The 71,744-nt window shown below is 49.0% G+C and overlaps 2 protein-coding genes and 1 non-coding gene across 3 annotated transcripts; all 3 read right to left on the bottom strand.

Annotated features, from left to right (window-relative positions):
* Positions 1-20,418: 20,418 nt before the first annotated feature.
* On the bottom strand, positions 20,419-32,039 carry LOC119444625 (endothelin-converting enzyme 1-like). The gene is made up of 3 exons (XM_037708995.1): positions 31,798-32,039; positions 25,920-26,211; positions 20,419-22,407 (listed from the first exon to the last, which is right to left on the bottom strand). Exons 1-3 carry the CDS (start codon positions 32,037-32,039, stop codon positions 20,419-20,421), a joined length of 2,523 nt encoding a protein of 840 aa, XP_037564923.1.
* A 13,281-nt stretch (positions 32,040-45,320) lies between these two features.
* On the bottom strand, positions 45,321-45,392 carry Trnaa-cgc (transfer RNA alanine (anticodon CGC)). The gene has a single exon. It is a non-coding gene; the product is annotated as a tRNA-Ala (tRNA).
* Positions 45,393-62,526: 17,134 nt separating this feature from the next.
* Positions 62,527-66,486, bottom strand: LOC125943919 (uncharacterized). Its single transcript, XM_049663486.1, has 2 exons — positions 66,249-66,486; positions 62,527-62,964 (listed from the first exon to the last, which is right to left on the bottom strand). Exons 1-2 carry the CDS (start codon positions 66,476-66,478, stop codon positions 62,604-62,606), a joined length of 591 nt encoding a protein of 196 aa, XP_049519443.1. The 5' UTR covers positions 66,479-66,486; the 3' UTR covers positions 62,527-62,603.
* Positions 66,487-71,744: the final 5,258 nt, after the last annotated feature.

Genomic DNA, 71,744 nt, shown 5'->3' with positions numbered 1-71,744 from the left:
GCCTCGAGTATAAGCCGTGTCTGGCTGCTCATGAAATGTGTACATGTCCCTCCTGCTTCCACAGACCGAGTCCTGTATTCCTTCCACCTTCTAAAGGCAGTCCTGGAAACTCTCCTCGAGAAGTGTGTGTTCTGGCGACCATCTAGTTTCGCTTGATGTCTTCACTGGATTGAAAGTGTGTTCTTTTCAAGTAAATTTCCATTTCCGGGAACATAGAATAGTCGCATGGGGCCACGTGCCACGTAAGGAGCTTGATGAACTACCAAAATACTGTGCTGCGACCGTAAATAATGAATCACATGAGCCAAATGTACACGTGTTATCCAGGCACAGTTTCAGGTCTTCAAATTCCGGTTGTCAGGATCCTAGGCGTAAACTTCGCAGCCAACGACTGCTTAACGAAACCGACATTCACACGTCACCCAGTCTTTATTATTGTCCACTAGCTAAATGATTTCTTTCACTGTGAACTGATAATCTACGATTAACAAGATTTGTACTTGATCAGCAATCGCATCCTTGTGGTTCTTTCGAAGTTCTTCTTAAAGAGGGACCTTCAAAGGGATGACTCACTCTCCACAGCCGTTTGACCTCCCTTGAAGCGATTGTATCACATATTTATATATTTCATGCCCATAATGCCCTCTCAAGATGCCATTCAGAGTTTCCAAATTTCTTCTGCTGCTTTGCTACTATCAAGCTTGGCAGATAACTTTCTGTAGTACCTTTTATCAGATTTTTCTGTCATTCTGCTCACCTATAATCGCGTACAGACCCGACGACAGTATTCAAAATAACTGCGCCTGAACAGCAGCAGACGCGAGTGAAAGTCTGGCCACATTCAAGCTAAACACATAAAGGTATTTCGTTTCACGACGCTAAGACTGGCTAACCTCCTCCTCTTATAAAAGACAGGCTAACCTCCCTGAAATAAATAAGATCGCATATTTTTGTTCGTCGTAATAAATATCTAGGTTCCTGGGTAGTTTGTTTACGTCTGTTACCGCATTGAAATGAAGAACAGGCCAGGAACAGAGTTTCATTACCACGTAGCTGAAATATAACGAATATGCTCTAAAGTGCGTCTTCTCCGTATATCAATAAAGGTCAAATTGACAATGGCGTTCTTTAGAGAAGCTCAGCTTTTTAATATCACGGGACCCATTACACGAAACCGCTGAGGGCCGTAGACGTCTCGCGAATTTCATGTTTATTTCTGACCATGAATCTGGTGCTTCGAAGAAAAGCGTACACCACACATCAGATATACCCGGTCAAATTCACAACAGTCACCTTGTCCCCCTTACAGCCCGTCTTTCTTTGTAAGATGATCCCGGCCTGTGTTAACATGAAAGAGCTTGTTCTAGAAGTGCTTGTAAGTTACATATCATTTATGAAATAAAGGTATGAAGGGAACCGCGTCCCACGTCTTCCATCGCGGAAGACGCCGCAGTGTAATCACCCACTGCACTTCTTATTCTAACCACAGAGTGACACGCGCCGCTGAAGCTGCTCAGTCAGTCTTTTTGAAGCTCCATGAAGTGTCCAAATAACATTTTCCTCAGCTACATGTATTCTGTAGATAACTTTGTCTTTAATAGTCGCTGAATCTTTCTTTTTACGACTTGTCGCAGCAATGGATTGTAACCTATTCTTTCTGACAAGCCTGAACATCTTCCTAATTTAATTGTGAAGCGATAGGTTTTTTTTCAGCTACTTCGCCTACACTGGATTGATGTTGTGCTATGTCGAACAGTAAGATATTTGCAGCGCATCCATCCTTAATTGACGAAGATTAAAATGTTAAAGAAGGATCGAGGTACCGCTACACTTCCCAAACTACAGGCCTCACTCATGCAAGTGACGCACCTCATTAAACGGGTCACCAACAAGCTGCACGGCCTAAAGGAGCAAGACACTCTGCAAATTGTCACACGCACTTGTAACCAGTGGAATAACGTATGATACTCCCTATCTCGACCTCAAAGAAGCCGAAATCGTGAATCTTAACACTCTCATCAGAAAAGCAACCAAGATCGCCATTGGGGTTTCCGAGAAAGCCTTCGACAGCCCGCCTAAATAAACAGGGAATCCGTAATACGCGGGAAGAACTATAAGAAGGCCACAGGGTAAATTAAATCGAACGCGCGACACTGACCCAAACGGGCCAAACCCTACTGCGCCCTCTTGGTTACATGCCGCCGGCAAAAGAAATTGAAGGAAAAGATGCAGCGAATCCCAAATCACATGACGCCATGACGGTGGCGCTTATTTTCTGCAATATGCGCCCCATCCCCCACAAAGAGCGAAGATAAGAGAGAGCCCAATTTCTACACAAAAATTACTTGAAGAACCCTGACACCCGCTATACGGATGCTGTAAAATATCCGAAACGCTCAGCCTTCGCCCTGAGTGCCGTAGACGCCGAGGGCAAGGAACAAGTTGCCGACACGGTAACTGCAAGAAACCCAGACACGGTGGAAGAAGTGGCGATCGCTCTCGCCATTTCCACGTATACTCCGTGACTCAGCCGTGATAATCATGCGACTCGCAAGCGGCGTGTCGCAGTTACCAAAAAAGGAACATCTCGAAGAAAGCCCTGGGAATCCTTACAGGAACCCCCAACCGGAGAGGAGAATATCTTGCAGAGACCGACGATGTCTGGACCCCGAAAAAAATTGTCCCTGACGGAGAACGAAGCGGCCGACGCCGCAGTCCGAGAGCATACAAGTCGGGCTTTCCTGCCAGAGGAGACCAGAAAGGCGATGAGACAACAAGACATCCTGAAGAATTGCACCAGTATTCTACAGCCGCACAGACTCGAACGAATAATGTACCCCCTACATCACCTGATACTCAACAGAGAAGACACAGTTATCTTAACATGACTGCAATGAACTCCTATGTTAACGGCATCCTATTGCGTAGGATATCTCCAACGCAATTCCCGTATCTCTGCAAGTTTTGCGGAGTCTCGGGCACCCTGCGCCACATGGTGATGGAGTGCTGGGGGCCCGCGGGACCGCCGCAAGAACCGATGATGGCAGATGAAAAAACAGTCGGATCAGACAAGACAGAAGCGGACAAGGAAGAAATGTGGGATGCCATGCTGTCTTGCTCAGGGCTGGATGGCCAGCGAAGTTTGGTGGACCGGGCCAGGGTGGCAGCGAGAGCCCACGGATTCCTGGAATGAGGAAGCCGCCCATCTGAGGGCGAGGCGAGATTTCTTGCAACTTACCCAGATGGCGGTCACCTCCGGGCATCCCGCCCGGCGCCGCTGCGGCGGCGTATCGCTATTTGTGCGTATGGCACGTGCTGTACGTGCGTTCCTATGCGACAAAAATGGTGGTGCTGGGCTGTGGAGGTCGTGTGCTGGGCTGCGATAGTGTAAACAATCCGCCATAGCCTGAAGAGAGCGCTTGGAGCTTTCGTCTCAACAGCGTGCATGCCACGTATGCAGAAAGAGCACGCGAACCAGAAAAGGAGCGTCCTCGCTACGCCGCAAAACGTGGTGCAGACTGCGAACGTATGTACACAATGTATACATACAATTACAATAATTATTTGAACTACGTACAGTCCTATCATTCAATTAAAATTTAACACTTTTGCCCCGATGCAATGTGCCATGGGAGGCAATGATAATACTCAAGGCTCTCAGAGAATATGAACTATCATCGAGCATGAATCCGCTTGATATGTATCCCTCCCCCCCCCCCCCCCCCCACTGTAATGCCTGTAAAGGTGCTGTGGGTATTGTATAAATAAAATAAATAAATAAATAAATGACGCACAACAACGCCTCTAGAAAACACGTCTCCCTGTGTGTTCTGTGGACTACGTAGACAAACAGCCGTGGTGCACGCAAGGTAATCTTTAACATCGACTCACCACTCTCGTATTGAACTAAACGCTGAAGAAATTGGACATTCAGCGCCAACATCAGCGCTAATTATCGTCAATAAAAGCAAACAGCCTACTGGGCTTCGTTTACATCGATTCCCACAGTGCGTGGAATCCGCAGATTTGTTTACTCTCTCTCCACTGCATGCATGCATTAGGTCTTTAATATCCGCTGAATCTTTTTTCACAACGAAGCTGTTTATCCTCCGCATCCGTTCCAACGGGGGATACCCTGGGCAGATTGCCTCCGTATCGGCGACAGGAATGGAGACGACATGATTGGACCGGATTGTGCACGTGGCCTGCTCTTTTGTGCTTATAACGTAACACGCGTCAGAGGTGCCGGCGCGGTCTGAGCAGCGGTTGCGGCAGATGTACGGGAGGTGCAGTGACCGCGGTGGCGCTTGTGTCGGCGTAGTTTGGTGCCTTATAAAAAAAAAAGTACGACTTCATAATGTGTGCAGCCCATGAATGCAGCCTAAGCACCTTCGCTGGTAATCCGTCCCCATGGGAATGTTGCGACCCCATGAAATTTTTTTGTACGACGTTTCGCAGCGAACGATTGTAACCTAAGCTTTCTGAAACGCCCGAACATCTTACTAATATAATTGTGAAGCGATAGCTTTCTTTAACTACGTCGCCCACATTGGATTGATGTTGGGCGATCTCGCACAATAAAATATAGGCAGCGAATCCTTACTTTGGAGATTATTGGCGAAGTCAATGTGCCGAGCAATTTTTTTATGATGCGTTTGTAATTGGTGACGATATGTGCTATGTGGTACGATGATTGTTCGTGTCTTTATTTGTCCGTGTCGGTGGCGCGACGCTGGCGGTTGTTCGCTCGCATTTACCAGCGATATGAGCCTCCACCGACTCACCGCGTAGCGGTGCCGATCGACTTCGGCGTAGCGGTTCTTGCGTTCTTCAAACTCCTGAGCGGTATGCACCATCTTATTGTAAGGCATGGAGACGTTAAGAAGGCTCACTGAATCAGGCGTGTACTGCATTCGAGCTCAAGTTGACTTTCTCCTCGTTTTATGAGATTAGCATTTTTGGGGTTTTACCAACTTTGTGGTATGGCTGTATCTAACCTCTTTCAGATACCCATGCCTTCACCCAAGTTGCCTACGAGGGTGGCCCACTTAGTATGTGCTGGCTGCTCTCTGTCCCAGCAGACAATTCGGGTCACTGGTTATCTTACCTGTGTATTTGCCAGAATAAACAACTTCAGCACTACATGTTGGTATGCGCCCATTCTCGGGTGATTCCCCAGAATGGGTGTGCCAATGTGAGACCACGGTTATGGAGCCTTAATACTCAGCCTACCTTGGATGGACATCCGCCGATATTGCACAATAAAAAATTCGACAGAACCAATCCCACGATGACTCTCGACGGTATAATGCGCTTAGCATTGAAGCAATATAGGGAGACGACGTATTGCCACCGTCAAAAACGCCTTATGTATGAAGCGTGTGCTGCCGCCGGACTCCTCTCTCAGGCTCCCCTACGAACACTCAGCGCCATCTAGTGTGGCCGCCGCTAAGCATGCGCGGGGCCTCCCAAATGCTTGGCGTGCGGGTGCATGCGCCGAGAAGCATGTTGACGTATGTCGCCATGAAAGAGATTTGTTGAAGAGCGGGACATAAGTGCGCAGTGCCACATACCTGGTGACCCAAGTTGGTCGGACGGTTAGTTTCGAATTCTGGTTCCTCATCACAGCAACCCGACGCGCTACCTATTCGACCTTGGACTACGCAGAGGCCCAGGTTTTCGGTAAAATGGTTAGATAGATAGATAGATAGATAGATAGATAGATAGCTAGACCGCTCCTATTCTACGTCGAGTACGGCCACTTGATTGCTGCGAAGTTGCAGCCAGGATACCATTGACTGTGGGGGGTTGCTGCGGAGATTCAAATGTAGAGGGTGCTGTGATCTCAAGGCGATATGCTATGTTTAGGTTTCATTCAGGATTGGGTTGGCAGCGAGATTGACCGTTCGTGACAGGTGATGCGCCTATAAAGTTTTGCTATTCATGGTTGGCATGGGGATTGGCAGTAGGTTATACAAGGAAGCTATCTCCTACTTTTGTTAAAATTCTGCCACAATTTTATATATAATATTATGAATAAGAACGATAGGAAAAGCTAATATCACTAACCTTCCGTTGTTCGTGCCCGTGGGGTGGCCTGAAAAGCGCCAGCTACGTGGCGTGTTGAAGGGACAAGTCTTCAACGACTCCGTCTCCGCAGCCATCGGCAACGTCACCTTTTCTTTCGATGCGTCTTGCATGGCTTCCTCAGTGGGCATCAAATGCACGCTTTGAGCGTCGTTAGTGCTTTCGGCATCGTCGGTGGTGCTACTGATGGCACTTCGAGACCGCGGCACCGCTGGATCCTGCATGGTCACCCAGGGCCCTCGAACTTGATGAACCTTGACAGGGGCGGAATGATATCCGGCCTTAACTGACGCCTCCAGCTGGACCTGGCGCGGGCTAGCCCACTTGGGACACGAAAAGTGGGGAGTCCACGAGCCTGTAGGACGCCTTTTCCGCGAGAAGAGCTGAGACTGCAGGCAGCGAGATGAACCCGACTAGGACACGGTGTTCTTCTTCTTCCTCTTCTTCTTAGACTTCTTAAGCTATCAGAAACACCCACAGGAGCGAATTCTCGTTCTTGTTTGCAAATAATATGGCTCGTACCCACTATGTGGGATTGGCCAGGAAGCAGGCAGTTTTACATATGTTTTTATGAATATTGTTGCCAAACTAAAACTTAGCAAGTCAGAGTGCGGGTGAGACAAGAGATAAATGTAGAACTGAGAAGAAAGCCATTGAGATAAAATATTTTAAGATCAAGACCTAAAATAAAACAAATTATAGATAAGAAATGACAGGTGGTCGTTTTGTATCGCTAATAAATTGTAAATTGCAAGAAACGCAGGGGATACATTTTCCTACTAGCTCGTGCTTCTTTTGCTCCTCCCTCTGTGAGGATGATCACGCGTGGCGACCACTTCTGTAATCGTTCGAATGACGAGAAGCGTGCGCTAAGGATGAAAGGCGATGGAGCTTTCGTCAAGGAATTATTTGGTCGCTTAATTTACAAGTGTGCTTAAAGATCGCAATACCCATTTTGCGATGCTTTTCATTTGGCTGCTCTGACCTGCTTCATCCATAAGTGCGTGCATATATCAAAAAGCAAGGAGGATCCACTTGTTCCAAGAGTGAAAATACTACCAAAAGCAACAATTTTAGTAAAGGAAGAGCAAAAGGAAGTAAGTCAAGTGATCTTAATGAACAGAACCCTTTGGCGATCATTTTGGCTTGTATAGAGGGGTAGTGACCGAAGCGAAGTGGTAAAAGTCGGGCCACAGCAATCTGGAACACCGATGAGTGCAAGGTGTTCTTTTCGCTAACATATTAGTATTATCGTCATCCCCATCATTGTCGTCGTCATCATCGTCACATTTAAGTTCAGTAAGAAGCCCTTCGCTCAGCGATCTATAAGTTAGCCCCCACATTGAGGAAACTGGCCGCACGTTGTTAGAACTCAGTTGTATGTCAGTTACATGCCTGCCCCAAGGCATGTTGGGATGCTACTTGTTGTAGTCGTCGATTGGTTGGTCGGTGGCATCCCAGTTGCAGCCCTCGATCATCATGAGCGATTGACCGGCGTTGCATTTGTGGTTTTATTATGCAAAGTCCCGAGTCAGGGCTGTAGGTATGGCGCCATACCTCGGGTTTCTTCCAGGATGACACTCTCCTTCTGTAGCTTGCCACAGAAGGAAAACCGCTTTCACTCGTACGCAAAGCTCTGTTTCCTTCTTAGCGGAACGGCATCTTCAAGGTAATGGAGCTGTGCACCATGATGATGATGATGATGATGATGATTGAATGGCATCTTCTTTGAACTGGGGCGGTGGCGAATAGTCATCTGTAGCCTGCTTGATTTATTCAGGTATGGTATAAATGTTTTTTTACTCTAGCATGTTTCTATGCATTTCCATATATCTTTTTTCCTACAAAATCTACCTTTTACCGCTACCTATGACTGTAAGAGATCCGGTCATATCAATATCTCCCCTGCTTTTTTTCCCCCACCAATACTCTAAACGACTCTTCTTATATCGACTGCTAACCGGTTGATGCTTCCGTCCACATTAAACACAAGCGCTTTTGGAAGGTGTACGTTACCAACGGTTCTCATTGGGTTCTTCGCATTCCATTAGGATGGGCTGAGTGTTCTCCGTATTTTTGCTGCAGCATATACTTGTCTCCTCTAGTTCTGAATATTTGCTCCTGTATGTTTTGGTCCTTTAGCAATCGGCTCGAGCCTCAAATAGCAAGGCACTGCCTTTATGTTATTGTGAAGATTTTCCCTTCTAATTTCTTTCTTCTCATTCTTGTAAATTTGTATGGTCCTTTCTGCTTCCATTCTTTGCAACCAGCTCACTGTCTCTGCTTCTCTCATTTTCTTTCTGATGACTCCTGGCTGTCCATTTACAGTTTCAATTATCCTGCACTTGGTTGCCAACTTCCTTGACCTCTTCCTCCATTCTGTGTCCACGCTTTTCATGTACAGATACTTGCGCACTTTAGCCGCCCATTTATTTTCATCCATGTTCGGAGTCTTTCTTCAAAACTAATTTTGCTCTCTGCTTCTGTGACTTCAAAAGAGATCCAACCCGTCTCACCCTGCATTGCCTCATTTGTGCTTTTTCCATGGGCTCCCAAAGCCAACAGGATTAACCGATGTTTGGTTAACTTCCAACGCCGACAAGATATCCGATTTTAAGCATAGAATGACATTTGCGAACGTTCGCGCTTGCACCATTACTTCTTTCCAGATTCAACGCCCCACCCCATACTTATTGTGGCCCAACCGTGCTCTATGTTTCATTATTGCTGCATTCCGGCTCCCCGTTGTTTTCAGATTATCCTGCTGGGTGCTTGAGTAAGTAGGCCAGCTTCGCAGCGCCTTCTTTTGCTACTAGTGTCAACTAGCATATCAGAGAGTTTTAGCTCTTCCGCAAAGTATTTACACAATGCGGATTACTGGATAACAACCAGCGCCAACCACTACGCTGGTTGCTTACGATATGCGCATCACTGCGTATGAAGGCTCACGACGCCACCTACAAGAGGAACAATGTGGCGTAGTAGCTGAGAGCGCAAGCCAGCGTCTTTTTATTCATGTTTTGGTTCTCACACGACGTCATCCTTTTAGACAAGGCGCGCATCTGCTCCTGTTTCTTTAAATTTTGTTTACCACGCGACGCCATCTTAGGCCCGCGCGCTGGCGTTGGCCGTTGACGTCATGCCCCCCGACGTCAGCCGCGGCTCGAGGCTTCGCCCGCTCCGCGAGAACGTCCGCTCTGACAAACAGATCCGGCGGGTTTGAACCTATGCTTATAATGTACGGCAATAAAACAGTGCGAAGTTATAATGCAAAACTTGTAGCGTATGAACGGTACTGCGCTTGTACTGCATATTGTCACCGTGTAACTGCGATCACAATGAGCGTTACAGTTGTAAAAGTTGCCTATGCGTAGTTCTTTGTTTAGTTGTTAGTTGGTATTATTTATATATGAACATTTCAGCGAGAGGTCTTTTTCATTAAGCAGGTTGGTCGCGGAACCACCTTATTAATTGTGAAATAGAAAGCTGCATTCTCCTCCCGAAGAACAGATCAGTTGTAAAAAAAAATATTGTCGCAGTTTCACCCGAAAGGCGAAGAAGAAATAAACAACGAGATCCTCTTTGATTTGAAGAAGAACATCATGAGTGGACAAATGGGGGCGAAATCCAAACTGTGTGTTGGAGAAGAAATTTTGCATCTCCAAGAAAGGTTGGAGTCTTTTTAGGATTACATACTCAAGCAGCTTTCCAATGCACGATGTGAGGGAAATAGGCCGTAAATTTTCGATGGAGAGAGGTTTCCCGGGCTTGAGCATGAAAGTGATTTCGGCACGTCGCCATTCCAGAGGGAGAGTGCCGGTGTGCCAGTGCTGATTGTACATTGCGCAGAGCGTTTCCAGGTCCTCATCCGGAAGATTTCGCAGTAGAGTGTATCGTATCCCATCCTCACCGGGTGCCGTGTTCCTGTGAATCTCTGCTAGCGCAGCTTTGATTTCTTGGAGAGTTATGTCAGTGCCCAATTGATCATTTTCTTCTGTATACGGATAGTCCGGATAGCTTGGCTGAGGGCCACGGGAGATGTACCTTTGTTCAAGGTTCTTTAGGAGCTTGTCTCCGTCTCCTCCGTACTGGTGGAGGAGTATTTGCAGCTGCCTGTATTATGGGATTTCGTGTTTCTCGGATCTATTAGTGACCGAAGGATGGCCCAGGTTCTCGCGGTGCCAAGTGTACCACTTAGCCTACCGCAAAAGGTATGCCAGTTAGCACTGGTCAGCTGGTCTGCGTATTCCTGGGCTGCCATCGTGATTTGGGATATTCTGAGGCGCAATTTTCGATTGAGCTTTTGCCGCTTCCACCGTTTCGTGAGACCTCGGCGCGCGTTCCACAGATGTAGGAGATGCGGGTCAACCTCAGGGGTCTTGGTCGTAGTGGTTATGCGGCTAGTGGTTTTATTTAAATCCTTGCGTAAATCACTGAGCCAAATGGCGTAATTTTGGGGGCTTTCATTTCCTGTGGCTCGATCTCTGCGAATTTTGCGGAGTTTGGTCCAATTTGTGATGCAAGTTTTCTTTTCAGGACGTTTATAACTTGTGAGAATGATGCGGATGACGAGAATGTGATGATCGCTACCCAGCGTCTCGCCAGTGTTCATCCACTCACCCTGGAGTTCACTCGTGAATGTAAGATCCGGGCAAGTGTCTCTCTCGGCACTGGTTCCCTGGCGACTAGGCTGGGTATGATCTGTTATGAGGGTGAGTCAGTGATTATGTGTGAGGTCCCAAAGTCGGGTTCCCTTAAGTGTGTTACTGCGATACCCCCAAGCCACATGTGCGGCATTAAAGTATCCGCACACTAACGACTGTGGGCCCATCTTTATCAGTTCCGCGAGTAGATATTGAAAATTGTCCCCCCGAGCACGAGGTGCACTGTACACATTTAAGGTGTACAAGCTATTTTGTCGCGCGTCCGTGGGGACAATCTGGATGATTTGATGAGGGATATCTGACGTGAGGATATTATGGGTATAGGTGAGTCTCCTGGACACGAGCGCGCACACTTTCGTCTCATCCGAGCCCCTTGGGACCTCGTAGCCACTGATAGGAGCAGCTGTGGCGCCCGGCTCTTGAGAAGTATGATGTCCGGCGGTTCTGACGCTGCGGCAACGTACTGTTGCAGCGAGCCCCGTTTAGATCGGTACCCCCTGCAATTCCACTGCCACAACGCCAGTCCCGCCGTTCTATTGTGCATTTGCATTAGAGGAGCCATCATTCTGTAGTTGGGCTGGGCGAACGTATGGGTGAGCGCGCTCGCTTATCGTTAGTGACGGTGCTGACGTTGGTGTAGCGCGTGCGACTAGTCAGGATGATTTAGAGAAAAGGGGTTGTGCCGTGAGCTCTCGCACGCTTTGCTTGAGTTCATTGGTAATTTCGTGAAGCATTGGTTTCAGCACCGTGGTTTGGAAGTCGACGAAGGCGGCTCGAATCATTTCCTTAACCTCCGTGAGGATGCTTTCTCGCATATTCGGTATAGCTTGTTGTAAGTCTCGTCGAAGCTCATGCTGGAGGTCGCGGCACATTGCAGTTACAGACTCGGGAGGGATCTTGACGCGAGGCGCCTGTTTATGGGATTGTGGTTGTGGTAGGGAATGAGGTTCGGATGAGGGTGAGGGAGATTTGCGCAGTGAAGGTGGCGGGCCCTCCGCCCAACTTACCCCTTTAGGTCCGGCTGGCCCTCCAGATGCTGCTGATGGTAGCTGTTGCGGTAGTGGTGGCGGCTTCTTCTTGGCCGGTGGTGGTGACGACGGTGGTGATGAGGAAGATGATGGTTGTCCCCGCTCGCTGTTCTTGGAACTGTCGGCAGGGCCTCGACTCGGGGATCGCGACCAAGATGGGGATCGGGATGGGGACCGGGATCGGCTTCGTCGCTCTTTCGATTAGGCCCGAGGATGGTTCTGTTGCCGTTTTTGTTTTTCGAGTTCCCGGCGCACTCGCTTCTTGTTGGGTGGCTTTCGTGCCCGGCTTGGGCAGCTGGGATCGGTGGTCGGGTGATCGCCTTTGCACGTCAGGCACCGGGGCTGGCACTGGTGAGGCTCAGTGCTGGATGGGTTTTCAGTCCCACATGTGGTGCAGAACTTGATGCTTGGTGTGGGGCAGACGTCCTCACGGTGGCCTACTGTGAGGCAGATGCCGCAGACCTGGGCCCTCGGGGCGTGTATGTAGCATCTGTACTCGGCTCCATAATACCTCACGTAGCGCGGTACCTTGAGGCCAGCAAATGTAATGATGGCTATGGCTGTTCGGCCCATCATGCGAGCATGGAGGATTTCCACCCCTGGTGCCAGCAGGTGGTCTAAAAGTTCAGTTGGTGTAGTCCCTGCGTCAGGACCCGTGATGATACCTTTGCAGGAATTGTCGGGTGAGGCGATGTAGGCTGAGATGGGGTAGCGATGTGGGCCAAGTGTAAGCGATGACATCTTGTTAAGGTTGGTCGCGATTATTTCGCTTGGCGTGCTGATGAGGGCGATGTTTTGAGCGACTTGGACACGCAGGTGAAGTTCGTCGACCTCTTGTCCCTTGAGACCCGCCTCGATGCCGATGGCACGAGTCAGAGTGTGTCGAGGCCACTCACCGAACGTGAGACCGTTTCTTGGGCGCAGGATGACTTTAAAATCATCGATGGGCAGAGGTGGGGGCCCCTGGGGTCGTCGTGGTCCAATTTGTTTCGAATGCTGTATCTCTTGGCGGCCAGCTGCTGGGTCAGACCTAGCGTCGGCGCGGCGGCCCCGCCGACCGCGGGCGGTGAGCCATGATCCATTCGCCGGGTCTTCTGGATATACTTCTGGTGCTGGATCGTCGCCGTTGGTGGTTTCCAACTCCATGACGGTGGTCAAGGGTGTTCGTGGTGGTGGACCAGGTTGGCAGTCCATGGTAGCCAAGCCTGACCACGCCTAGGCTTAGCTCAAGCAGGGCCTGCGCGGTGGCTCAGAGACGCCGCGAGCGTCCCTCCTCCGTCGGTGGTGATCTTGACGTCGCCGAGGAAAGCCGCGGGAAGCGTTCGTTGTCGAGGTCGGAATCGGGCGAAGAAACGTGCGTGAGACGCTGTAGCGTCTCCCGTAGACGCAAGAGCTCCGAACCTCACGTCCGCTCCCGGTGGTAGCTCCAAGAAGACTTCCCGAAAGGCGAAGCATCAATTGCGATAGTAACTTAGTAGAGAGCTATACGAAGGAAGGATAGTAGTTTTATCAGCTGTATAAACTTGGACATGCAGCAGCACCAGCAACGCGCAGAACTGTTGTCGATGCCGTCAGCGTTTTGCCCGCGTTCGCATTGAACGCGCGCGGCGTTTTTATACAAATACGCATTTGGTGCCGCAGCTAAACGATGGCGCTGAGCCGTGCTCCCTCAAGGGCTGCAGAAGATAGCGCCAACCTTTCCCTTTCCCTCAAGAACCACTTATCATCATCTCCCTCCCTTCCCCCCACATCCTTTTGCGCGACGGAAAAAGTCGCGTTTGCTCTCTAAATATGGAAAGGAGCAAGGAGACGCTTAATTCTGCCGCCCTTCAGGAAGCACGGCGCAGAACGCGCGTTTGCTCTTCGACGTTCGTTCGCTCCCTGTGAAAGCGCGCGTCCCTCGCGTCCTTTCACTCGCACATACAGCGTCCGGAGCGCGGCGACGATTTCATCGCCGTTGACGTCATACGGAACCTCACGGCGACGGCGACGACGACGGCGACGCCGACGGCAGAAGTACGCTTTGGAGTGTCCATATAATTGCTATTGCAATAAAAGTACGGGAAGAGGTACTTCTTTGAATAAGTCGGACACAACACTCAACTCTTAAAAATGAACAGTGCACAGCTTAACAGTTTAATATTTTATTACGGTTTATCACAAGCAACACAGAAATAAAACAACTTATTACAAAAATTACTGCTGCATTTGTGCACTGTTTGCTCCCTGATAATCCCTGACAATCCACGCAGGGCAACAGCGAGAGGTGTTGAGTGGACCTCGCTTCGATTACATTTAATTGACAAAGGCTCGTCATACATTTGAGGTATGGGCTGGGTAGTTCGTTCATTATTGTAGAAATGCACGATACAGTTTATACGTCACATACAGATTGCGTAACAACATGGTACGAAGTTTTTGGTGTAAAACTGGCTAGAACTCGCGTGAAGCAACAAAAAAAGTTGTCGCAGTTTCACCTGAAAGGCGAAGCATCAATTGCGATAGCAAATTTGTAGAGAGCTATACGGAGTAATGATAGTAGCTTTATGAGCTGTATAAACTTCGACATGCAGCAGCACCGGCAACACGCAGAACTGTTGACGCCGTCGGCGTTTTGCCCGCGTTCGCACAAAATGCGTGCGGCGTTGGTGACGGTTGCTGGAGCCTCTGATATAAATAGGCACTCGGTGCCGCAGCTAAACGTCGCCTCCCTTCTCTTCCCCTGCCCCCCCCCCCCCCCCTAATGTCTTTCGCGCGTCGGAAGAAGCTGCGTTTGCTCTACATATATGGTGATTGCAAAGGAGGAAAGAGACGCCTACTTCTGCAGCCCTTAAGGGAGTTGGCGCTGAGCCGTGCTCCCTCAAGGGCTGCAGAAGATAGCGCCAACCTTTCCCTTTCCCTCAAGAACCACTTACCACCAGCCCTTAAGGGAGCACGGCGCAGAACGCGCGTTTGTTCTCCGCCGTGCGCTCACTCCCCATGAAAGCGCGCGTCCCTCACGCCCTTTCACTCGCTCATACAGCGTTCGGCGCGCGACGATTTCATCTCCATTGACGTCATACGGAACCTCACGGCGACGGCGACGACGACGCTGACGGCAGAAATCTGCTTTGGAGTGTCCATATAATTGCTATCGCAATCAAAAAAATCATGAGCCATTCGCTCTGTGAAGGTGGATGACGAGTGAAGCTGTTTAGCACAGAACACAGAGGCATTCCCATTACTTTCTCATTACTATGACAGAAGAGAAGTGAAATGCAAAATGGAGAACGGCAACTTGTCTTTCTGGCTTTTTATATATATTCGTGTAGACGTACACGAAGGAAAAGAAAATACGTAAGACAGGGCGTAGTTGCATGGTTTTTTGGTACGCATATTTACCTTTGCTGGCTTCAGTGTCTTGAAACGAACGCTTGGACACAGGAGAAAAAATGTTGTCGCAGTTTCCCCTGAAAGGCGAAGCATCAATTGCGATAGCAAATTTGTAGAGAGCTATACGGAGTAATGATATTAGCTTTATCAGCTGTATAAACTTGGACATGCAGCAGCACCGGCAACACGCAGAACTGTTGTCGACGCCGTCAGCGTTTTGCCCGGGTTCGCTCAAAATGCGTGCGGCGTTGGTGACTGTTGCCGGAGCCTCTGATATAAACAGGCACTTGGTGCCGCAGCTAAACGTCGCCTCCCTTCCCTGCCCCCCCCCCCCCCCCCCCCTAAAGTCTTTCGCGCGTCGGAAGAAGCCGCGTTTGCTCTACATATATGGTGATTGCAAAGGAGGAAAGAGACGCCTACTTCTGCAGCCCTTAAGGGAGCACGGTGCAGAACGCGCGTTTGTTCTCCGCCGTGCGTTCACTCCCCGTCAAAGCGCGCCCCTCGCGCCCTTTCACTCGCACATACAGCGTTCGGCGCGCGGCGACGATTTCATCTCCATTGACGTCATACGGAACCTCACGGCGACGGCGACGCCGACGGCATAAATCTGCTTTTGAGTGTCGATATAATTGCTATCGCAATAAAAATTACAGGGGATGCTTAGAACATTCTAAAAAAGTTGTCGCAGTTTCACCTGAAAGGCGAAGCATCAATTGCGATAGCAAATTTATAGAGAGCTATACGGAGTAATGATATTAGCTTTATCAGCTGTATAAACTTGGACATGCAGCAGCACCGGCAACACGCAGAACTGTTGTCGACGCCGTCGGCGTTTTGCCCGCGTTCGCTCAAAATGCGTGCGGCGTTGGTGACTGTTGCCGGAGCCTATGATATAAATAGGCACTGGGTGCCGTAGCTAAACGTCGCCTCCCTTCCCTCCCCCACGGCCTCTCGCGCGTCGGAAGGAGGTGCGTTTGCTCTACATATATGGTGATTGTAAATGAGGAAAGAGACGCCTACTTCTGCTGCCCTTAAGCGAGCACGGCGCAGAACGCGCGTTTGTTCTCCGCCGTGCGTTCACTCCCCGTGAAAGCGCCCACCCCTCGCGCCCTTTCACTTGCACATACAGCGTTCGGCGCGCGGCGACGATTTCATCTTCATTGACGTCATACGGAACCTCACGGCGACGGCGAGGGCGACGGCGACGGCAGAAATCTGCTTTTGAGTGTCCATATAATTGCTATCGCGATAAAATGTGATGGCAAAAGCCTGGTTGTACCCATAGCGATGTGGAATGAAGCTCTGAGCCCACGCGACGACGTATACAAGGCGCGTGAGCGCGCTGCGAGCGTACTGCCGCCGTTTTCGGAACGTTCTAGGGGCGCCGCCGCTGACATTTGCATCCTCCCGCCAGCGCCGCCACCGCGGTTGCCCTTAACGCCCCTATTAAGGCGAAAGCCTTTAATGGCTCATACTCGCGCCGTCCGACGGTCCGTCAGTCCGTGCCCTGGAATGGTGCCAGCTGTGGCCTCTCCCCCTCGCACTCTCTAAGCAATCACGTGATGGCACAGCGGCGCATAGCAACAGTTGCACCGTCACAGCTGTGGCCTCTGCCCCTTACACTCTCTCAGCCATCACGTGATCGCACAGCGGCGCGCGCAGCAACGCTCCTTCGTCAGACATCTTGTTGCAGCAGTCGAGTTAGTCGGATGGCTCCCAAGCTGCCCGGTGACGATTACACGGCAAGCGGTTCAGAGAAGCGCCCCAAGAATGTGGATTCCCCCGATACCAAACGCCAGAAGACAAATGAGCGAATGCGCATGCGGCGGTAGCCAGTCGAATGGGCACAGGATACAGATGCCTTTCAAGATACAGCCGCGCGAGCGCCCGCCCGCGCGGCTGTATCTTGAAAGGCATCTGCGGCGGGGGCAGAGTCCGCCCTCCCTGTGTTTTCGCAGCTGAGATCGCGTTGATGCGGGCGCCGTCCCGAAGATCAATTCGCTCGCTACTGCGCTGACTCTCTCCAGCGTTTTGACAGTGACTTTCCGTGGTTATCGTGCGGGATGCGTTCATGTTTGCTTGTGGGCGCGTGACACCATGCTTGTTAATTTACTTAGTGTACCTATGTTTACTAGTGTACACGGCTAATAAAACTACGATCCGTACTTATATAGAACAGCTGTTCACTAATTTGCTATCGCAATCGATGCTTCGCCTTTCGGGCGAAATTGCGGCTTTTTTTTTTCTTCAGCGTGAACGCGCTACGCCGTGTCCCTGGCTTTTCCAGGTAATGGTAAAGGCTCATTCGCACTAGGCCGACACGAAACCAATTTTGGTCTGCCGAGTGTTGGCGACAACAGTTTACAGGATGGAAAACGCTATGACCAACGGTTTAAAGAAAGGAAAACGCTGTCGCCAACAGTCGGTAGACCAGAAGCGGCGTCGTGTCGGCCTAGTGTGAATGAGCCTTAAGAGGCAACCGATGACACCCCGAGGGGGACTAAGTTAATCAGGCGCGAAGGCGCTCGCGGGGACATCGGCTTGCTTGACAACCGGGACGTCCCCTCGTTCCCTCGCCGCCGCCGACGGATGAGTAAGGCACGGCCGGTGCCAGGAGGTCCAACGTGTTCATGAGAAAAAATAACTACGGCAACTTCGCGACACCACACACCTATGAAAAACAGCTAAGCTTGTGAGCGAGCTAGCTAGCTTTACTTCTACATGGCTGCTACCACTGGTACTCGCGAAAAATACTTTTGGAGAATGCTGGTGGCCATATTTTTCGCGGCAGGGCCATCACCCGGTCAGCGAGTGACCATGCAGGAATCTGAGGGGGGGGGGGTGTCAGGACATCCGGACATCCCCCCTGAATACGCGCCTGCGTGACATGCCGTTTCAGTAGGGTAAACGTCTACCACTAGTTGTTCTGGGTATCCGGTGCGCCTTGAAGTCGGACATCGGGTGCTCGAACGCGGAGCTCGTCTACGGTACTACCCTTCGTCTGTCCAACGACTTCTTTTCAACACAATCACCTTCAGCTGCTCCCTCTACGCACGAATATGTGCACCTTCCTCGCGACCTCTTCTGGAATCTAAAACCCTGGCCGACGCGTCCAGTTTTGGCACGCACACCTTATGTTTCAACTGCTCTTACCAACGCAAACCACGGCTTCGTGCGCTATGGACCCATTCGGTATGCTCTCCACCCACACTATCTCGGACCCTTTCCCATACTGGAGAGACGTGAGTCCACATACATCGTGGACATTCATGGCAAACTTGACAGCATGGCACTTGCCCGGCTGAAGCCAGCCTACTGCGCGGCGACTCCCACAGTCGTATCCCTCAATTCAGCCCCGGTCGTTTCCTTTCCGGTCGGTGCTGACACTACTTCAGTCCGCCGAGTTTCATGGACGTGCTGATATCATTCGCAGATCATGCTGCTCTCTAGAGGGGGAGCCATGCAACATCCGCGACATCGAGGCGATTGCCCTCGGAATGAAGACGAGAGGATGCTATGCCACGAGTGGCGCGGGAGCTTAGTTGGCTTGCAACCGAAGAAATAAAAGATCAGTTCCGGTGCTGGAACAACGTCTCGTTGTCTCTCTCTCATGTTATCTACTCGTCACCAATCAATATCATGACGTGACGATGCCGTTACCAGGTGACGTAACGTTTGACGTGATGTCATCACCCGACCTTTGGTGTGATGACGTCATCACGCGACGTTTGAGGTGATCGTCATCACGTTTCGTTCTCATGTGAAACGTGACGTCACAACTTGGTCACATTAGTTCTGGTACCATCGGCTTGTTAACGCCGGATTTATCGTTTCATGGGCAATATAGTGATTTCGTATTTATAAAAAGTACCCCCTCAGCAGTTGTGTCGGTTTTCCACAGCTTCGCTGGACATCCGCTTTAGCAGCCTGGGATGGCGAGTGATTTTTTTTTGTTTGATGCGGGAATAAAAAATGCCTATACACTGAGGTATGCAGGAGCCAGGAAGGGGGGATCCGTGAACTTTACGCGGTAATTGCCTTTGTGCTGTTAGTTTAAAATGGTGCATACAAAACGTGGTGCTTCTAACGCACCTTATTCATACGCACACACATGCGCTGCAGTATGCCTCTACAATTCTGCAACTGTGTGGATATTTACGAGACGGCGGGTTTTACAAGCAGGATATCAAATGGTAACCAAAGGAAAGCAGATAACCGTGCACACATCACAGAGAACTCAGCTCTGCCACGTCGACTTGGACACATAAAGACCTGTTTAAAAACCTAAATGAACATGGATAAGTGAAATGGCTTGTTGCACTTGTTACATACGCTAATCATCAAGAAAAAAGCGAATCAAATGACCGGGATTAAGTGCTTCAGAAATCAAGTAATATGACCACGTTCTTTTGTACGCAGAATACGAAGCTGGAAAAATTCTGCATTGAGAGCGAGCAAGAATTATATAAATATTGCAGTGGCGATTGCGCAAATGATGCGTGTCAGTATAATACCTGACAAAGCAAAGGTTACTGAACATACTTTTATGTATCTCACCCACAACACAGAAAACTGGACCCGGAATGACGCCCGCAATGCGCTACACAAATGCATTTGAAAGTGCCGACCGAAAGTATTCCGTATCAAACATCAGGAATGCAACACATCAACTAAACAAGAAATGCGAAACTCAAAATACCACCGTGGTATCTCCAAGGCGGCAAGCTGCAGTGTCTTGACTGCAGCAAACGTAAAATAAACAATCAGGGACGCTGGTGAGAGGCACCAATTCAGGCGTTCATTAGTGCTCCATATAGCTAGATCACTAGAGTGTTCTCGCCTCTTCATCAACTCTCAAGCCTGCCAAGGCAACAGACGTTGAACCAGAATCACGCGTGCGAAACATCAAGCAGCTCGTTCTCATATGACGTGCGGAAGTGTAGAATAAAAAATTTGCTCAATATTGGCGTGTTCGCGTGCTCTTCATTACAGTAGGAAGAGCGATAAAGCAAGGCAATAAATCAGTGCATTATCGCCTTGATTGACGTAAACAAAGGAAGATGTCCGTTAATGCTATGTCGCATGGGCTTTCTCTAAATTGTCCCAGCAGCTGTTTGAGACACAGGCGAAGTTATTTAGGCTCAGTTAAGTAATGGTAAGTCGCGTAAATCTTGAGAGAACTAAAAGTCATGAGACCATAAAGAGAACACAGGGATTGGCCACGCTGAACTTGAGACGACGCCACGGGAGTCCGATGGAGCCTGAGCTCAAAAGAGTTCGCACTTCTTGACCGGCTTCATGGGCGAGCCGACCGGACAGGAGAAGGCTTTCGAGAACGCCTCCACGTGCGGCAGGAAGTCTCCGCACTCGGGCTCCGAGAGTTCTCCAGTCCAGCTGCCGTGACATTTGGCGTAACAAAGGGACACGAAAAAGAGCTGAGAGCCAGACAGGGCGGGCAGTCCCGGCAGAGTGGCGCTGGTACCTAGATTTGCCGACGCGTTGGCAAAAGCGTCAAACAACGGCTGCGTGGCGAACGCGGAGAAGGCGCCCAGGAACCGCCCCGGACTGGCGATGGCGGTTTGGTACGAGACGCCGGTGCAGTTGTAGAATTGGTAGAGGGGGCCATCTAAGTTGCCTATGTAGGGGATGAGGGTCAACAGGCTGAGCCCCTTGGCGAAGTGGAAACCGACGCCCGCGTAGTTCATAGCGGGAGTGCCACGCAAGTCGAAGAAGGGGAACGAAAATGCGTACGGCATCAGCACGACTTTCCCGTCGGCTGTTTGAGCCGTGAAAGCCAGCTTCTCGATGGCCATCGAGGCGATGCGCGGTATGTCGGCTCTGTACGGAACGGCCGCCGTGATCCAGTCGTCGACGAGAGACGATGTCGTGTCTGTGTCGTTGCTGTCCTGGGATTCGGCCTCTTCGGCGACGTTGTTTTCGTCGAAAACAGCTAGTGCGCTGGCGGCGAAGTCTCGTTCACTGAGGGCCAGCAGCTTCGCGATGCTGTCGTTGTCGTTGTACGGCCAGCTCTGCAGACTGCGCGAGAAAGCGTCCCGAACGCTCCACAGTAGCCGCTCGGCCTGGACCCGAGTGTCACCGACGAGCACGTATCTTACGGACGAGCTGAACACAGTGCTTCCCGACAGCAGGTAGGCTTTGCTGAAGCAGAAAGCGCCGTGCCGCAGGATCGCGGTCTTCTGACTCCCGTAAAAATTTTCGACTAGTAGGCGGTTGGTGTAGAGCGCCGCAATCTGGATGGTGTACCACGACAGGAACAGGTGGAGCCGCGATTCTCCCAGGGAACTCCACAAGGCAAATAATTGCTTCACGTATGTGGGGTTAGTCGTCGCGAGCAAGACCTTCTTAGTTATGCCCATAGAACTGAATGTGGCTTCCCAGCGCGCTTGCGTAAGATTCGGAACCGTTTCGAGCAATGAACTCGCGCTCAGTGCCTTCGGCGTGGCACTGCCGTTTAAGAAACCAGCAGAAAGAGCCCCTAATGCTATGGTTTCGATTTTGTTTGTATTTTTGAAGGTCACGAGTTTGCTGCCCTGTTTCGCGTGCGCTCCGAATGCCGAGGCCAGGGTATAGAAATATTCTCTGGCTTTCTGCGGTTCTCTAATCAGTTCCAGACGTTTCTTAAAGGGTGCCATTTCTACGGACGGTATCAGGCTCAGCGTGACGGAACGTCCGCTCGCGCTGCTACTGACGTTGACGCTGAAGAGCACGCTCCAGTGAAGCTGCAGGTGGACGTAAAGCAGTGTGTGCAGAAGGTCCGGCGTAGCCTCGGGCTTAAATGGCCAAGTGATGCCTGCAGCGGCTAAGGCACGCTTGACTCGCGGCATCTCGTCCCGCTCACCTCGAAGCACGCCCACGCAGCTGCGGTAGAACGCTGCCGCCCGTTGGAGGGCGCTCTGTCCGCGCGGCTGCACTTCGAGGCCCCGCACGAACCTCGACATCTTGTCGAAGGTGGACAAGAAGGCTTCCTCGGCCACTGAGAACTCGTGCTTTCGGCGCCATCCGTCGCACACGTAGCGCGTGAAGTCGGCGCACGGGTCCACGGACTCGTTGAGCGACTCGCGGAGTCGCTTCGCGTACTGGTAGCACTCCTCGCTTCGGCAGCCGTCGCTCAAAACTTTGCTGCTTCGGTAGGACGCCACGAGCCAGATCAGCATCACAGCACCCGTGACAATCACGACTAGCACCGCTGCGACGCTCGTCTTGACGGAGCGCGGTAGTGTCTTCCTAGTAGGGCCCTGCGCGGGGGGAGAGGAAGAATTACGTTGAAAAAGCTCACCTACGGGGTGTTTTCACGATAGTGGTTCCTAGATAGCTCGGCTCTTTATAGAAAGTTATGGCACGCTCGTCTTGCAAGAAGACAATACGCTCCCCCACAAAAAGCTTTCAATAGACTCGAGGCTAGGGACTGGCGCCGCCTGCAAACAAACACATACCCACATTTGTCCCGCTTACAGGCCACCTCCCCAGACAGAGATATACGTCCCGTACATGTCCCTGGTGTAGCCCACACACACAGCGACACTCGCGCACATAACACACCAATGCACAGACAGGCCGGACGAGGCAATCTCGAAACGAGTCACGTCACACACGCTCACTACGTGGTCTTGGGAGGCAAGGCTCTCCGAACTGGACCTGGGAAGCCAACTGGCGACGCTCGACCAGGCCCGGCGAGCCGCGATTGCCAGTGGAGCCCTGTCAGAGGGAACCACCCAGGAATAAACCGCGCATAGCTTACTCTATTAATAAAGTTTTACCTCCTCCTCCTCCTCCTGGCACGCTCCAGGTGCCCATTCTTAAGCTCCTGGGTGACAGTCTTTGTTTGAGATTGGCGATGAAATGCCCAAGGGTATTGGCACCCATATAAGAAAGCAGGGGAGGTAGAGCCATAGCTCTGTAATGAAAGTGCGTATTACAGCCACTTCCAGATCCCACACATCTGCCAACCATACCGGTGTCTCTTGATCATTGTGCTGGCAACCAGCTCCATCAAATAAAGCCGCTTTCATTCAGATGACTACGCCGCATACATTTTATTGCCTACAAGATCACATTTGGTTTTGTCTTTCAGGCACTGTGCCTTCCATTAGATACTTAAGGTGGTTGGCGTTCTGCGCTATCATGGCGTAGCTTTTGAGTGTGTGCGCTCTGTCGTTCACGCGTATATTGCTTTGGAGAAGAAGATGGTGGTGATTCAGTCCAACGCACGTTTGATGTCTATTTTTAGTAGGTGTCGTTCGTGTCTAACTATTCATATCAATGTCTTGCGCATTTTCTGGCGACTTCTATGGATTATTTTATTGGTGGGAGGATGATCAAAAAATTATCCTAACCTAGGCTAGTGCAAGCTTTTTGATGCGCACATTTATTGCGATAGCACTTATATGGACACTCCAAAGCGGATTCCTGCCGTCGGCTTCGCCGTCGCCGTTGCCATGAGGTTCCGTATGACCTCAACGGCGATGAAATCGTCGCCGCGCTCCGGACGCTGTATGTGCGAGTGAAAGGGCGCGAGGGACGCGCGCTTTCACGGGGAGCGAACGCACGTCGGAGAGCAAACGCGCTTTCTGCGCCATGCTCCTTGAAAGGCTGCAGAATTAAGCGTCTCTTTCCTCCTTTACAATCACCATATATATATATAGAGAGAGAGCAAACGCGACTTCTTCCGTCGAGCTAAAGGCCGGGGGGGGGGGGGGGTGACGGGAGGGGAAACGACGTTTAGCTGCGGAGCCAAATGCGTATTTTTATTTTAAAAATGTCGCAGTTTCACCCGAAAGGCGAAGCATCAATTGCGATAGCAACTTAGTAGAGAGCTATACGGAGTAAGGATAGTAATTTTATCAGGTATAAAACTTGGACATGCAGAAGCACCAGCAACGCGCAGAACTGTTGTCGACGCCATCGCCGTTTTGCCGGCGTTCGCACCGAACGTGCGCGGCGTTGGTGACTGTTGCCAGGGCCTCTGTGGGCGGCTCGGAGGTTTTCGACGAGATCAGAATGGGCCACTCGTCGAGCAGCGTCGGAAATTTTACCCACCTTCTCGCCTCGCAACGTTTCTATATAAATACGCATTTGGTGCCGCAGCTAAACGTTGCCTCCCCTCCCTCCCTCCCGTCCCCCACGGCCTTTTGCGCGACGGAATAAGTCGCGTTTGTGCTCTATATATGGTAATCGTAAAGGAGGAAAGAGACGCTTAATTCTGCAGCCCTTCAGGGAGCACGGCGTAGAACACGCGTTTGCTCTCCGACGTGCGTTCGCTCCCTCGGAAAGCGCGTGTCCCTCGCGCCCTTTCACTCGGACATACAACGTCCGGGGCCAACGATTTACCAACGGAAACTCACCTCGGCGTCTCCCGCACATACGAATGGATTCGCCGATGCTTCTATTGGCCAGGCCTCGCCCGCTCCATCTGGAAATACGTTGCGGTCGAGTGTACTAGAACTAGTGCACTCTAGTTGCGGCGTGCGAGAAATGCCAACGCCGAAAAACACCGTCGACGCTCCCTGCCGGGTGCCTTCAACCGCTCCACATTTTTCGGAGCCTTTCTACTGCGTTGGCTTGGAATTACTTGGCCTTTTCGCTCTATCAACGTCTGGCAACAAGTGGGTCGCTCTGGCGAAAGATTACGCCACGCGCTACACCATCACCGGAACGCTTCCAACAAGCTGCGCCACAGATGTCGCCGATTTTCTTTTACACGACGTGATTCTGCACCACTGAGCTCCACACCAACTGCATACTGACCGTGGACGGACATTCCTTTCTAAGGTCATCGCCGACATTCTACAGTCCTCCTCAACCACGCACAAGCTGGGTACGTCTTACCATCCATAGACTAATGGTCTCACGGAGCGTCCGAATCGAACCCCGACAGACACACATGCAAAGTATGCCTCGTCCGACTATACTGATTGGGACCTTGCCTTACCCTATGTCACATTTGCATACAATTCATCACGTTATGACACTGCCAGTTATTCCTCGTTCTTTCTGTTGTTCGGCTGAGAACCCACATTACCACTGGACACATCCCTTCCATCCGCCGCAGGAGAGGCCCGCGAATATCCAATTGAAGCCATCACCAGGGAAGCCCAAGCACGCGAAATTGCCCGCGCTCGCCTCCTGACCTCCAACGGCGTTTGCAAGATCGACAACACCGAGACGTCCACTTTTCGCCTGGGTCTCTGGTACTCCTGTGGTCCTCAACTCCTCACGTTGACCTGTCAGAAAACCTCCTTTATCGGTACACAGGCCCATATCGAGTGCTGCGTGCCGTGACTCCAGTTACTTATAAAAACGCCCCAGTCAATATCAGTGCCTTATCTGCGCCGAATTCCACTGACGTTGTGCAGGTCGCACGCCTCGAACAGTATTGCTCTTCTGTTACTACCGATATTTAGACGCACCGGGACGCTGCTTCTGCCGTCGGGGATGATACATGCATATTGCGTGTTTCTTGTGGACGATGCGCGCGGGCGCCTCGACGAAGAACACGAACTGTTCCTTGCTCTCGTGCTGTCGGCTGGACTGGCCAGCACTGCAGTTTTTGTAAATGCAGCGCTTTTGTAAATATACATTGTAAATAATCTGCAGTGCTTAATCCTTTGTTCACGTAACAATATACCTATCTGTCAAATGACGTAGGTGCAAGGCTGCCGATTAGCGCGTAGGTGCGTTTCCTTAGCTATGGCAATGTGACAACTCTTAAGTTCCCACAAGGTCCCACCTAGCAAAGTGGACGATTTACCTTCGACATCGTAGTGCCGCCGGACGAACGCGGTCCTTGACTCGTGGCGCCACCGCTGGAACTGGACCTTGGGCTGGCGAAGGAGGAATAGGGCGAGAAGTCCCGCATCGCTTCGAGAGCATGCTTGGATGGCGGGACTTGCCAGTGTTTCTTCGTCGGACTCGGAGGCGGCAGCGAGGAGTGGACAGAGCCTTTGGATCCATTCGTCGAACGCCTGGTGGCTATGGTCGCTACTCCGGACGAGGCGGACACTGGACTCGTGCCGCTGGCGAGTTTGCTGCTTGACGATCTTCTGCGAATTAGCAAGTCGACGCCGATTGAAAGGCCCATCACCAGGTCCCATCGAAAGTTTTGCTTAAATACTACAAGTAGTAAAGTGCCATCTAGGGAGCGTTTACTGAATACTTTTCAAAAACTGTTTAGCACTAGACGAGATGGCAACCATCGGTGGGGACGAAAACGTAACATACTCGGACGCATTGACACAAAATGTTCTTGCTTACGTTTCACTCGGACTCAAACTCGCAAGTCGGTCTGAGCCTGAGTGAGTCGACTTATGCGGAAGTTTTGCCGACGTGTGATGGCAACTAATGAAATAAATGACGCGAGGTGGCGAGCTGCGCTCCCGCACCGGATGTTCTCTCCCTATGTCTAGACCAGCGACATTGCCATCTTGACTCCTTTCCTCTACTTGGTTGACGTTGTTATCTTGCTGCTCAGAGCATTTCCAGAGGCGTTCGGGTATTTGCGTTTCGCGCAAATACCCGAATTCTTCGCTCTGCTAGAGGCTATTTCTGTACTGCAGGCGCTTTGCACATGAAGGGCAATTAAGTTACTCGCTCACCGCCCCAGTGGCTCCTTCCAGAAGGACCCGTGGGTTTCTGTCTCAGTTTCCAGGTGTTTTCGAGGTGTGTATCGGAGTAATAGTTTGCGAACTCAATCCTCAACGATTGATCTACCCACCTCGTCTGTTTGCAATGATAAACCAACGCATGCATGTTCTAAAGCAAATAGATTTCTTTGGCTTTTTAGCTCCTTTTTAGTAATCGGTGGTCGGCTGTGGTCGATGGTGTGCTCTGGAGCTGCCGAGTTTCGGGGCGCGTTCATGGCCGAACGACAACTACCGCCGTCCTCTCCTTCTGTGGCTACTCCCCCCCCCCCCCCCCAAAAAAAAAAAAAAAAAAAAAAAAGAGGATGACAGTCGCCTTGCACACCCTATTTTTCTTTCTGGGGTTTTACGTGCCAAAACCAGTTCTGATTATGAGGCACGCCGTAGTGGAGGACTCCGGACTGACTCCACCGAAATGCGGCCGCCGCGGCCGGGATTCGATCCCGCGACCTCGTGCTCAGCAGCGCAACGTCTTAGCTGACTGAGCCACCCCGGCGGGTCCTGCACGCCCCAGCTCGCGCCCCTGGAGACAGCACACATAAACGTATCTATCTATCTATCTATCTATCTATCTATCTATCTATCTATCTATCTATCTATCTATCTATCTATCTATCTATCTATCTATCTATCTATCTATCTATCTATCTATCTATCTATCTATCTATCTATCTATCTATCTATCTATCTATCTATCTATCTATCTATCTATCTATCTATCTATCTATCTATCTATCTATCTATCTATCTATCTATCTATCTATCCCTGCAGATGTGTTGGTTAACGGCCTTGTTCTCTACGGAATTACGCGTTGATGTCACAAACGCCACCTCAATAGCCTCACTGCAGCAAATATACGCCTTCTAAACTTTGCATAATTCTTTTAAATGCGCCCTGAACCACTTTTTATTGAAGTAGAGAAAAGCATTTGAAGTGAAAACAGGATATTTCAAAAATACTTAGCCGTAACAAGTACTTCAATGCGTTCAGCAGAAGCGGAGTTATTGGCAATCAAACACGGCCTCTGCTGCGCTCCCGTTCTGTCTTCAGTGCCTTGCACTGCGAAGACCACGGCGGAGTGGGGTGTGAGCCCGCGAATACACGCACAATTACCGCGTGACTGGCAGATCGAGGCACTTTGCCTGTATTCGCGGGCATCTTACACGCTCGGAAAAACACTTTTATGTAGCACGTATTGTGCAACAGAAAGCTGTATCGGGAGTTTTCCACGTTGTTCTACAATATTCTCATTGACACTTTTCATCTAATTATAATAATTGAGAAGCTGATAAATAATTAAGACTAATTATCTAATTATGTGGGATGCAAAAGAGTTATCTAAGTGTCTCCAAGCGACGGTAAACAACATTACCTTGGTTCTGTCCAGCTACGTGGCCCATTTGCATATCTTTAAAGTTTGGCCCAAGTTAAGTGAATTACCCTGTATTTCATGGTCATAAGGTCCTCTCAAAATGCCGTTCGGATTTTCCAATTTGCTTCTGCTGCTTGGCTGCTATCAAGTTTCGCAGATAACTTTCGGCAGTATCTTTTGTCAAATTGATGTGTCATTTAGCTGAGCTATTATCGCGCACAAACCAGACCACAGAATTCAGCATGACTGCTCCTGCACAACAGCAGACGCGAGTGAAAGTCTGGCCACCTTCAGGCTAAAGGCATGAAGGACTTTCGTTTCACGACGCTAAGTGTGGCTAACCTCCTCCTCTTAGTTATCCATAAAATAGAGAACATAGAATATTTCGTATGTCGTAATAAATCTTTAGGTTCCTTTCTAGTTTATTTTTCTGCCGCACTGAAAAAAAAGTAAACTGGCCAGGAACATAGTTTCATTAACATGTAGCTGAAATTTAACGAATATGCTCTAAAGTGCGTCTTCAATTCCTCTATCTATAAAGGTAAAAGCTGTTCAAGCTGGTGGTAGTCCGGTGGCGGACGCCCGAAATGTGGGCCGATCCTGGAGGTGTGCAGAAAGGGTCCAAGCGTAATGGCACATACCCCTGTGAACTCGCGAAGCTGTTTAAGCTGGAGGATGGTCCGTCGAGTGTATTCCGCAAAGCCTCCGCCTTGTCACCTAGCAACGCTTCGAGCCTTCTCTCAGCTGCGTGAGCCGTAACGCCAACGCGCGCGCCGCATCGCTTCGCCTTAGCTTGGCCGAGCCATGACGTCACGGCGCCGTGCGGAGTGGTTGCCGCGGCTGCGCAGAGGCGGAGCTAAGCTGTGACGTCACTGCGCCGACCCATGGGATATATAGCTCCGCGTCGAGCACATCGCCGCGAAGATGTGGCGGCCGAAGAAGAGCGTCACTCCCGAAGAACAGGAAGCGTGGCGCGAAAGCCGCCACGCTGTTACTCGAGAGCGAGTAAGACGACTTCGGTCCGATCCCGAGCATCGCGCCGCCGAAGCGGCGCCGAAACGTCGGCTATTCGCAGTTGATCCGGAGTTACGAGCCCGCGAAACCGAGCAAAAGCATTTGAGCATCCAGATACTTTAATGACCGAGTGTTCGTTGCTCCTTGGGCTGTTGATTCCGGGGCGATCTTGCGGAAAGCGTGGCCGAGTCTCTAAGCATAACCTAGCAAAAACTTGGCCGAACCGAGATAAAGCTAGGTGGGGTCACCAGCTTCGCTGTTTGCCCAGACTTTGCACCATTACTGTGAGGCTGCGCTTACTTTTTTTAGAGAGATTCAACGCTTTACCATCCCGGTACGAAATACGCGGCACCGAGTTGACGCCCACCTGCAGCGGGCCCTAGGCGTGTCGCGCATTTCATGTCTATTATGTCTATTTCTGGCCATGGATTTCGCGCATCGAAGATAAGCGTACACCACACATCATATATACCCGCTCAAAATTCACCACTCCCACCCTCTTCCCCTTGCACCCCTTCTTTGTAAAATGATCACGGCCTGTGTTCATACAGAAGAGCTCGTCCTAGAAGTGCTTGTAAATAAAATATCATTTATGAAATAGAAGTAGAAAGGGAATCGCGTCTCACGTCCTCTCCCCGCAGAAGACGTCGCAGTGTAGTCATCCGGTACACTTCTTATTCCAACCATTGAGTGAAACGTGCCACTGAAGCTGCTCAGCTAGTCTTTCTAAAGATGTATGAAGTGCGCGTTCTGTACATAAGTGTGTCTTTAATATTCGCTGAATCTTATTTTTTTGTATCACTTGTCGCAGCACAGGATTGTAACCTATGACCTCTGGCACGGCCGAACATCTTCTTAATTTAATTGTGACGGGATAGCTTTCCTTCGCTACTTCGCCCACATTGGATTGATGTTGGGCGATCTCGCACTATAAAATATTGTCAGCGCATTCATCCTTTGGCGATAATTGGCGAAGTTAATGTTAGTAGCAATTTTTTATGATGCGTTTGTAATTGGCGATGATATGTGTTATATGGTATGATGATTATTCTTGTCTTTATTTGTCGTGTCGGCGGCGCGATGCTGGCGGTTGTTCGCTCCCATTTGCAGCAAGCAAGCGACATGGGCCTCCGCCAACTCTACCGCGTAGCGGTAACGATCGCCTTCGGCGTAGCGGTGCTTGCGTTCTTCAAATCCTTGAGCGGTGAGCAGCTTCTTTGTGAGGAATGTTGACGTTAGCAAGGCTCACCGAATGAGGCGTGTACTACATTCGAGCTCAAGTTGACTCTACTCCTGGTTTTATGCGATTAGCATTTTTGGCGGGGATTTTGCCAACTTTGTGGTATGGCTGTATCTAACCTCTTTCAGATACCAATGCATTGACCCAAGTTGTCTACGAGCGTGGCTCACTAAGTATGTGCTGACTGCTCTCTGGCCGAGCAGACAATTTGGGTGACGGGGTATCTTACTCTGTGTATGTGCCAGAATAAACAACTTCAGCACTACTGTGCGATGTTGGTATGCGCCCATTCTCGGGTGATTCCCCAGAATGGGTGTGCCAATGTGAGACCACGGTTATGGAGCCTTAATACTCTGCCTACCTTGGATGGACATCCGCCGATATTGCACAATAAAAAATTCGACAGAACCAATCCCACGATGACTCTCGACGGTATAATGCGCTTAGCATTGAAGTAATATAGGGAGACGACGTATTGCCACCGTCAAAAACGCCTTATGTATGATGCGTGTACTGCCGCCGGACTCCTTTCTCAGGCTCCCCTACGAACACTCAGCGCCATCTAGTGTGGCCGCCGCTAAGCCTGCGCGCTCCCAAATGCTTGGCGTGCGGGTGCATGCGCTGAGAAGCATGTTGACGTATGTCGCCATGAAAGAGATTTGTTGAAGAGCGGGACATAAGTGCGCAGTGCCACATACCTGGTGACCCAAGTTGGTCGGACGGTTAGTTTCGAATTCTGGTTCCTCATCACAGCAACCCGACGCGCTACCTATTCGACCTTGGACTACGCAGAGGCCCAGGTTTTCGGGAAAATGGCTAGATACATAGATAGCTAGACAGTTAGCCCCCACAGTGTGCGTGAAGTGGTCTAGGAATGCTAATCGCATTAAAACCGGGAAGAGCGGAGAGAGAAAGTGGAAAACGAGGAAGAGATTGGATGGCGCGCACTAGGGTGATTTCACGCACTTGGGGAGGACGAGGTGAGAAGAGCCACGCGCCCATCTGCGAACTGCAACAAACACTTGCGCGTTGAGTGCGGCCACTTGATTGCTACGAAGTTGCTGCCAGGATTCTAGGGATAGTGGGGGATGCTGCGGATTTTCAAATGAGGAGGTTGCTGTGATTACAAGATAATATACTTTGTTTAGGTACAGTTTAGCATTGGGTCGGGGAGCGACTATTGCCCGTTCGTGTCTGCTGCTGCGCCCATAAGGTCTTGCTTTTCACGGATGGCATGGGGATAGGCAGTAGGTTACACAAGAAAGCTATCGCTGACTTTCAGAATCATCTTCGATGGTTTCTGCCACAATTGTATGCATAATATTATCAATAAGAACGCCAGGAAAAGCTATTATCGCTAACCTGTCGTTGTTCGTGTCCGTTGGGTGGCCTGGAAAGCGCCAGCTACGTGTCGCGTTGAAGGAACACGTCTTCAACGACTCCGCCTCCGCAGCCATCGGCAACACCACCTTTTCTTTACGTGCGTCTTGGATGGCTTCTTCAGTGGGCATCACATGCACACTTTGAGCGTCGTTAGTGCTTTCGGCATCGTCGGTGGTGGTGCTGGCGATACTTGGAGACCGCGGCACCACTGGAACCTGCATGGTCACCCAGGGCCCTCGTACTTGATGAACCTTGAGAGGGTCGGAATGATATCCGGCCTTGAATGACTCCCCCAGTTGGTCCTGGCGCTGGCGAGCCCACTTGGGACACGAAACGTGGGGAGTCCACGAGCCTGCAGGGCGGCTTTTCCGTGAGAAGAGCTGAGACTGCAGGCAGCGAGATGAACCCGACAATGACGCGGCGTTCTTCTTCCTCTTCTCCCTCTTGAACTTCTTAAGGCATCATATACACCCACAGAAGGGGATTCTCGTCCTTGTTTGCAAATAATATGGCTCATACCCACTACTAGCTGGCCAAGAAGCAGGCAGTTTTACATATGTTCTTATGAATATTGTAACCAAACTAAAGTTAAACATGTCAGAGTGCGGGTGAGACAAGATATAATTGTGGAACTGAGAAGGAAGCCATTGAGATAAAATACTTCAACATTCAGACATAAAATAAATTATGGGGAATTTTAGGGTGAGAACGTACGTTCTCGCCTTAAAATTTCCCATAATTTATTCATAAAAACGGACGGCGGCCCTTAACGTTAAGGGCCGCCGTCCGTAGGCATCGCCGTTCGTGGCGGATAAATTCACCCCGAACCACCCCGACCATACAGGCCCTCCACTTGGTGCAAGGCGTTAGTGAACACAAATTGAATTCCTCAAAGTTAAATCCGTCAGAAAAATACTAAAGCACGACTTAACTGCAACCTACAGACATGGTAGCGTCGGATTGTAATTCGAATGTACGAGAAAACATAACTATGTTACGAAGAAACTCAAGCACAAATCCCTTTTGCAGTATTTTAGCCTTTCTTATCGCTTAATTTACAGATGCGCTAGAAGTTCTCAATGTCATTTTCGCAACGCTTTTCGTTTGGCTGCATCTGACCTGCTTCATCCATCAGTGCATGCATTTATCAAAGAGCAAGGAGGACGCACTTGTTCCAAGATCCAAACTACTAGCAAAAGTACAAATGTCCGTCAAGGAAAAGTAAAAGGAAGTCAAGGGAGCTTAATGAACAGAACGCCTTGGCGATAACATTGGCGTGTGGTGGAGAGGTAGTGAAAGCGGCGAAGTGCTAAAAGTTGGGCCGCAGCAATCTGAAACGCCGAGGAGTGGAAGGCATCCTTTTCGCTAATCAATTACTATTATTATCATGATCATCACGATCATCGTCGTCGTCATCATCCCCGCATTTCAGTTCAGTAAGAAGGTCTTCGCTCAGCCATCTATAAGTTAGCCCGCTATTGAGGAAACTGGCCGCTCGTTGTTAGAACCCTGAAGTTGTACGCCAGTTACACGCCTGCCCCAAGGCATGTTGGGATGTGGCTTGTGTTTGCAGTTGTCTATTGGTTTGCCGGTGGTATCCCAGCCGCAGCCCTCGATCATCATAAGTGATTGACCGGCGTTGCATTTGTCGTTTTATTATCCAAAGTCCCGAGTCAGCGCAGTAGGTATTACGCCATACCTAGGGTTTCTTCAAGGATGATACTGTGCTTCTGCAACTTGTCATGGAGTGAAAACCACTTTCTGTCACACGCTCATCTCTGTTTCCTTTTTAGCGGAACGGCGTCTGCAAGGTAATTGAGCTTCTCACCGTGATGATGATGATTTAATGGCATCTCCTTTGAACTGAGGCGGTGACAAATAGTCACCTATAGCCTGCTTGATTTATTCAGGTATGTCATACATTTTTTTAAAATTCTAGCATGTTTCTATGCATTTCCCTAATCTTTTTTCATACAAAATCTACCTTTTACCACTACCTATGACTTTAAGAGATCCGGCCGTATCAATCTCTTCACTGCTTTTTTTTCCCCACCAATACTCTAAACGACTCTTGCTTATCTCGACTGCTGGCCGGTTGATGCTTCCGCCCACTTTAAACCCAAGCGCTACCGAGAGGTGTACGTTACCTACGGTTCTCACTGGGTTTCCATTAGGATATGCTGAGTGGTCTCCGGTTTTTTGCTGCATGCCTCATCATCATCATCATCATCAGCCTATCTTTATGTCCATTGCAGGACGAAGGCCTCTCCCTGCGATCTCCAATTACACCTGTCTTGCGCAAGCGTATTCCAACTTGCGCCTACAAATTTCCTAACTTCATCATCCCACCTGGTTTTCTGCCGTCCTCGACTGCGCTTCCCTTCTCTTGGTATCCATTCTGTAACCCTAATGGTCCACCGGTTATCCATCCTACGCATTACATGGCCTGCCCAGCTCCATTTCTTCCGCTTAATGTCAACTAGAATATCTTCTATCCCCGTTTGTTCTCTGATCCACACCGCTCTCTTCCTGTCTCTTAACGTTATTCCTAAGATTTTTCGTTCCATCGCTCTTTGTGCGGTCCTTAACTTCTTCTCGAGCTTCTTTGTTAACCTCCAAGTTTCTGCCCCATATGTTAGCACCGGTAGAATGCAATGATTGTACACTTTTCTTTTCAACGACAGTGGTAAGCTCCCAGTCAGGATTTGGCAATGCCTGCCGTATGCACTCCAACCCAATTTTATTCTTCTGTAAATTTCTTTCTCATGATCAGGGTCCCCTGTGAGTAATTGACCTAGATAAACGTACTCCTTTACAGACCCCAGAGGCTGACTAGCGATCCTGAATTCTTGTTTCCTTGCCAGGCTATTGAACATTTTTTTTCTTCTGCATATTCATCTTCAACCCAATTCTTACACTTTCTCGATTAAGGTCCTCAATCATTTGTTGTAATTCGTCTCCATTGTTGCTGAATAGGACAATGTCATCTGCAAACCGAAGGTTGCTGAGATATTCGCCGTCGATCCTCACTCCTAAGCCTTCCCAGTCTAAGAGCTTAAATACTTCTTCTAAGCTGCATGCCTCATCTAGTTCCAAATATTTGCTGCGGTATGTTTTGGTCCTTAGGTTTTGATCCTTAGGCTATTTGGTCTTCAAATAGCAAGACACTGCCCTTTGTGTTGTACAGATTTTCCCTTATTTCTTTTTTCACATTCTTGTAAACTTCCATGGTCCATTTTGTTTCCATTATTTGCCTCCAATTCACTATTCCTGTTTCTCTCACTTTCTTTTTGATGACTCCTTGTTGTCTATTTACATCCGGTACTTGCTTGCCAACTTTCTTGACCTCTTCCTCCATTCTTTGTCCACGCTTTTTCGGTACAGATACTTGCGCACTTTAGCCGCCCATTTATTTTCATCCATGTCCCTGAGCCTTTCTTCAAAACTAATTTTTCTTTGTGCTTCTCTGACTTCAAAAGAGGCCCAACCCATGTCACCCTGCACTGCGTCATTTGTGGTTTTACCGTGGGCTCCCAAAGCCTACCGGCCTACAGATCTTTGGTTAACTTCCAACACCGACAAGATATCCATGCAATTGTAAGACAGAATGGCAATTGCGAACGTAAGCGCTTGCAGCATTACTCCTTTCCAGATTACATGCACAACCTCTTACTAATCGTGGCGCCAAAATGCTCTGTGTTTCATTATTGCTGCATTGCAGCACACGTTAAAGAACCCTAGGTGGTCAAAATTAATGCGGGGCCTTCCACTACGGTGTGCCTCATAATCAGAACTGGTTTTGTCTCGTAAAGTCCAGGAAGAAGAAGATGCATTCCGCTTCCCCTTTATATGCAGATGATCTTGGTGGGTGCTTGAGCAAGTACGCTAGCTGCGCAGCGCCTTCTTTTGCTACTAGTGTCAACTAGGATATTAGAGAGTCTTAGCTCGCCCGCAAACTATTTACACAAAGCGGAATACTGGGTTACTGCACTTAAGCAGTAACCAAGTATTATTACATTCGCAAGTGCACTTGGCATTGGCCAACCACATTGGCTAATATGTTCAGCATCAGTATTGGCTTTGGAATTTGCTCTTGCGAGCGATTCTATCGTCAGAGGTTTTTTGAATACCAGCCCTCGGGGACAGATGATGATGATCCTTCATTTTTATAGGTACCCCGTTGAATTAGTGAATTACTGCGGTGAAAAATAGTAATTTAGCCAGCTTGTGGTAATGAATTTTTAATGGTATACCTGTATAGAAGTCCAGCATTTCGCCAACCTCTCTGATATTTTCTCTTATCATAAAAACCTCTATGGCTATTTTGTACACTTATCTATACCCCTAACCACATTTGTTGTTTCCCACGGAAACTCTAAACGTCCCTGGCTTATCTCGACCGCTGAACAGTTAATGCTTCCATCCACTATGAATCCCAGTGCTTTTTGTCTTGCTGGGTGAATGTATCGGATTCCAGTCATCCTCTGCCAGCGATCTCCAATTACGCCTGTCTTGCGTTAGCTGATTCCAACTTGCGCCTGCAAATTTTCTAAGTTGATCACTCCACCTAGTTTTCTGCCGTCCTAGGCTGCGCTTCCCTTCTCTTGGTATCCATTTTGTAACTCTAATGATCCACCGGTTATACATCCTACGCATTACATGGCCTGCGCAGCTCCATTTTTTTCTCTTAATGCCAATTTGAATAGTGGCTATCCCGTGGCTATCCCCGTTTGCTCTCTGATCCACACTACTCTCTTTCTGTCTCTTAACGTTAGACCTAACTTTTTTCTTTCCATCGCTCTTTGTGCGGTCCTTAACTTGCTTGCCGAGCGTCTTTGTTAACCTCCTTCTCATGATCGGGGTCCTCTGTGAGTAATTGACCTCCATAAACGTACTCCTCTACCGACTCTAGAGGCTGACTGGCGATCCTGAATTCTTGTTCCATTGCTAGGCTATTGAACATTGTCTTCTGCATAATAATCTTCAGCCCCACTCTTACACTTTCTCGGTTAAGGTCCTCAATCATTTGTTGTAATTCGTCCCCATTGATGCTGAATAGGGAAATGTCATCTGCAAACTGAAGGTTGCTGAGATATTCGCCGTTGATCCTCACTCCTAAGCCTTCCCAGTCGAAGAGCTTGAATACTTCTAAGCATGCAGTGAATAGCATTGGAGCGATTGTGTCTCCTTGCCTGACCCTTTTCTTGATAGGTATCTTTCTACTTTTCTTGTGGAGAACCAAGGTTGCTGCGCAATCCTTGTAGATATTTGCCAATATATTCACGTATACATCCTGTACTCCTTGGTTGCGTAATGCCTCTATGACTGCTGGTATCTCTACTGAATCAAATGCTTTTTCATAATCTATGAAAGCCATCTAGAGAGGTTGATGGTACTCCGCAGATTTCTCTATTACCTGGTTGATCAAATGGATATGATCCATCGTAGAGTATCCCTTCCTGAAGCCAGCCTGTTCTCTTGGTTGGCTGAAGTGAAATGTTGCCCTGATTCTATTGGAAATTATCTTGGTGAATATTTTATGCTGTACTGAAAGCGAGGTAGTGGGCAGGGGCGTAGCCAGGGGGGGGGGGGGTTCAACCCCCCCCCCCCGAAATGTTTCCGCAACGCCCCCCCCCCCCCCCCCGACTTACCCACCCTTTTTTCTCGTCGCTTCGCGATGACATAATTCATGAAACCGGTGCTACTATCACAATTTCATTCCTGGGCGCTTCCGTTTGGGTTGCTAATTTACAGAGTATCATGTCTGAATATGGAAAAAACTGTCACAGTGTTTGTTAAGGCTTTGACACTCTGTGAAGTTTTGGGCGAGAATGTGGCGGCCGCATTCTGAAGCAACAAATGCGCAACAAATGAAGCAACAAATGCGGCAGCCGCATTTTAGATGATGGCGAGAACGCTCGAGGCCCGTTTACTTAGATTTAGGTGCACTTTAAAGACCCCAGGTGGTCAAAATCTCCGCCGCTTCCCTTCAGGTGCCGGTTAGGCCGCGCTCGCGCAGGATCTTAGGCTACGTTCACACATGGTCTCGAAGCTGTCGGAAGCGGCAAAATCTTGCAAAAATCCGCCCGCCTAGGTGGCAAAACAGGCAGAAAAACAGGCTGCGAGCCAAATTGGTCTCGGGCCGACTTTTTCGCCATGGCGAAGCGGAAACGCGGCGGAAAGTCGTTCTGCTTCACTGGAAGCTACACTAGCATGTAAACAACCGGTCGTAAAATGGAACATGGCACCAAAAGTGTAGGCTGTAATGCTGATCGACGCGATCAAGAACCAGCCCTTGCTCTACGACAAGAGTGGCACTAAAACGTACTGTCAGCAATACTCGCGATAGTATTCAACGTTGCGCGACTGGAGGTGCGGCAACGAAGCCTTGGCGTGACCCAACTTTTCGCGCTTTTGCAAAGCCAGGCGAACCCACCACCGCCGTTTCCGAGGTGTCCGCGTCTTCCGTTTATTCATTGTCAATTTCTAGAAAACAAGTAGGTAGAAGTATAAAAGCCATTTCTTCTTCCACTTCCATGGCAGACAATAGTTAGTCAGTTGGCGCTCCATAATTCTCCTCGCACGTGTACGGTATGTTGCAGAAGTCGCGGGGTGCTTTTCTCGTTGCGACGATAGATTGAGAGCGTAGGTCTCACGTAGGACGCGCAGTCTTTGGCGAGCCCCAACACAAGGGCCAGCCCGGGTTTTAGCTGCGGTGTTCCCATTGCCCCTTTGGTGTCTTGGAGGCGCCGACAATACGAAATGATGAAATGTTATTACAACTTGTAAATGAAAGCTATTAAAGAAATATTATCACGCCTAGGCACCAACCTGTGACTCAGCGCTACCGCGCCCGTGTGAGGAGAATTACGGAACGCCAACGAGGAATTTACCGAAGGTCGCAGATGACACGCGAAGTTGCGTAAAATGATCACTTTTGATGACGGTACGTGGGTCAATGAATGAACATACCGCTCGAAATAATGCGATAATGAGCGCCACCACGCCAACAAACGTACGCAGACTAGATGGATCTGGACGAAAACGGCAGCGGCGGCCGCGGCGGTAGCAAAACAAATGTGAACAACTTGGACAGGCACGGAAAAAATTTTCCGGCCGCTTTGGCCTTTCCGCCCGCTTGCCGCTTCCCAAGTGTGAACGTAGGCTTAGCCTGCGCGAGAAACGTCTCTTGTTTGCGATTGCGCCCCTACGGAAGCCTGGTAATTACTGTTGTGTTGTTGAATCCCAAACCAGCTATTACGGAAGGCTGGTAGTTGCTGTTTTGTTGTGGAATCCCAAACCAGCAATGTACACACGAAGGGGTTGATGACAGCAGTGAAATTCCACCGACTCGCAACAGAATGCACGAAACAGACAGCCGACAAGCATGAATTACTGCTGTGCGCAGTAAAGCGTGAGTAAATTCTTGTTGCAGGCGCTGACAGTTCTCGTCGGAGTTCACGCGTCCTGAGAAATTGATTATGTGCACTATGCACTGAACAAGACCGGAGTTCATTCCTGCATCACTAGTACACCAATCAGTCGAGATTCTGTGAGGTACAAGGCCGTTTCCTGTTTGCACCGGCGTAAGTGAAGCAGAAATAGTTGCACGCACTACTTAAAATGCGTACACATGCCATATCTATGCTGTGCGGTGAAATATTCTGTACAATTCTGAATTTGTTGACGTAAAGGCAATGACGGCTGCACGCTCGCACAAAGCGGAAGACACAGCGACCCATGCACTTGCCGCAGGAAATGCAACCCTCTCGTATGAGGGAGCAGGGCGACGAAAGCTTCGAAAAAAAAAATCCTTACGTGTTTTTGCGCGTATTCAAGTTTTCTAGCGCAAAGACGCAGCGAACAAGCTATTGCTATGGGAGTAGGTATAGCCTGGTCACACGTGCATTTTCACGCGTATAGCCGTCCTTGACTTGTGAAATGCACTTCGCCCCGACGAGGACGACGCCATCTATGCTTAACGGAAATTAACAATTAATGATGTCTTCTCCGATCGCACGGGTCATCTCAATGATGCGTTTTCGAAGGCTGGTCCATTCAGTGGCGCGATGAGAGACCGTTGCTCCAAACGCCCACTGTACCTGTCGTCCTTACTGTATTTACTGAGCTTACTTTACTTTTTACTTAATTTCTTCACAAGCACACACACACGTGAAGGGGGGGTGGGGGGCAGTCCCATGTCTTTGATATACATGTATAGCGTTTGCTTAAACTACCGATATTTATTATCGATCACGTGACGTAGAGGAAAGCAGAAGCTTGCCCCCCCCCCCCCCCTCCGGTCGGGCCGGTGACCCCCCCCCCCCCCCCCCCGAAAAAAATTGCTGGCTACGCCCCTGGTAGTGGGCCTATAATTTTTCGATTCTCTAACGTCTCTGTTCGTATGGATTAGTATAATGTTGGCATTCTTCCAGTTCTCCGGTACACTTGAAGTCGTGAGGCATTGCGTATAAAGGGCAGCAAGCTTTTCAAGCCTGATATCCATTACGATATGGTGAATCTTCTCCAGAGTTTGCTGCAGCAGGCGCATGCCTTTTCCTGTTGCGAATATTTGCTCCTGTGTGTTTTTGTCCACACGCAATCAGCTCGGGCCACAAATAGCAGGACAATGCCCTGTGTGGTATCGTGCCGAGTTTCCCTTCTAATTTTTTTTATTCATTTGTTAGTCTACACAGACTTTTTTTGTGTACAGTTCTAGTGTCTATGCTTCTGTCACGACCTTTTTTGACGACTATGGGTTGTCTATTTGCACTTAAAACTCCACTATACTCGACTGCCAATTTTCTCAACCGCTTTCTCCATTTCGTGGCTATGCTTTTGTGGTACAGATATTTGCGCGCTTTAGCAGCCGATTTATTTTCATCCATGTTTCCGACTCTTTCTTCAACACTAATTTCGCTCGGCGTTTCACTTCAAAACGAGCCCAACCCATGTCACACTGCCCTGCCTCAATTGTGGTTTCAAGGACTCCAAGGACTGATTCCAAGGACTGCTGGAATATGAGTGCTAATAAAGTGGCTGACGTGTGGCATGTTAGTTTAAGTAGCTTATTGCTGATACCGTCAGGACCCGGACTACTATTCTGCGGCAGTCTCTCGACGGCGCATGCCACACCAGCTTCGCTTATTATAATCGATGGCATTGGTGAAGTATTACTGGGTCAGCGTCATCGGATAACTCGCGTAGTGGAGCCTCTTTTGTAAATACTTGCGCAAAATGTTTGTTAAATAGTTCGCTTGTGGTTTCAATAGACAGAACGTCACCGTTTTCATCCTTTAGCGTAGGTGTCTTGAATTCGGACTTGGGATTTATGTATTGCCAAAATTTTGCTGGCTTGGTTCTCAATAAACTGGGCAACGTTTGGTTAAAAACTCGTCTTTCGCTGCAACAATTGAAGCCTTAGCCTTAATTGAAGCCTCTTCATAGTTTTGCCAGTCCCGATCTGCGTTTGTTTGCTTGGCCCTGCGGTATACTCTTTTCTTTCTATTTAGACACCTTTTTACCTCTTTCGTGAACCAAGGAGCATTGTCGCTTGTTTTAATTGTTAACTTTGGTATGCAGGCACACTCAATTTCTTTTAGTAACACCAAAGGTCGTGTGTTCGAGTGCCCTAATTAACTTTATCTGAATTACCTGTGCCCTAATTAACTTTGCTTTCAATAATACCAAAGGTCGTGCGGTCAATTCCCACCAAACGAGGGTTCGTAGCTTAAAACCCCAAAGGTCAAGGTTTCGTAGCCTTTTTGTACCATTGTGAGTCCGCCTCATGAGCCATTTAAGGTAGTACAAGCCTACGCCCCAACCTCCAGTCACGATGATGAAGAAATAGAACAGTTTTATGAAGATGTTGAATTAGCAATATGCAAGGTGCGAACTCAGTATACTATAGTCATGGGAGACTTCAATGCAAAAGTGGGGAAAAAGCAGGCTGGTGAGACAGCAATTGTCAACTACGGCATCGGTTCCAGGAACACTAGAGGAGAGATGTTGGTAGAATTCGCGGAAAGGAATAGGCTCCGATTCATGAATACCTTATTCAGGAAGCGCCGCAACAGGAAGTGGACCTGGATAAGCCCTAATGGAGAAACAAGGAATGAAATAGATTTCATACTCTCTGCCGATAGTGCAGGATTTAGAAGTGTTAGGTAGGGTAAAGTGCAGTGACCGTAGGCTACTGAGGTCTAGGATTTCTCTCAATTTGAAGAGAGAAAGAGTGAAATTAGTCAATCTAGACGCAGTAAGAGTAAAAGCAGAACAATTCAGGCTGGTGCTCGCAAACAAATATGCAGCTTTAGAACAGGAAGATGAAGACAACATAGAAGTAATGAATGAAACCGTAACTAGGCTGGTATCAGAAGCAGCAATTGAAATGGGGGGTAAGGCGCCAAGGAAACCAGTAGGTAAGTTCTCCCAAGTAACAAATGACCTAATAAAGAAACGGCAAACCATGAAAGTGTCAAACTCGAGAGATCAGATAGAATTCGCTGAACTGTTGAAACTGATCAACAAGAAGAAAGTAAGGGATATCCGATATTAAACCTTTAAAAAATTGAGGAAGCAGTAAAATATGGACGCAGCATGAAATCAGTGAGAAGAAAACTAGGCATAGGACAAGGCAAATTGTATGCACTGAAAGATAAGCAGGGTAATATCATCAGCAATTTCGATGCCATAGTAAAACCAGCGGAAGAATTCTATACTGACCTGAACCGTGCCCAAGCAGCCAAGCTACTTTCATTAGAAGTAGTGGTGAAGAGGATAGACTCCTATAACTAGCGATGAAGTTAGAAGGGACTTGAAAGACATGGCCAGGGGAAAAGCTGCTGGAGAAGATGGAATAACAGCCGATTTAATCCAAGATGGAGGACATAGCATGCTTGAAAAGCTTGCGGCCCTTTATATGCAATACCTCACGACTTCAAGTGTACTAGAAAGCTGGAAGTACGCCAACATTATACTCATGCATAAGAAGCGATACTTTAAAGAATTGAATTATTGACCTATTAGCTTGCTTTCAATATTGTTTAAAATATTTAGCAAGATAATTTCCAATAGAATCAGGGCAGCACTTGACTTCAGTCAACCAAGAGAACAGGCTGGCTTCAGGAAGGGATATTCTACGATGGATAATATCCATGTCACAAATCAGGTAATAGAGAAATCCGCGGAGTACAATCAACCTCTTTATATGGCTTACATATATTATGAAAAAGCATTTGATTCGGTAGAGAAAAGCATTTGACTCATAGAGGCATTGCGTAATCAAAGAGTACAGGGTGCATACATGAATATCTTCGCAAATATCTACAAGGATTGCACAGCGACCTTTGTTCTCCACAAGAAAAGTAGAAAGATACCTATCAAGAAAGGGTTCAGGCAAGGAGACACAATCTCTCCAATGCTATTCACTGCATGCTTAGAAGTATTCAAGCTCCTAAATTGGGAAGGCTTAGGAGTGCGGATCAACGTCGAATACTTGAGCAACCTTCGGTTGGCAGATGACATTGTCCTGTTCAGCAACAATAGGAACGAATTACAGCAAATGATTGAGGACCTTAACCGAGAAAGTGTAAGAGTGGGGTTAAAGATTAATATGCACAAGACAAACATAATGTTCAATAGCCTGGCAAGGGAACAAGAATTCAGGCTCTAGAGTCTGTAAAGGAGTACGTTTATCTAGGTCAACTACTCACAGGGGACCCTGATCATGAGAAATAAATTTCAGAAGAATAAAATTGGGTTGGAGTGCATACGGCAGGCATTACCAAATCCTGACTGGGAGCTTACCACTGTCGTTGAATAGAAAAGTGTACAATCATTGCATTCTACCAGTGCTAACATATGTGGCAGAAACTTGGAGGTTAACAAAGAAGCTCGAGAACAAGTTAAGGACCGCATAAAGAGCGATGGAACGAAAAATGTTAGGCCCAACGTTAAGAGACCGGGAGAGAGCGGTGTGGATCAGAGAGCAAACGGGTATAGCCGATATTCTAGCTGACATCAAGAGGAAAAAAATTTTGCTGGGCAGGCCATGTAATGCGTAGGATGGATAACCGGTGGACCATTAGAGTTACAGAATGGATACCAAGAGAAGGCAAGTGCAGTCGAGGACGGCAGAAAACTAGTTGGGGTGATGAAGTTAGGAAATTTGCCGGCGCAAGTTGGAATCAGCTAGCGCAAGACAGGGGTAATTCTAGATCACAAGAAGAGGCCTTCGTCCTGCAGTGGACATAAATATAGACTGATGATGATGATGTTCTTAGTCGACCCTGTGCCGTCGTGCTGCTTGGCGTCAGGCTGGCCACGTGACCTGGGAGCGAGAGGGGCGAGAGTGAGGCAGACAGCTGCACCGCGCCGAGAAGGGGGCGAGTGAGTCAGGCAGCCAATGAGCGTTCGCGAAAAGTAGGCCAGTGAGAGGCTCGGTGGGCTATAAATGAAATAAGTCAGCTCTTGCTACGCATTCGTTCTTCGAGAATGGCCAAGAGTGCTTATACTCCCGAGGAAGAAGCCGCCCGACGTGAGCGCCAGCGAGAGTTTGCGCGGGAACGGGCCCGCCGTCGCCCAGCCAACCCTGAAGCCAGCGCAAGAGAAGCCGAAGGGGCACCTGCGTTGACTTGGTCTTCGCGAACGTGACTGACCTGTGGCCGATAGGTGCGCCGCTCGCTGTATGCCACAGCGATTACGAAGCCGTGGTCATGAGGCGTAAGTGGCGACAACGGCGTCAGGAGCCCACGCACTACCCGACAACACAAGCTGCAATGGCGAGCCAACACCAAGCAACTCAAACGGAACGCCAGATAACGAATGAGGTACAACGCAAACTTAAAATAAAGCTACAGCCAGTGTTCCACTCAGTGAAAACGCATCCAACAGTTTTCACACAGTGGAACTGGCCATAGCTTTCTTTATCTACCTGGGAATCTATGGATCTTGAAAATGGTGCCTTTTGATAACTAATCTACTCAAAATGCATGTCCGAGGGACGCCGACGAGTCAGCTGTGGAAGAAGTTGACGACGAATGAACGAGAAGTGGCACGAGCGCGTTCGCACGGTACCTGAGGCTTTGCCTTACGCACCCGAAAAATCCACGGAACCCTAGCCACAACCAGATTGGCTGTAAAAAATTGCACATTTGTAGGCCTTATAACTCCTGTTGAGTACAGGCTTGGGTTTGATGGATTATACCAAACTATATGCCCCTCTGAACGCCTGGCGTGCCGCTAAATATAGCTCAGGGTGCATCAATCACGCGTGGCGCGGCAACGGGGCCAGCTATGCACGCGACACATACATGATCGAGTAATGGCTTCTATTCTCTACCCAACGATACCAAAGTAAAGCTGTGGACAGTACGGTTGCAAATATATAAGCGGCAATGCTATACCGTGTGTCCGTTACATGATGTTCAACAAGCGACCCCCTTTAACAGCTTTTAAAAATGTTTCACGTAAAAAAAAGAAGAAAAAAAAACACACTTATTTGGAGGTGCCGGGGTTTGAACCCGGGACTTCTCACATGCGAAGCGAGCGCTCTACCACTGAGCTACACCCCCAGGACTCTTGCCTTTGCCTGAGCATTTCCTTTTATATGTACAGCGGCCGCATCGTGTAGGCCACGAATAGCATTCATGTCGTCTTAGAACTCTGGTTGTCAATGCAACCAGAGGTTCACGCTTACGGCTACAAGTGACGTTGGCACTTGATCTCTGGGACTGCTGCGCGGCGCCATGGAGGCGGCCATCTTGGAGGTTACCGTATCGAAGCGCGTCGTTGCCAGCATGGCCACCGAAATCGGGCAGTGCGATCTGTCTTTCACAGAAACGATGCCTCGGTGCATCGGCACATTTATCCCGGGCCGTCCCTCCCGCCGTACTCCCCAGCAGTTCGAGCTTAACACGTGGCCTCCGAGATCTGCGCGCGCCGGCTGGCTGCGTAATAAGTGCTAGTTTAACAGCGAGCCGTTAGGTGCGCTGTACTCCGAAGCACACACCGAAGCAGACATAGGCAAAGTTTTGAGTAAGAAAAAAAAAAGAATAAGGATATTCATTTAATAATGCTATAATGAAAAGCATATATAGCACACCTGATTAACTCAAGCAGGTGACTATTTGTCACGGCGCCATTTCAAAAGGAATGACAATAAAATGTAAGCATCATCATCATCATCATCATCATCATCGTGTCGCTGCTTCTTGCCGGTGGAAATTGCATTTGCACGGCAGATAAATTATTTACGCGTGCAAATCACGCAGATGCCGCGTTGATTGGGCATCTTGCTGTCAAAACACAATATATTCTTGCGCAAAACTTCCAACAGCGCAGGAGGTCTTTATTTATGAGTCAGCCTCCCAGTTACGGCAAGTAAATTATTTACAAGTCCAAATCTCACATGCACCGCGTTGATATGAGCAAGCATTTCGTGGTTATAACCACAGTGAATTCTTGCAGAAGCTCTTTTGACGGCACCAGTGTACTTTTTTTTCTTGGAATTAGCGTCCCGGTTTCAATAAATTGCTTACGCACGCAAATCCCACAGATATCGCTTGCTAGAATGGAGTATAGAAATTACTCGGTCAACCACAGCAAATTCTTGAGCCGGAGCTTTTTTTTTTTTTTTTTTTTTGAAAGCAGCATGCCAGCTTTGGCAAATAAGTTATTTAAGCTCGCGAATCGCACTGATACTATGTTGATGCCACACAGCGAAGGATCCCGGCCACGGCGGCCACATTTCGATGGGGGCGAAATGCGAAAACACCCGTGTACTTAGATTTAGGTGCACGTTAAAGAACCCCAGGTGGTCCAAATTTCCGGAGTCCCCCACTACGGCGTGCCTCATAATCAGAACTGGTTTTGGCACGTAAAACCCCATAATTCAATTCAATTCCACACAGCGAATTCTTCGGCAACAATCTTCATATAGCGCTGGCGCTTTGTTTTGTTTCGTTTTTTCCCTGCAGTAGCATTCATCAAATACCACTATACTATGCACGCGTACAAATCACATAGATGAATTGTTGATATCATCAGTGATAAGACGTAAGCACTCTGCGGTACAATGGCTGAGGCAGCTCAGGTTTTAAACATGTTTTCTTTTTTTTTTCTATTATTTGTTTATCAACTGTCTGAATCCTACCTGTCATTACTTCCTTTTTCTGAAAAATTAAGTCCACCGCAATGACAACGCCTGCCTCCACGTTAAAATTCTTTGCAATTCTGGCGCCTAAAGCATTTCAGGGCACTTACTTCTTTTCTAACAAAACTGGAAGTAACAAGAAATATGCAGAATATGCAGTTAGAGAAATGTGCAAATAAATTCAGAGCCCTTCCACTGCTGTGAGGATGGAAGCTAGCGAAGCTCTGACTATGGTGGGTCTGTTGTAGGGAATATTGCTATAGTGAATCTACATGTTATCATTACTGACTATATTGACCATCTTCAGCATGTTCGTCAAAGAGCAAGGACACCGGCGTCTTGTTCTCGGCCGACGCCATGGCCAAGTACTGCGTTTGCTGCGCCAATTCCGTCCCATTGTCATAGATTAGCGTATGAGCCACAGCGTTCATAGCCGCGGCACACTGCACGGCATCGTCATTATCCTGGAAGATGTGGTTAAACGAGAGTCCGTCCCATAGAGAGTCCAAAGGGCAACTGCTGATAACAGCGCCAGCGCGATCTCTACGTCACGAGACCAAGGGGCACAACGATTGGTGGGACGTGCCGCTGCCGAGTATCGCGACACTTGTGAAAGAGGCATCGGCGGTGGCGAGGGGTATATATCAATGGGCCATCCACCATCCATTTTGACACCTGTGCCACGGCCGCTCGTGCCTGTGCTAAGGCCCAACTGGCGGGAAACCGCCACACACATGGAGGCAAACCACCACGCACATTATTATGACTCGGGGTCGGGGACGAAAGACGGAGTCTTGAAGTAGGCGAAGAGCAGACGAAAACTTTATACAATATGCACAAATATGTACAGATATAGCGGGTAATAGCTGGTAATAGCTGCCATTAGCTGGTGATAGCTAGTAAAAGCAGTAAGAGCTGGTAAGAGCGCACCAGACCGACGGGGCGGCCAGTGGCGACTCTCTGGCTTAACAATGGGCCGGTTCTTCCTTAAATCCCCTTGGCGGCGACTCCTCTTCGACAGGAACCAGACGGGGCGGTTGCTGGCGTCAACCGCGTCGTATTGTGTCGTCGCGCCGCCTTGGCGACTCGTCGACAGAACCCAGGCGAGGCGGTTGCTGACGGCACCCGCGTCGTATTGTGTCGTCGCGTCCCCTTGGCGACTCGTCGACAGGACCCACAGGGACGGGTGGCGATGATGGCCGGTGCTGCTTGCAATTACCCGTGACGAATCTATTCGACGCGGATAAATCGGAGTTTCTGTCGCCTCGATGAAGGGTTGGCACTTACTATGGCACAACAACATGTAGCCAAACCACCACGCCCATGGAGCCAAACCACTACGCACATGGAGCCAAACCGCCACGGACACGGAGCCAAAATGGTTGTTCTACGCGTCGTTTTATTGCGATAGCAATTATATGGACACTCAAAAGCAGATTTCTGCCGTCGGCGTCGCCGTCGCCGTCGCCGTCGCCGTGAGGTTCCGTATGACGTCATTTGGAGATGAAATCGTCGCCGCGCGCCGAACGCTGTATGTGCGAGTGAAAGGGCGCGAGGGGCGCGTCTTTCACGGGGAGTGAACGCACGGCGGAGAACAAACGCGCGTTCTGCGCCGTGCTCGCTTAAGGGCTGCAGAAGTAGGCGTCTCTTTTCTCCTTTACAATCACCATATATGTAGAGCAAACGCGCCTTCTTTGGACGCGCGAGAGGCCGTGGGGGAGGGGGAGGGAAGGGAGGCGACGTTTAGCTGCGGCACCAAGTGCCTATTTATATCAGAGGCTCCAGCAACAGTCACCAACGCCGCACGCATTTTGAGCTAACGCGGGCAAAACGCCGATGGCGTCGACAACAGTTCTGCGTGTTGTTGCTACCAAAGCCGCTCACCTTACTTCGTATGATATTGCTGTGTTGCTATCGCATTCATTGCTTCGCCCTTAGGGCGAAACTGTGACATTTTATTGCGATAGCAATTATATGGACACTCAAAAGCAGATTTCTGCCGTCGGCGTCGCCGTCGCCGTCGCCGTGAGGTTCCGTATGACGTCAATGGAGATGAAATCGTGGCCGCGCGCCGCCGAACGCTGTATGTGCGAGTGAAAGGGCGCGAGGGACGCGCTCTTTCACGGGGAGTGAACGCACGGCGGAGAACAAACGCGCGTTCTGCGCCGTGCTTCCTTAAGGGCTGCAGAAGTAGGCGTCTCTTTCCTCCTTTACAATCACCATATATGTAGAGCAAACGCGCCTTCTTCCGATGCGCGAGAGGCCGTGGGGGAGGGGGGGAAGGGGGAGGGAAGGGAGGCGACGTTTAGCTGCGGCACCAAGTGCCTATTTATATCAGAGGCTCCGGCAACAGTCACCAACGCCGCACGCATTTTGAGCGAACGCGGGCAAAATGCCGACGGCGTCGACAACAGTTCGGCGCGTTGCCGGTGCTGCTGCATGTCCAAGTTTATACAGCTGATAAAGCTAATATCATTACTCCGTATATCTCTCTACAAATTTGCTATCGCAATTGATGCTTCACCTTTCAGGTGAAACTGCGACAACTTTTTTTTGTTATTCTACGAGTCGTTGGATGCCGCGCCAAGCACAAGCGCATAGGTAGCCTATATGCAACTCTGTTGCACGGCCGCTGGATAAAAAAACAGGTGCGGCCTGCTGCGTCGCGTCGCCGTCAATGGGCGAGCGCGTCTCGGCAAAGTTGACAATTGCGGCCGCTGTTTTAGGGGCGAAGCTCCTTAGGGTGTGGGTCTGTCCCTCCTCTGTAGTATGTAGTAGTAGTAGTAGTCGTCGTAGTAGTAGTCGTCGTCGTCGTAGTAGGTAGCCACGTCTACTTTTTATAAGAAAAAAATATTCCGAAAGTTGTGTCCGTAGCGGAATCGAACCAGTGACCACTCGCTTCCGAACGCGCGGCGCTTACCACTACGCCACGAAGCGCACATGGACACACGCACCACGATGGCAATAAATACCCAACATTAACGAAAGACTGCGCGTTTCTAACGCGTATGTGCTAGCGCATTACGGCCCGTGTAAGAAGCTGGTGTAAGAGGCTGTGGCCTCTCCGCCTTATCCCCGTATTCATAAACGCTGATGGCGTCGGCAAACGCGATGCGCGTTCCGGCATGTGTAAATGGCTGCGTAAGACGCTGTGGCCGCTCCCCCTTACTAGAGAGTACTGCACGTTTCTAACGCGTTTGTGCTAGCGTCCCCTTAAGCGGGAGATCCGATGATTCCCTCCGGAGCTTCGCCCACTCATCATCATTCACCCCGTGGATACGCTGTGGATTTTTTTCGTGCCCATTCTCGTGTGCTTTTTATTGCGATAGCAATTATATGGACACTCAAAAGCAGATTTCTGCCGTCGGCGTCGCCGTCGCCGTGAGGTTCCGTATGACGTCAATGGAGATGAAATCGTCGCCGCGCGCCGCCGAACGCTGTATGTGCGAGTGAAAGGGCGCGAGGGACGCGTGCTTTCACGGGGAGTGAACGCACGGCGGAGAACAAACGCGCGTTCTGTGCCGTGCTCCCTTAAGGGCTGCAGAAGTAGGCGTCTCTTTCCTCCTTTACAATCACCATATATGTAGAGCAAACGCGCCTTCTTCTGACGCACGAAAGGCCGTGGGGGGGGGGGGGGGGCAGGGAAGGGAGGCGACGTTTAGCTGCGGCACCAAGTACCTATTTATATCAGAGGCTCCGGCAACAGTCACCAACGCCGCACGCATTTTGTGCGAACGCGGGCAAAACGCCGACGGCGTCGACAACAGTGCTGTGTGTTGCCGGTGCTGCTGCATGTCCAAGTGTGTACAGCGGATAAAACTACTATCCTTACTCCGTATAGCTCTCTACTAAGTTGCTATCGCAATTGATGCTTCGCCTTTCGGGTGAAACTGCGACAACTTTTCTCCTTTACAATCACCATATATGTAGAGCAAACGCGCCTTCTTCAGACGCGCGAGAGGCCGTGGGGGAGGGAAGGGATGATGATGATGATAAGTGGTTCTTGAGGGAAAGGGAAAGGTTGGCGCTATCTTCTGCAGCCCTTGAGGGAGCACGGCTCAGCGCCAAGGGAAGGGAGGCGACGTTTAGCTGCGGCACCAAGTGCTTATTTATATCAGAGGCTCCGGCAACAGTCACTAACGCCGCACGCATTTTGAGCTAACGCGGGCAAAACGCCTATGGCGTCAACAACAGTTCTGCGTGTTGCCGATGCTGCTGCATGTCCAAGTTTATACAGCTGATAAAGCTAATATCATTACTCCGTATAGCTCTCTACAAGTTTGCTATCGCAATTGATGCTTCGCCTTTCAGGTGAAACTGCGACAACTTTTTTGTGTGATCGTGTGTGTGAGCAGCTTGCCTTAGGTTTGCTGTACTTGACTATGGTTCTTTGGTGAGCGCATGTGTGGCAGACGGTTTTTACTAGCGGTGTGATGCCGCGAACCTGTTGTGTGCCGCTGTACAACTGGAACTCGAGGAGGACGCCACTGCTCCGATATGCAAGGCAGACGCCCGTTCGTGCTACAGTGTGGTTGCCGCAGGATTTATCCGTGTTGGGATTTATCCGCAGGATTTATCCGTGTTGGTGTGCTTTTTCGTGCGCATTCTCGTGTGCTTTTTTTGTGTGATCGTGTGTGTGAGCAGCTTGCCTTAGGTTTGCTGTACTTGACTACGGTTCTTTGGTGTGCGCATGTGTGGCAGACGGTTTTTACTAGCGGTGTGATGCCGCGAACATGTTGTGTGCCGCTGTACAACTGGAACGCGAGGAGGACGCCACTGCTCCGGTACGCAAGGCAGACGCCCGTTCGTGCTATACAGTGTGGTTGCCGCAGGATTTATCCGTGTTGGGATTTATCCGCAGGATTTATCCGTGTTGGTGTGCTTTTTCGTGCGCATTCTCGTGTGCCTTTTTGTGTGATCGTGTGTGTGAGCAGCTTGCCTTAGGTTTGCTGTACTTGACTACGGTTCTTTGGTGTGCGCATGTATGGCAGACGGTTTTTACTAGCGGTGTGATGCCGCGAACCTGTTGTGTGCCGCTGTACAACTGGAACGCGAGGAGGACGCCACTGCTCCGGTACGCAAGGCAGACGCCCGTTCGTGCTGCAGTGTGGTTGCCGCAGGATTTATCCGTGTTGGGATTTATCCGCAGGATTTATCCGTGTTGGTGTGCTTTTTCGTGCGCATTCTCGTGTGCCTTTTTGTGTGATCGTGTGTGTGAGCAGCTTGCCTTAGGTTTGCTGTACTTGACTACGGTTCTTTGGTGTGCGCATGTATGGCAGACGGTTTTTACTAGCGGTGTGATGCCGCGAACCTGTTGTGTGCCGCTGTACAACTGGAACGCGAGGAGGACGCCACTGCTCCGGTACGCAAGGCAGACGCCCGTTCGTGCTGCAGTGTGGTTGCCGCAGGATTTATCCGTGTTGGGATTTATCCGCAGGATTTATCCGTGTTGGTGTGCTTTTTCGTGCGCATTCTCGTGTGCTTTTTTGTGTGATCGTGTGTGTGAGCAGCTTGCCTTAGGTTTGCTGTACTTGACTACGGTTCTTTGGTGTGCGCATGTGTGGCAGACGGTTTTTACTAGCGGTGTGATGCCGCGAACCTGTTGTGTTCCGCTGTACAACTGGAACGCGAGGAGGACGCCACTGCTCCGGTACGCAAGGCAGACGCCCGTTCGTGCTACAGTGTGGTTGCCGCAGGATTTATCCGTGTTGGGATTTATCCGCAGGATTTATCCGTGTTGGTGTGCTTTTTCGTGCGCATTCTCGTGTGCTTTTTTGTGTGATCGTGTGTGTGAGCAGCTTGCCTTAGGTTTGCTGTACTTGACTACGGTTCTTTGGTGTGCGCATGTGTGGCAGACGGTTTTTACTAGCGGTGTGATGCCACGAACCTGTTGTGTGCCGCTGTACAACTGGAACGCGAGGAGGACGCCACTGCTCCGGTACGCAAGGCAGACGCCCGTTCGTGCTACAGTGTGGTTGCCGCAGGATTTATCCGTGTTGGGATTTATCCGTGTTGGTGTGCTTTTTCGTGCGCATTCTCGTGTGCTTTTTTTGTGTGATCGTGTGTGTGAGCAGCTTGCCTTAGGTTTGCTGTACTTGACTACGGTTCTTTGGTGTGCGCATGTGTGGCAGACGGTTTTTACTAGCGGTGTGATGCCACGAACCTGTTGTGTGCCGCTGTACAACTGGAACGCGAGGAGGACGCCACTGCTCCGGTACGCAAGGCAGACGCCTGTTCGTGCTACAGTGTGGTTGCCGCAGGATTTATCCGTGTTGGGATTTATCCGCAGGATTTATCCGTGTTGATGTGCTTTTTCGTGCGCATTCTCGTGTGCCTTTTTGTGTGATCGTGTGTGTGAGCAGCTTGCCTTAGGTTTGCTGTACTTGACTACGGTTCTTTGGTGTGCGCATGTGTGGCAGACGGTTTTTACTAGCGGTGTGATGCCGCGAACCTGTTGTGTGCCGCTGTACAACTGGAACGCGAGGAGGACGCCACTGCTCCGGTACGCAAGGCAGACGCCCGTTCGTGCTACAGTGTGGTTGCCGCAGGATTTATCCGTGTTGGGATTTATCCGCAGGATTTATCCGCAGGATTTATCCGTGTTGGTGTGCTTTTTCGTGCGCATTCTCGTGTGCTTTTTTGTGTGATCGTGTGTGTGAGCAGCTTGCCTTAGGTTTGCTGTACTTGACTACGGTTCTTTGGTGTGCGCATGTGTGGCAGACGGTTTTTACTAGCGGTGTGATGCCGCGAACCTGTTGTGTGCCGCTGTACAACTGGAACGCGAGGAGGACGCCACTGCTCCGGTACGCAAGGCAGACGCCCGTTCGTGCTACAGTGTGGTTGCCGCAGGATTTATCCGTGTTGGGATTTATCCGCAGGATTTATCCGTGTTGGTGTGCTTTTTCGTGCGCATTCTCGTGTGCTTTTTTTGTGTGATCGTGTGTGTGAGCAGCTTGCCTTAGGTTTGCTGTACTTGACTACGGTTCTTTGGTGTGCGCATGTCTGGCAGATGGTTTTTACTAGCGGTGTGATGCCGCGAACCTGTTGTGTGCCGCTGTACAACTGGAACGAGAGGAGGACGCCACTGCTCCGGTACGCAAGGCAGACGCCCGTTCGTGCTACAGTGTGGTTGCCGCAGGATTTATCCGTGTTGGGATTTATCCGCAGGATTTATCCGTGTTGGTGTGCTTTTTCGTGCGCATTCTCGTGTGCTTTTTTTGTGTGATCGTGTGTGTGAGCAGCTTGCCTAAGGTTTGCTGCACTTGACTACGGTGCTTTGGTGTGCGCATGTGTGGCAGACGGTTTTTACTAGCGGTGTGATGCCGCGAACCTGTTGTGTGCCGCTGTACAACTCGAACGCGAGAAGAGACGCTACTGTGAAGTACCACGAATTCCCCTGCGATCTACAGCGTCGGGAAGCCTAGATGAAGAATATTTCTCGCCAAGGGCCGTCAGGGAAAGGAAGCAAGTGGGTGGGAGCCAAGAAACAGCTCTCTGGTATGTTCACCTGCACCTATGTTCAGCGCGCCATGAAGGCAGACGACGTCAGAAAAAGCAGCAAGTTGTGCCACCTTCTGACGTCAGCCTTGCTTCCACATCTCACTCACTGTGGACAATTCATATGTGAATGAAATGACCACGCTCACACTAAGGAGCTTTTCAAAGTATTCTTTAAAACGTGGCTGAGGCCTCTTATAGCGATTTGGGCTGGGAATGCAAATGCAACTGTAGAGCGAGTTTTGACGCTGTCGCATAAACCTCTGTCAAGCAAGGTTTTCCGCCTGTGAATAAGCTCTTCGTTATGCACAATAAAGTTGCAGTAGATATGTTAAGCTGTTCGTCGAATCATTTCGCACTTCTGTCGCCTACCCATGCAGTTATAAATTTTCCACACGCTCATGTACATACATGTGTGGTTTCGAATTCGTGACTTAATAACGTCAGGCACCTAGCCAACACTTTTTTTCTTGGGGGAAGGAGGTTGCACGAGAGGGTTAACAAGGTGAGTTTCATGCCAAGCGCGGGGGCGAGTGGAGCTGTTGGGAGAGACATGCCCATCAGAAACACGGGCAAGATCTAAGATGAGCAGGGCGTAAAAAAAAAAAAAAACACACCCTCCTCAGCGCCTGCATCACTCACTGCTTCGTCTTGATGAAACATGTAAATCCACTCCTGATTATTCATAATAGAGCACTTCTTTTTATTTCAGGTGAGTCGAGCGGGCAGCTTTCATGGAGAGCATTAAGACCCACTCTACAAAAGATTGGCACTCCTAGGGCACACTTTTCACATATGTGAAGCAATCGGCACTTCTAATAACGACTTCAATATTCAACCTGTAATGTGCAACTATAAAACGCGTTATTTACGGTCTCATTAGAGTCACTGTCGCGCGTACCAACGCGGCTGTGGAAGCGCTTCTCCGTGAACGGCTGTACCGGAGCAGTGGCGCCAGAGCGGGCGCTTGGAGAACTAGGCCCTAGACGTCGTTTCGGCGCGACGCAACAGGCCGCACCTGTTTTTTATCCAGCGGCCGTGGCTGTTGCATGTAGGCTCCCTAGGAGCGCGAACCATGGGGCGCCAACGAGCCAACTGCGAAAGAAGAAGACGACGCTCGAGTCAATACTGATTATGATAGTGCTTTTGTACACGCGGACACGATCCTGGGGAACCTAGCCCTTAACGACTTCGCTGTAAAACCTAAAAATGGGGGAAAAAGTTTTAAAAAACCTAGGCTTAATTAAAAGGTGGCGGGTTAAAGGTAATAAGGGCAAATGTGAAATGAAAGCAATCAGTAGGAATATACGTACTGTCGAAATTTATAGAGAAAAGCATTGATCATATATAAGGTAACCCTATAAATGCAGACAATATCTGCATTAAAGCTCAGCTGAAGATGACAATAAATTGATTAGTCAAACGAAATTAGTAAAGCAAGTACGTCTTATGAGAGAAATACTAATTGTGGTGGGGGATATACATCATTAGATGTCTACCTTCTAATCAGCTTTATTTCAATTTTTGATATTCTACTTTTCAGCAATCCATATACAGTTGAAGTGCCTGTTTTCTGTTAGAACTGGTATTTATAAAATAATAGTAATTGTGCCGGGGAATATTTTTGGCCGTCTATTTTCTAGCCACCTTTTTTTATTATCGCCGTGAGCAATTTTTCAACAGTCCAAAGCCTTTCTATCGTTACTTATCATTTCCTGGGAACGCTCTTATTGACAATGCTGCGTCCAAGTGATAATTTTCTTTTTGTTTTTGGTAACCAGAAATTCGTGAAAGAACCAGCGGCACACACTCTTCTGGTGCTGAGACCGGAAGTGTTCCTGACCAGACGTTCTTCCTGGATAGCTCAGTTCTACTGCAGTGCCCGACAAGTTAACATAGCACTGTATGTGCTAATGATGTACCCTTACATATATTTGTCGCAGTGGTGCCCGAATCACTGCAAGGCGTTGTTTCATACCTGACACTTAGACGCTCCCTCAGAGTACATGCCTCGGTGGCGAGAGCCACAGCGGCGGAAGAGGGAACTCTGTCGACTACGCGCCGTAGCTTACAATATGGTCCCCGAATAACGGGAGGTGTCGGCGAGATGGACATCACCCTTTTCAACACTGATCACATTCGGGTGTGGGTTAAAGTATGTGTACCCTTCTGAAAAGAAAAAAAAAACGTATTCGCCACAACTCCTATATCCAATAACATCATATGACATGTCGGAAAAACAGGTTTTTGTATGAGATCCTACATTTTTCGTATCGGATTATTGGATATGGGGTAACGTTATGGGGCATATGGAATTTTCAGTAGGGTATGTTCTGTTCGGCTGCCGAGATTTGTCTTGCAGGTATGTGTGCGGCAAAACTGATTTTGCTTTCGGATATTTGAGAGTGGCCAATGTCGTCGATAATTAGTTTTACACAGCTGCTCAAAATGACGACGCAATTCATGTTAAACATGCGGGCAAAGGGAAAGTCGCTATCTTGTGTGGGCACCGTAGCTAGTCCCGTTCAAAGTTTTCAGACAAACCATTTCGAGTTAAATTTTTTTGCCGAGTCATTGTCATTTTCGTCAAGTCATGCTGATGACTACGACTTTAGTGTTTCCTTCACTTAGTGCCCACGTCCGAACCTATTTCAGTTGCTTTTGAGTGTTTCTCCTTTTCGCCGAGTAGTTGTCATTTTTGCTGAGTCATGCTCATGACTATGACTTCTGCCACCATCCTTTTGTGTTTCCTTCACTTAGTACCCACGTCCGAACCCATTTCAATGGTTGTTGAGTGTTAATTGCTGTCATTATCATTTTAGGCGGCTGTTTCATGACTACATGACACGCATGTCATGACATTCATGTAATGACCTATCATTTATGTTCTTCATACACCTTTGCCATGCTATGCCAATTTTGGTACCTACCAAGTTAACGAAACGACCATGAGAGCCCCAAGACGTAGACGGTTGTTTCATGACCTACATGGCAGGCATGTCATGAGATTAATTTCATGACCTATCATTTATGTTCTTCATACACTTTTATCATACTATGTCAATTTTGGTACTTAGCAGGTTAACGAAATTGGGTACCAGTGCGGGACAGTGGCCTTGGTAAACTCGGCGGTAATGCAGTTCCACTCAACGCGAAAGCTGGGGAAGTGTGAAGCGGTGATTCGCCGGTATTTCCTTTGTGTTTTCTTTGAGTTTATCTTGTGTTTATCTTGCGTTTAGCAATCCATCATTCGTTCTGTAGCATAGCCACGGCACGCGGGCCGGAGCAGTTACGAGGCACAGACAGCTCGAACATACAAAGCGTTTATTTGGGGCGTAGGATTGCTTTTATCCCCTAAGTGGGAGAGGATGTGGGAACGGCGAGAAGGAAAGGACACGTACTGCGCATGCGCAGAACTCGTTATGACGCAGACACAACACGTTCTGACACCTGTGCTAAGGCACAACTGGTGGGAAACCACCAGGCATATGGAGCCAAACCAGCACGCACATGGGGCCAAGCCTTTGCTGATGATAGACGCGATTTTAATAAATCTCTGTTAATTAATTCGAATAATTCATGAGTATTCCTATCTTTCAAATTATTCTGAGTCATGTTAGTTTATTTTCACCCAGTTTTGATCAATTGTGCACTTGTTGTGACCTTTTCTTGCGCGTGACAACGACATCAGACCATATTACACGCCGACAGCCCGGGACCCTAAAGTGCTTCGCAATTAAAAGGGTTGTAGTAAGCGCTCGTTGTTCCCAGTGAGTGAGTTACTTCCGCTGAGCGAGATAAGTGTTACTTAGCTTCGGTGTTACTCTGAGAACCGCCATATTCAGCATGACATGGCCCATGTCTTCTCTGTAGCCCTAGTGTACGCCTAGCTACACTGGGGCCGCGAAAAAAGCAGTAGTGGAGAAGATCCGGATCAATCGTGACGAGCTGGGAATTTATTTGAGTGCGCAAAAATCCCTGTACTCAATGCGACCACCATTGCTGCGAATGTAGTGCCCGCGACCTCCTGACCGCATATTGTCCTGCATCGATGAGCTTATGCGTATATACTATGGTCGAGGCTGACAGACCTTGCTGTATCTCCATAGAATTGCTGTATCTCCATAATGTTGCGTCCATTGGCCTTAGTGCGCAGGAAATGGTCTAGGAAATGGCCATCCCTTGCGAATTGGAGGTAAACGCACAATGGCGGGATCGAAGTAAGCAATAACTAACCACGTGATGCCAATGCGGCGGACAAAGCTGATTGGTATTCTCTCTGCGTTTATCCAGCATTTTGGAGGACCATCATACTGAAAGTAATGAGCAACAACGTTTCACGAATGATTACGCTGTTGTCACAAAAAAGCGCGTAATCCAAGCGCGCGCCGCGTGTCACGCAAGCGAGCGGAAGAACACGCCAGCCCCACGGCAACTTCAACAGAGGGGGAGAGCGCATACGCCTCGAACAGCAACGCGAACAACGGCGCCAAGACGTCTAGAAGAGCATCGACGAAGTGACGTTAACCAGAGAGGGAGAGAGAACACGCGCGCGCCGAGACACCTTCTCACCCGGCGAGTCGAGAGAGATTGCTACAGCGTTAGCGTGCGCCAACAGCATGAGTCATCAACCCCCTTGACGACGCTCCGACGGCGGCGGTCGAAGGTACGAGAAAAGACTTGAATGTTCCCAAGCTTTGGCCATGGCTATGAGATCACGACTCCGATAGGAAAGTTAGAGAACGCCTTTGGAAGCTATATAACCGCCGTGCGAAAATCATGAGTAGGGTTCAGCCCGCACCGGTGAAGGGATGTAACGTGAAGACCGAGCGTCTGCGGAAGAAGGGGGTTCCCCGGCAAGCTAGTCAGCGAGTTCATCGAGCGTCTGCATTTCCGGAAGAAGTTCCTTCTTCGAGATTTGCCCTGAGCTACGCTGAGATCGTCTGACTCCAGGACCAGCACGGTGAATGCGATTGGACACTTAGTGTTCCTATTCATTTTGTACTTTACGTGTTGGACTCTTAGTGCTTGTCGTTAATTCTTGTGTTTTGTGAATACCCATCTGAATTCTATTGTGTTGTGTCTAGCCTAAGTGTGAAAGTGTGTGTGTAGCTGCCTTGTGTGAACAATATATTTTGTTGTGTTTTGACAACTCTGGGCTCTGACTCGGTCTTTGGACAGCAACCGGCGTTCGCTGGCGCACCAGAGGGCCCATTCTTAATTGTCCTTGCTTTCGTGAGATTATTTTCGGAAGCTGATAAGTCGGCTTTGGAATTAGGTCCGGCGTCTGCGCCTTGTTCACGGGGTCTGTGACAGCTGTATTAGTAAAAGCGACGCTTTATCACCTTGTATTTCAAACAACTGTTCATTTTTCCACATTACCTCCTTTTAGCTGCCGTCGATCGCGCTGTTTGAACATGCCCCTCCGATAGCGCTCAGTTACAATCTTCTATGGAAACTGACGCGTCGCTGCAGACGTCACCTCTGGTGTCTCGAGCAAGTGACCTTGCGTTCGGTCACATTAGAGATGGATGCGGAAGCACTTCCGTTCCTGTTCTCTCAGTGGTCTCCGCTGTTAAGCCAGTAGTGCAAGGACATGCTTTGTCGCCCTGCAAGATCATTTTGCTTGTAATCGTTGATCGCGCAATGAGCGAGAGAGCTTCTGGAATGTTCCAACGTATAGAACAGCGTATATCTTTCGGTAAATAATTAATGCTTGGAGCTTACGTGCCAAAACCAAGTAAGATTATGTAGAGAGGTGCTCCGGAATAATTGTGACCACCTGGGGTTCTTTAAAGTGCACCGAATGCACCGTACACGGGTGTTGTTTTTTTATTTTTATTTCGTCCCCATAGAAATGCGGCTGCCGCGGCCGGGTTTCGATCCCACGCCCTAGGGTTTAGCAACGCGACGCGAAAGCCGCTTCGCCACCACAGTGGGTACATTTTATTGCGACAGCAATTATATTGTCACTCTAGGCAAATTTCTGCCGTCGCCGTCATCGTGAGGTTCCGTATAAAGTCCAAGGGCGATAACACCGTCGACGCGCGCCCTACAAGCGGACAGGAAGTCCGCCGTCTCGCTGTGCGCGAGGCACCCGACGTTTCGAGGCATCGGAAAAAGGGGAGGAAGGGGGGGGGGCGGCATTTTACTACGCGTGACTAAATAAAATTTAATGATGCGTGCACTCGGTTCAAGAAAGTGCAAGGGCCACCCCACACGACTCCGCGCGTTCTCTGACAGCTTTTCTAAGATGGCCCAGAACAGATCACCAAACATCTCTCTTCGTTTGCGTTTTTTTCGGTTGGTTCGACAGGGAACACTTTCGGCACCGCACCCTCGCCAAGTGCCCACTTGCCTCGTGGCACCTAAACCGTCTGTCCGTTGATAACAAGACAGGCGTGCAGACAGGCGTGCAGACAGGCGGGCACGAACGAACGCTGTATAGAAGGTCAAAATGTGTGCCTTGTTTTGTGGGATTACGAAATTAATACTATATTGAAACACCCATGCCATTATGTCATGTTTGAAAATTGCAACATAAGGGACAGCGCTTAGAGTTTTCATTTGATTATAGAAAGCTTAATGTTTTTTTTCTACGCAGCACAAAGTGAAACAAGTTCTTAATCTGCAAATCTTGATAGAGCAAAGTGCAGACGTTTTCAAGACAAAGTAAAATATCATTTTGCACGAGAAAAATAAGCTAGGCACGGTAGACACGGAGCAGCCGTATACCTTCAGCAACACAATTAAAATATAACTAGAACAAAAAGCACATATGCGCATTATATCCGCTACAATCCGGTACCCACACTTGATGATTTGATTGATTCTGGGGTTTTACGTGCCATAACCAAATCTGATTTTGAGGCACGCCGTAGTGGAGGGCTCCGGATTAATTTTGACCACCTGGGGTTCTTTAACGCGCACTACAACGCAAGCACACGGGCGTTTTTGCATTTCGCCTCCATCCAAATGCGGCCGCCGCGGCCGGGATTCGATCCCGCGATCTCGTGCTCAGCAGCGCAACGCCTTAGCTAACCGAGCAACCACGGCGGGTGTACCCACACTATCCAAAGAAACTACTAGGCCTACCGTGGCTGCCACATAAACGGAATAATAAAAAAACTGGGACTATACAGAAACCATACCGTGTCATATAGTTGCACCGTGTCACCTCGCATGTATTTGCAATACCCGACGTGGTTTCTTGGCCGGCATAATGTTGGCTCGGTACACAAACCGCAAGTATTCCTCATTGTATTCATTTGTTGCATTTATAATATTGGGTATACTTGGGATCACGTAAATTTTCTCCGGGATGAGTGCCTGTCTGTAAGAGGGGGGGGGGGGGGGCGTTGGTCTGGAATATTTTTTTTTGGGGGGGGGGGTGTCGGGATACTCCTGGGGGGAATTAGGGGGTGTGTGTATAAATCACTGGCATGAGGAATTGCTTTGTTCAACGCGGAGCGAAGTGTCGCATTACTGGGAGCACAGAAGTGGCGCTCCAAACTGTCGACATCGTTCGATAGCCGCTTGTGCAGCCAGGAACGCAGCCCGTCGGCATCGTCTGCTAATATCCTTAACAAACGCGGCGAAGGCTACCGTTTCGCGGATGACATGCTTCCTGAAATTCGCCGTCAACAATCATCCACGGAATAGACCAACGCTGCACCGCGTGTTTCGTCCAGCCAGTCCGAGTAGCCGGCTAGTGGGGAAGTGAAGCTAGGTGCGACTGCAGCGCCATGAAAGCGCGTGCGGGTGATGGTTCCACGCAACGCCACCGAGTTTGACAACTGAAGCTAGTCTAGTAACGTTGATGCTACCTGCCACAGGCTATTTTTAAAAATTCAGTACAGCTTAATTTTGAACACCCGGTATGCTGCAACATCATTTTGTTTCTGCTTATATTAGAGTGGGAAGGATAACACATTCGGGTGCTGATTCGGTGCCTAGCACGTCAGCCCGTTAAAAAAAGAACAGAAGATTGAACGCTTAAAGATAACCGAATAGAACAAACAAAACAATGGATTCATTTTCCTGAAGTTCGTGCCAGAACGTGCGCATCGTAACGGAAATTATATTCCAAAGAAAGGTCGACTGTAAAATAATCTACATAGCAGAGTCAGGTGGTTCAGGCAGTTCGAGTCTTCTTGCACGCGACCTTGCAGGCTTCGAGGGTGCGGAACCGGTTCGCACCGGCAAGGCACCGGCGGTGTCGCAGCACATCGGGCGATGAACGCAGGCACCGGATGCGGCCGTCCCTCATGGACAGGTCCGCAAAGAACGGGTACTTGAGGTGCTGGCTCTCACAGGTAACCGTTCTGGGTGGACGGCACGGGGAATCCCGGAGCCCTCCTGCCATGCACTGCTTCCTGCATTCCTGGGCAGTGCGGAAGACGACGCTGTGGTTGGCGGGACATCCGCCCGACGGGAAGTTCCAGGGAGCGCACTTTCGGCCCTCGAAGAACCACCAGCTGGACAGCACGTCCTGCCTGCGCGTGATATTTGTTACAGCGTGAGCCACGGCTACACGGCTAGATCATACGGTAGTGCATCATTATCTACATTTGTAATTCTAATAAGGTAATAATGCAAAATTGGGCCGCGCTGACGGAATAGACGCGAGTAGGGTACGGAAGGCATCGAGGTCACTGGACGGGGAGATGGGCCTTCTGTCATGATGTGAACAGAGGGCAGAGACCTGCTGCAATGTTGCATGAATCATGGGGTACCCTAGCAACTACTGAAAATATAGGGGAGGTGTATTGGTGGGTTGGAAAGGTTTAGCAGGGAAGGACAAGGTTGCAGCGGTAGTCCGAAACCATGCAAGTGCATCGAACAAAGCCGGCTCAAGCGACGGCGATGCTGCCTTCATGCGCGCCCATCTTCTTCCTTACGATAACCTTAAACGAAGATTTAGCACGTACCACTGCTTTCTTCTCGCTAATATTTCGCAGCAATATGGAATTTCTTAGTCCTCATTGTGCGAAAAAAAAAGACGGGGCATATTTTCTTGCTTGGTTTGTCCTGGAAAAATGAAAAGTGACGCAGACCCCACGCGCTGTGCCGAGAGTGCCGAACTCTTATGTCCATAGTCCAACCAGCAGCTACGACAGCATTAAAACCCGATCGACTGCACACCGATTGATTCGCCTCAGAAATCGCCAACGTTTGCACACCTCTCTGTCGGAGAAGCCAGCAGTTGAAGATGTGTGTGTTGATTTTGATGCCAGTCGACAACTCTCAACGTCCGAAAAAAAAAAGGCGAATAGTTACGATGTGGACCAGAAGTGCCAACTTGGTGTCACATTTTAGCGAAAACCGAACTGAAGTGAATACAGCGTCTTAATTTTTTGTTAAAATAGAAACGCAGGTCACTGTATAAAGATAAGCACGTGGCTGAGGAATGAGAGGGGAATGTGTGTTGGGTCACTTCCTCCCCTAGTCAGCTGCACACTTCACTACAAACGCGTGCGCGCACCCCCGCAGGAGATTATGGCGAACCACGGTGGAAGCGAACACACGCTGCGTGAGGGTAAGTAAAGCAGCGAAGCGCTTTTGTTTGCGAACATGTGGAGATGGCACCAGTATATCGTCCTTATCGTACATGCATGCTGTTAGAGATGTACAAAGTGGTGTCCCTAACGAGTCTGCTGACGTCGAAGCTTAGGGCCAGTGATGCCCCCCCCCCCCCTCCTCGTACCGTTACTTTTATATGCCGTAGAAACCTTCACAGAATGGCTGCAGCAGGCAAGTAGAGAAAAAGAATTAGATAGTAGCTTAGCGCAAAGTGGTGGACAAACCTACACACATACAAAAAAAAAAAAACAGAAACAAAAGCGTATCAAGACAATTTTTGTGTTCTTTTGTTTGGGTCTGTCATCCACTTTGCGCTAAGCTACCATAGTCAGAGTGCAAGAGCAACGAGCCCAATATAGTCAGTCTTTCTTATGTATATACTATTTAATTGCGAAAATGGGTCAATTAAACAATTATGGGAACTGTGTTTATCTCCAAAGAGGGAGAAATGTTGAATAGTATGAAAGGCAGAGACGTCGGCCTGTAGTACATGCACCTAGCCAGCTATTCTACGTTGGGGAACGGGGAAGATAAAAGGAAGAGGAGCACGATGAGCGAGAACGACGACAGAGGGAAGAGGCAAAACACAGAACGGTTAATTAAGTCCACTCTAAGCCTGTAGAATCCCGGCCCGTACTGTTTGGAAATATAAAGAATGTCACGTACTGATGCTGATCCCTAATTTTCGCTACCTAGGTTGTTTGTTATTACCAGCGCGCCATTATCTCCGTAGAGTAACCAGAGTACAGCGCTGTCATTCTTATATTATTCCAACGAGGCCCAACGCAAGCCTCAATTCTTATCCACCGTTCATGGCTGGCGGATCTCGCTGACAGTGTGGGCAGAGCGCGGCTGGGACCACTGGCGGAGCGGGAGCAGAAATAACATCGGATAAAATCCCTACATTGTCCCGAACAAGATTTTGAACGATGGGAAATGTGCTTAACGCGGCGCATCTAGGCGTCTTTTAATGCATATCTCTTCTAGGCATTCTCCTAATTTCTTAAAGGCGATGTACACAGGCGTGGTAGCACGGTATTTATTTTTTATTTACATTTACAGGTATACTGCGGTCTTGAATACTCAAGGATAAGCAGGTGAGATTCTTTACAGACAATATATTTTTTCACTGTCCGAACACATCAAAAACAAAATGAAACCCGTATGGAACAAGAATGAATGAACACATTATAATGACAAGGTACAACAGACGCGACACCATCTTTAAAGGGCGGACATGATACGCTCAAATGAGGGGACCGTATCTGATAAGAAGACACTGGCAGGCAAGGCATTCCACTCCTGGATTGTGCGTGGAATAAATAAATGTTTAAAAACGTTGTACGTAAGCTGCTAGAATGACGTTGACGAGATGTTGCTAACCACTGTATATATTTTCGCGTGTCGAGGCGCAGTGACCGCTCCCACAGGCTGTACAGGAATTTCAATCTTGAGATTTTTCTTCGATGCTCCGTGGTTCACGTGGAAATGTTCAGTGTGGAATTGTGGATGGCGAATCAGTTGACCTAAATTTATTGAAGATAAAATAAAGAGCATGTCTTTGCACCATTTCCAATTTACGTTTATGTTTATTGTAAAATGTATCCCATGCAATGATTCCATATTCTAATTTTGGTAAAATCAAAGCATTGAAAGCTAGAGGTTTGAGCTCAGGAGGTGCCAGTTTCAACTTGTGTCTTAAGAAACCAAGCTTGCTGGTTGCAGATGCGCAAGCGTCATCGAGATGCATAGACCAGGAAGTGATATATCGCTTATGTTAACTCCCAAATATTTGTAGTCACGGACTTCTCCTATCGGAGAACCGTTTATAGTGAAGGTGAAGTGGACAATATATTTATTCTACAGGATATTCTTATCAGTGTGGGTTTATACGGAGCATAAATCCATCTCCGCAATGGACAGCCATCTTGGCTAATATGACGTAACAATTTTTCACGCTTCGTCTGCGGCTGCAAGTGGCTATCCGCCCGCATTGTCCCCGGAGGCCGTGAACGGTGGAGGATAAGGAATGGAATCGAGCTAATGAAATTCTTGCATTATACCAGCCCCGGAAGGGCGGCCAGATATCATGAGGTTCTGCTGGATTGCTGCCAAGATGAGTGATACGTAACCTACGGAGTACAGAGCCACCACCAGCTCAGAGAAGAGTTAGCATCACGTGCGTTCTTGCGCATACCTGGCACAGCTGGTGAATAGCGGCTTGCTGAAGCATTCGTCGGCAGGTCGCCGCCCCGCTTGCATGCAGCTTCGGCGGCAGTGGGTGAGCGAGGCGAACCTGTTGGCTCCTCGGTTGCACGTGTGCACGGCGTCGGCAGCCGTCTCGACGCAAGCATTCACCGAGCGTCGGTAGTGAAACTCGCGCTGGGAGCTCGGGTGGCAGACAGTGTAGAACACGTCGTCGCACATGGGACGCTTCTGCACGGTGAGAGGGAAAGAGAGACCAACAAACACCCTGATGGGCTATTCTAGATTAGAGGTGTCACAACAGAAGTACGAAGTATGAAAGTATGTATACCAAGCAGCCAACGCACGTTACCTAAAATATTAGCTTGCTCAAATGTATCTAATAATTGAAGATGCAAAATGATTACGTAAATATCGAAAATGTTCGTCATTTTTAGCTTTGGAGGCTAAGCTGAACTAAAGTACAAATGATATGGAGACCGATGAAAGCTTTGGCGATGTGAAGTGCTCTGGAGACGTCTCCCGCCGTCCATTACGCACAAGCTACGCCACAACAATCGCGCAGAAATTTCGTTCACCCTCACCGGGTACTGGAAAGGAAAAGCCAAGAGGTCCGCGCTGTTCTCAGCGGCCTCGACGTTCTCGTATTCGCCCGCCGGAGTCTTGAGAACAGCGGCACGTTTTGTTGGCTTGCGCTGCCGGGTGCCCTGGTTTCTGGGGGGGACTAGTCTGCGAACCCTGGACTCGGTCGCAGGTGTGGGACTCGCGGTCTCGCTCGGGTCGCTTCGGGCGTTAATGATGTTGGTCGACTTCACCCCGAGCCAGTTCGTACTTCCCGCCTTAGTCAAGCTTTTGGACTGCGCCAGTGTCTGGGCAGTTGCTCCAGGAACGGGAGACATCGCTTTCTGGGGTTTGTGGTAGGCATTCACGTGTCCGACGGCGGAAGCCGAAGCTATCATACGGCTCGTCCATGGCGTCGCGGCCAAGGAAATCAGCACCAGAAACGCTACCATTAGAGCCGTTACGACAACGGGCACGCAAGTACCCCAGGTCACTTGACGGTCTTGGTGCTTGGTGGGTAGAGAGCGAAGGCCTCTATGGGCACTGATTTGGCGCCTGGTGCCAGAGTCGTAGCTGGCCTCGCTGTAAATGGTACAGGGCGCGCTGCGTCCTGTATTATAGCTACCGCTACTGCCGCTGCTGCTTGTTGTGGTGTTGCTCGTCGTCGTACTACTAGTGGAAGGAACTGCGTAGTCGTTGTTCGGTACAGTGCTGGCCCACGCCGAAGACCTGGCAGTGCTGTCGGATCTCGCTTCAACCTGGTGGCTCCGCCCTGACGGCGAAGCCTGGATTTGCTTCGTCATCGTAGGGCACATTCCTTCGCCGCCGGTTGGTATAGCTCGCTGTGCAGCCTGCCAAGCAGCCTGTATGACGTAAGGATCCGCGTCCTGGTGGTAAGGCAGCGGCGCGTCTTGCCCATCAAAGGGTGTTGTCAAGTCAAAACCCTGGCTCTGGTCGAACAAGGGGTTGTAATAGCTCGTGCCGGGTTGCGCGGAAAACTCGCCTCCTGATATCACGTACGTGGCATCGTCGAACACACGTGGTCGTCGCAGCATGCTTCGCTCTGCTTGGTTCATGGCGCCCCAATTCTAGTCGACAGCGAACCGAGGTTACTAGCAGGAGCGCAGTCGGGTGCAGATTTTCACCAACGAAAGCTGCACGCATTGCGCGAGAGGATAATGATGATGATGACCTCAGGGAAAGGAACAAATCCCTGGGGTACAGGCAAGATTTGGCTGGTAGGAGCATGCAAGAACAATTGAATACACAGAGTAAAAGATTAAAAGAGTAAAAGAAAACGGGAAGAAGAACGCGAAAAAATAAAATAAAAACAACTTTGGGGTTTTTCTTGCCACAACCACGATCTAATTCTATCTAATTCTGAGGCATGCCGTAGGGGGGGGGGGAGGGGGTACGGATTAATTTTGACCACTTGGCGTTCTTTAGCAGGCACCCAATTCTCGGTACAGGAACGCTTTTGCATTCCGCCACCACAGGAATCCGGCCGCCGGGGCAGGTGTCGAACCCGTGACCTCGAGCTCAGCAGTGCCACGCCTTATTCACAGGGCTGCCGCGATGTGCGTAAGAAAGTAGCCAGCCTGGAAAGAGCAATATGAAAACAAACAAATAGTCACGGTAAAGTCATTCTTCTTTCTCGCTTGTATTATTATTTCAATATTCCTGACCTCGGTTCCTTATTCCTCAAGTGGTTTTCGTACAGGCAATTGTTGGCCCCGTTGGATGTACGATTATGTGAGGTCCTACCTAATTGCAGGATGAGAGAGAGAATATCCAGATCATATTTGATGACATCTATTCGAACAACGCGAAGAATCAGTCTGAAGTACAATAAATGGTCTGTGACAAAATAATTTAATGGTAATAGCAATAGACCCTATCGTAGCGACAGATGTCTCACGAACCGATGAAAAATCGGGTGTTGACATTTTATCTTCCGCTTTTGATTAGTCGTTCTTCCTATGACTTCCTGAGTGAATACCGAGATTTTAAAGCTGAGTTTCTGGCTTTTATATTGGCCCTACTAATGAAGAACTCATCAACTGGAAAGTTGTCATAGTAACGGATTCTTAACCTGTTCAGCTCTCACTGCAAACAGTTGCTCACATATTGCTCGTACATTTAATTGTCTAATACCCTCTAATTTACCACTAATTAAATTGGTAAGGTTGGGTGGTCCCATAGGGCTAGTTATGAATGAAATAGCAGACAACGTGGCCAGAACCGCCCTTAGTGGTCTAATTTTCTCGATCCTTCCTGTGTCAGCTTGCATAACTTCTGCTAGGTTCAGAAGGCGTGCAGTTATGCAAGACTCTTGGAACCTATCTTTAACAAGTATAACTGATTTCTGAAACCTTCCATCCAATTGGAGCAGACAATTCTGCCGTACTAAAAAAGTTCAAGTCCTCTTTAACAAATTTCGCCGTCGAGTACCTACCTTAAGCTATTATCGCATAGATCTCCTCTGGGTGCTACACCTCTCGTGCTCATATTGTGGTGAGGATGAGACGACAGAACACTTCTTGTCTTGTCGCCGTTTCTCATCTCCAAGAAAACATGTTAAAAAAGACAATTTCACGGCATCGGATTGAATCTATCAATTCCCGATACTCTATCGTTGGGAGTTTCTTCTCTAGGACATCGGAATAGGCATGTCGGTTCAGGTTTTCTGATGTTTACAATTGAATAAGGATGATTTCCTTGCTAAATGTTTAGATCTTTATCTTATTTTAATTCTCTTATCCATTCAAAGTGTTTCATTAGTGTTTATTTTTACATTAGACTAATTATTTTTAACTCATCCGATTATTGGCCAATCCCCCATAGTGGGTATCCGTCTTTTATAGAGGAAACCAACAAAGAAAGCAAACGTCCCCCTTTTTTAATAGAACGAGATGCGGGTACGTGCCAGTATATGCCAAGGATCTACATCTACATCTACGAGATGCGCTCCGCCTCTGTCTTGACCTCGTCAAGTTCGTATAAAACGCTGTACTGTACCTGGAAGCGCGAGTGCCTTCGTTAATGACTAGGTTTCGAATACCAACAGTTCAAACCTTTCTGCGACTGCATGAATCACCTTTTGGAAGACACCAGACAGTGTTTATTTGCCAGCCCACTTTATTTTTTAATGTCCATCTGCCCCGTTTTCATACTCCACAGGTGGTTTTTGCGCAGGCACTACTCGAGTCATTAAATGTTGAACTCCATCAAAGTCTACTATCGTCTCTCTAGAAATTATTTTTGATTACATCTACCCAAGTAATCCAAAATTTGTATCTTCAGGAATTCTCCATGACTTGATGAATGATCACTTGAGTCTTATACAGACCAATGCTAGAATAGCTACAGATGCCTCACGGAGTAACGAAAAGGCAAGTGTAGGAATTTTTTCTCATTCGCTAGACTGGTACTATTCCATTAGACTTCCTGATTTTACTCCTATCTACACAGCAGAATTCTTAACTGGAGTTTTAGCACTGCGCAAATTGAACACCTCTCATTCATCAGTACCTATTATCACCGTACCTATTATCTCTGTGTTCAGCGGTTACAACGGGTAGTGACTCAAAAATTTTGGAAGCAATAAATCTCTTGACTACGTCTCATTTGCGTTTGATTCGTTTAATTTGGGTGCCTGGGCACAAAGGTTTGCCTTCGAATGAGTGTGCAGATTCATTAGCAAAGGCTTCCCTGGGTGGCCCTTTAGTACCTGCCGTTGCGCCAACCGCCTATATCACTGCTGCTAGTTTTAGGAGATTAACAATGATGAATGAGATATACAAATCTAGCGTGACTTCGCATTGTGCCTACCGCCACCTACTATTTCCTTGGAGCCGTAAATTATGTCCAACACGCAAATTAGAGAGACGAGGCTATGCGGCCGCATCCCGACACTAAATTTCAATACACACAGGGATGGTTTGGCTGTATCTCCTTTGTGTATACAGTGTAGGGAACCAGAAACAAATAATCACTTTCTCCTTGCATGCCGACGAATCTCCCAGGTAAGAAAAAGGGTGCTCGAGGACCCTTCAATCAGGACTGGCGTATACGCATGAACGTCCCCGTCTTGCGTTTGTTTGGAGCTTCCACATTGGGGTACAGCCACCAGAATGTTTGAACTGCAATGCAAAACTTCATCCTTGGTTCCAATCGCCTGCCTTCCTAAAACAGTCAATTATAATAATTAATTAGAACACCGCGCAGAACACATCTACCTTTTTTGTTAACCTTTTTTGACCCATTTTCTCCAGACCGCTTCATTTCTGGCCGATCCTCGACGGTGGGTATGTGCCATTTGTACCATGTGCCATGTGCCATCTACTCTCGATTACGGGAGAGCCAGCAATCTTTTTCAAAGCGTGGTTAGAAATAGCATCAGCGTAAACCAACATAGATAAGGTCATACTCAAAGCTCTCAAAGCACACACGGACACCTGTGGGTGCCTGTACCGTATTTTAGGAGGCATACGGCAAGCACGGTTGTAGGACCGAATGTTACATCCGACTCGTCCATAAGCTTGGTGGCAACTTCTAAATTAACAGGCGGTTGTCGGTACGGCTACAGCAGCATACGACAAGCATCAAGATGAACATATAATTGATATGACAGGTCCGGCAAGGCCGCAATACTGGCTGCAACAGTCTCCACTCAAGATGAATGTAAACCTCGGGCATGGTTTGCGCGAGAGTGGACACATGAAAGTGTCAACCCCCTGAAACATATTTAAGACGTCCAGAGAGAGAGAGAGAGAGAGAGAGAGAAATAAAAGTTTTACCTTATCCGCATAACTTATTCTGCCGATAACATTGGAAAACGTACACTTTTCTATTGATATTCGTTTTCTATCATTTTGGCCACCTTCCTCCAAGGGCATTAATTTCCTGTCGTCCCAAAGCTTACGAC

Source organism: Dermacentor silvarum, chromosome 3, assembly GCF_013339745.2.
Source record: "Dermacentor silvarum isolate Dsil-2018 chromosome 3, BIME_Dsil_1.4, whole genome shotgun sequence".
Taxonomy (NCBI): Eukaryota; Metazoa; Arthropoda; class Arachnida; order Ixodida; family Ixodidae; genus Dermacentor; species Dermacentor silvarum.
This window is presented reverse-complemented; position numbering and strand designations above follow the sequence as displayed.

Coding starts and splice junctions, on each gene's coding strand:
- LOC119444625 (XM_037708995.1), bottom strand. CDS start 32,039: ATGCAGGTTCCAGTGGTGCCGCGGTCTCCAAGTATCGCCAGCACCACC. Junction 26,212..31,797: donor ACGGACACGAACAACGACAG/GTTAGCGATAAT, acceptor GCTAATTCGCAG/AAGATCGTCAAGCAGCAAAC. Junction 22,408..25,919: donor GCGGCACTACGATGTCGAAG/GTAAATCGTCCA, acceptor CCCCCCGCGCAG/GGCCCTACTAGGAAGACACT.
- LOC125943919 (XM_049663486.1), bottom strand. CDS start 66,478: ATGTGCGACGACGTGTTCTACACTGTCTGCCACCCGAGCTCCCAGCGC. Junction 62,965..66,248: donor CTATTCACCAGCTGTGCCAG/GTATGCGCAAGA, acceptor TATCACGCGCAG/GCAGGACGTGCTGTCCAGCT.